The sequence below is a fragment of the Panthera onca genome, chromosome B1, assembly GCF_046562875.1.
Source record: "Panthera onca isolate mPanOnc1 chromosome B1, mPanOnc1 haplotype 2, whole genome shotgun sequence".
NCBI classification, from domain to species: Eukaryota; Metazoa; Chordata; class Mammalia; order Carnivora; family Felidae; genus Panthera; species Panthera onca.
Genome location: NC_138342.1, coordinates 168,377,323 through 168,449,411, shown reverse-complemented (window position 1 = coordinate 168,449,411; position 72,089 = coordinate 168,377,323). Strand labels below are relative to the sequence as shown.

At 42.0% G+C, this 72,089-nt stretch overlaps 2 long non-coding RNA genes across 2 annotated transcripts in view; both read right to left on the bottom strand.

Annotated features, from left to right (window-relative positions):
* Window positions 1–36,309: 36,309 nt before the first annotated feature.
* Window positions 36,310–61,430, bottom strand: LOC132693199 (uncharacterized). Its single transcript, XR_009616647.3, has 4 exons — window positions 61,258–61,430; window positions 57,219–57,320; window positions 56,174–56,326; window positions 36,310–38,211 (listed from the first exon to the last, which is right to left on the bottom strand). It is a non-coding gene; the product is annotated as an uncharacterized LOC132693199 (long non-coding RNA).
* A 4,152-nt stretch (window positions 61,431–65,582) lies between these two features.
* LOC132693200 (uncharacterized) overlaps window positions 65,583–72,089 on the bottom strand; it is a 12,484-nt gene continuing 5,977 nt past the window's right edge. The window contains exon 3 of the long non-coding RNA XR_009616648.3: window positions 65,583–65,797. This is a non-coding gene — a long non-coding RNA (uncharacterized LOC132693200). The remainder of the gene's footprint in view (window positions 65,798–72,089) is intronic.

Genomic DNA, 72,089 nt, shown 5'->3' with positions numbered 1-72,089 from the left:
GTTACAGAGAAAGACAGATACCATATGTTTTCACACTTATGTGGAAACTGAGAAACCTAACAGAAGACCATGGGGGAGGGGGAAAAAAGTTAGAGAGGGAGGGAGACAAATCATAAGAGACTCTTAAAAACTGAGAATAAACTGAGGGTTGATGGGGGGTGGGAGGGAGGGGAAAGTGGGTGATGAGCGTTGAGGAGGGCACCTGTTGGGATGAGCACTGGGTGTTGTATGGGAACCAATTTGACAATAAATTTCATATTAAAAATAAATAAATAAAAACACAGATTGTTATTGCAAGTAAAGCTGCTATGAACACTCGCGAATGGGTATGTGTATGAACACGTGTCTCTTGGGTGAGTACCTAAGAGCAAAGTGCTTCGGTCATGTGGTAGGTATATATTTAACGTTTTGAGAGCCTACCCACCTGTTTTACAAAGTGGCTGTGTAAGTTTATGTTCCCACCATCAGTGGATGAATGTTCCAGTTGCTCCACACCCTCACCAACACTTGGAATGATGGATCTTCTTAATTCCAGCCATTCTACTAAGTGTGTGGTGAGGTGATATTTCTTTGTGGTTTCAATTCAGATTTCTCTAATGACTGATGGTGTTGAGCATCATGTAATTATTTGTCATCTGTCTGTCTTCTTTGATGAAGTGTCTATTCAAAAATTTTCCCAATTTTTAGATTTGGTGGTTTATTTTCTTTTTCTTTGTTTTAAAACTTTTTTTCTTCTTCTTTTTCTTTTTGATCAAAATATAGATGACTCACAATGTTGTATTGTTACATCAGTTTCAGGTGCACCACATAGTGATTTGACAAGTTTATATGTATTTTCTTATTATAGTTTGAGAGTTTGAATGTGAATGCACATAGGAGCTTTATTTGTAAGAGCCTCAAACTGGAAACAACCCAAATATTCACTAAGAGGTGGAAGGGTGAACAAATCATGGCATATCCTCAGGATGGAATCTACTTGGCAATATAAAGGATGTACTGATACACACAACATGAATTAATCAAAAAATAAACATGCTGAGTAACAGAAGTCAGACAAAATATAGTACATACTGTATGATCCATAAATGTAAAATTCCAGAAAATGCAAACTGACCTATAGTGATAGAAAGTAGGTCTGTGGTGGCCTAAAGATGGGAGAAAAAAGGTAGGGAAGGGTGAGAAGAAGGATTACGAGGGGGATAAGGAGACTGGATATTGGGTGCTGGGTATAGCCACTCTCTTGATGGTGCTATGGTTTCATGGGTATTTAAGCATGTCAAAACTTGTCAAAGTGTTCACCACAAACATATGTAGTTTATTGTAATTCATTTACACCTCAACAGAACCACTAAAACAAGAAAAAACAAAAAAAGTCTGTAATGAAATGTAGATTCTGGGACCCCACTCCTGAACTACTGTATCATATGGGACTCAGGAATCTGGGGTAGAAAGATGATACTGGTTGTGCTGTGAAAGCAAAATATACTACTTGATCATCAAAAAAAAATATCTAGATTTGAATTCTCTATCCACCACTTACCAGCTGTGTGTGCCTCAAAACCAAAATCAAAACCATATAACCTCTCTGCATCTTGGTTTTCTGCATCTGTACAAATGGGGTAATAGCCAGAAAAATGTTTTCCTAGTACTCTTGTGAGACTTAACACTAAATAACCAAAAGGAAGTGCCTGGCCCAAGTGGGTCTCCATAAATGTGGATTCATTTCATTTCCATTTTTCCCAAGAATGCCCCAAAAGAGGAGTGGTTGGCTATGGGAGTAGAGCCAAGGTGGAGCTGGAGAGTGTGTGTCTGTGTGTGTGAACACACGTGTGCCTAGTGGGGTTGACTCTGATCAGTCAAGGTTAGCATGAAGGTCCCTGAGGACTCTGGGAAGGGACTTGAGCATCCCCATCCCCATCCCCATCCACTGACTTCATGAATTCTCCCCCCAAACACATTAGGGAACAACCCCAGCTCCCACAAGGATTGTGATGATTAATGTTTTTCTCCTTCTGCATTAGGGCTACGGGCTGGGAGCTTCTCTCCTTTTCTGCAGTCCTTTATCATATTAACTGGTTAACTGGCCCTATTCGTGCAGCCAAAACCGAAGGGAGGCAGCCAAAGGGGCCCCTTTCTTTACTTGCCTGCCTTTTCCTCCCCCTTTGTTAGCTCTGTGCCTTTGCTTCATTGTCAGGCCAGCTACAAAGGCCCTCCAGGTGCATGTGCATGTGGGAGTGTGACACACGTGCACGCACGCACGCTCACATGCACACTCTCTTCCGTCCGGGGCCAGGGTGATGAATTACGGCATTTGAATGTCTCCTTATCGCAGTGGTGCACATGTGCTCCAATGTGTGTGCCTGTGTGGTGTGGGAGGGATGTGGTGGGGAGCCCAGAGTCAGAAAATAGAGCTCCTAGCTGCCTTGTCCCTGCCCTCTTTGTTGAGATGAAATTTCAGATGCTGCTGGGTGTGTTGTCAGCAAGTCTTTTGCAAAATAGATGGAAGTAATTTTTTCTAAAGCTGATTTTTTTTCAGTATTTAGCTATGGAGAGAGTGTGTACAAACCCCATGAAATGCTCACTCTCTTGTGTAGATGTGACTCTTGGTCCAGGAGATAAAAGACAGCTAAGAAGGATGAAAACAAGCCTTTATTGGGTGCCTACTGTGCACTGAGTCCTTTCATGCATGTAAGTTTTCATTAATCTTGGAACTTCCCCCTCGCATATGTGGTAGGTACTCAGTAAATGCTGCTGGACCTGGCCTGAGTTAAAAGTTGGGGAGTTGCCTTTGTCCTTCAGTAAGTCACTGATGGCCTGATGTATGAAATGACCTTTCAGCAAGGAAGTATGGGCCACAGCAGGCAGGACACTGAAAAGCAACATCTTGAACTTATAGAGCATCATTGTGCTTCCCCAGTAAGTCAGACCCCTTTTTTTAAACATTTATTTACTGGTTTCATTAAAGACACACTCTGCTTACTATTAGGCTACAGGCTACACTCACAGAATTAAAAGAAAAAGAAAACTACAGGCAAGTAATAAGTTCTTTTGTCCTGAAAACAGCTCTGTAAAATGGGATGCATCTTCTCCAAAAAAAAGTGGCAAGGACATGACAGAGTCTCTCCTCTTGCCACTGATTATCCCCTGGGTCTTCTCTCTTTGGGGGCAGTGGATGTGGGACATTAGCTCTTCTCATTTCCCTCCTCATTTATAATATTGCCATACTGTTTTCCCAGCTTACTCCAGTGATGATTGTACATGTATTTCTTACTACTGAAGGGATTAATTTTATGGGGAGCTTGGGTGTGTTCTCTGGACAAAGAGGGTGTTAGGTATGAACAATCACTGTCTGAGGTAATTGATATACATATTGTATTTTATTACATATATCTCTACCCGCATTTAATTCTTTTTTTATGTTTATTTTTTTTTTTTATTTTTGAGAGAGAGAGCATAAGTGGGGGAGGAGCAGAGAGAGAGAGGGAGACACAGAATCCGAAGCAGACTCCAGACTCAGAGCTGTCAGCACAGAGCCTGATGCAGAGCTCGAACCCACTAACCATGAGACCATGACCTGAGATGAAGTCGGATGCTCAACCGACTGAGCCACCCAGGCACCCTGACCCCCATTTAATTCTTACAATCCTCCTCTAATACAGGTAGATGGTACTAGCCTCATTTTACAGATGTGGAAAACAAGGCTCAGTTTAAGAACAATTTTAAAATGTGCTAAAGGTCAGGGAGTAGTGAAACCAGAACTCTGATCAGAGATCTTCTGACTCCTAACACCCTCTCCTCAGTGACTGGGACAGCATGTGTTCTGAACCAGAGCTCCAGGCACAGACTGAGTATTACACTATTTGTCTCAGAGTGATCCTGGCAAATTAAAGTGCATCTTCACAATGATACCACATCACTGGGCTGGAGCCCACCAAATGTGAGCCGTGGAAACCTTGCACACAAAAGGTAGGGAAGAGCTCTAGGTTGACATGTAGAGAAGTCAAAGTAGGCACAGATTCTTGGGACTCCTGCTTCCTTAACCCCCACCATCATCCAAACAAATGCTACTCCTTCTCTTTGGTCACCAGATGGTCCCCCAATGTAGATGAAGCCTTAAAATACAATAGCTTTGAAGTTGTATTTTGGCTATTGATTTACATGCATGACTGGCTTCCAGCTACCTACTTGAAAATTGGTGGTGGTTACCCTTTCTGTCTTGGGCAGCCTTGCCCTGAATGCCTGGCCATTCTCTTTGCAACTGATAGCCAAGGCAAAAGAAGGTAAAGAGGATTAAAAATGGGATCTTCGCTTTCTTTTCAATTGACAAAGGCAGAGTGTTCTCAGTCCACTGAAGTGATTCTGTCTTAGGTTCTTCAAGGATGGAAATTTCATTAATATTTAATAATAGTGATAGCATCAATAGTATTAATAGAATTGTTTCCAAATACATGGAGTGTTGGAGTTTACAGAGTGCCCGCTGAACAGGTACAGGCATCTCAAATGCACCTTGTCCAAACTGGGCTATTTTCTTTATTTTCTTTGCTGTTCCCTTCTTGTGTTGTTCAGGCCTTGCCACCATCCTCAATCCTGATGATCCATACTGCTCTCCACATCCAGGCAATCTCACAATGTTTAAGTTAACGGGTTTAGTATCTGTAGCTTGCAACCAAGGACCCTGACTAGGATATGCTTCCTTTTTTTAATTAAAAAAATTTTTTTTTGGTTCTCTCATGTACCTTTATTTTCTTTTTTTATGAAATTTATTGTCAAACTGGTTTCCATACAACACCCAGTGCTCTTCCCAACAGGTGCCCTCCTCAATGCCCTTCACCCACACTCCCCTTCCTCCCACTCCCCATCAACCCTCAGTTTATTCCCAGTTCTTAAGAGTCTGTTATGATTTGGCTCTCTCCCTCTCTTTTTTTCCCTTCCCCTCCCCCATGGTCTTCTGTTAAGTTTCTCAGGATCCACATAAGAGTGAAAACATATGGTATCTGTCTTTCTCTGCATGACTTATTTCACTTAGCATAACATTCTCCAGTTCCATCCACGTTGCTACAAAAGGCCATATTTCATTCTTTCTCATTGCCAAGTAGTATTCCATTGTGCATATAACCCACAATTTCTTTATCCATTCATCAGTTGATGGACGTTTACGCTCTTTCCATCATTTGGCTATTGTTGAAAGTGCTGCTATCAACATTGGGGTCCAAGTGCCCCTATGCGTCAGCACTCCTGTATCCCTTGGGTAAATTCCTAGCAGTGCTATTGCTGGCTCATAGGGTAGATCTATTTTTAATTTTTTGAGGAACCTCCACACTGTTTCCCAGAGTGGCTGCACCAGTTTGCATTCCCACCAACAGTGCAAGAGGGTTCCCATTTCTCCACATCCTCTCCAGCATCTATAGTCTCCTGATTTGTTCATTTTAGCCATTCTGACTGGCATGAGGTGATATCTCAGTGTGGTTTTGATTTGTATTTCCCTGATGAGGAGTGACGTTGAGCATCTTTTCATGTGCCTGTTGGCCATCTGGATGTCTTTACAGAAGTGTCTATTCATGTTTTCTGCCCATTTCTTCACTGGATTATTTGTTTTTTTGGGTGTGGAGTTTGGTGAGTTCTTTATAGATTTTGGATACTAGCCCTTTGTCCGATATGTCATTTGCAAATATCTTTTCCCATTCCGTTGGTTGCCTTTTAGTTTTGTTGATTGTTTCCTTTGCAGTGCAGAAGCTTTTCATCTTCATGAGGTCCCAATAGTTCATTTTTGCTTTTAATCCCCTTGCCTTTGGAGATGTGTCAAGTAAGAAATTGCTGCGGCTGAGGTCAGAGAGGTATTTTCCTGCTGTCTCCTCTAGGGTTTTGATGGCTTCCTGTCTCACATTCAGGTCCTTTATCCATTTTGAGTTTATTTTTGTGAATGGTGTAAGAAAGTGGTCTAGTTTCATTCTTCTGCATGTTGCTGTCCAGTTCTCCCAGCACCATTTGTTAAAGAGACTGTCTTTTTTTCCATTAGATATTCTTTCCTGCTTTGTCAAAGATTAGTTGGCCATACTTTTGTGGGTCCAATTCTGGAGTCTCTATTCTATTCCATTGGTCTATGTGTCTGTTTTTGTGCCAATACCATGCTGCCTTGATGATTACAGCTTTGTAGTAGAGGCTATAGTCTGGGATTGTGATGCTTCCCTCTTTGGTCTTAAATATTCCTTTGGCTATTCGGGGTCTTTTGTGGTTCCGTACAAATTTTAAGATTGCTTGTTCTAGTTTCGAGAAGAATGCTGGTGCAATTTTGATTGGATTGCATTGAATGTCTGTTTATTTTTGAGAGAGAGAGAGAGAAAGAGAAAGAGAAAGAGAAAGAGAAAGAGAAAGAGAAAGAAAGAGAGAGAGAGTGTGAACAGGGGAGGGGTAGAGAGAGAGGGAGACAGAATCTGAAGCTGAGGAATCTGAGCTGTCAGCACAGAGCCCAATGTGGGGCTCGAGCTTATGAACTGTGAGATCATGACCTGAGCTGAAGTTGGATGCTTAATCGACTGAGCTAATTTTTTTTTAATGTTTATTCATTTTTGAGAGAAAGAGAGAGACAGAATATGAGTGGGGGAGGGGCAGAGAGAGAGGGAGACAAAGAATTCAAAGCAGGCTCCAGGCTCTGAGCTGTCAGCACAGGGCCCAATGTGGGGCTTGAACTCATGAATCATAAGATCATGATCTAAGCCAAAGTTTGACACTTAACCAACTGAACCACCCAGGTACCCCATGACTAGGACATGCTTCTGCATAGTAAGTCCCTACCTGGTGCAAGACATTACCTGGGTGTTGTGTAGAGAAAAATGAAGAGCATGCCAGCCTGTGACCCTCTGAACACATGTGTGCTTGTTGACTACTGTCTGGGACCTGTTCAGACATCACTGATGTGGACTTCCCTCCAACTCAGTCTCACCTCCTGTTGGCTAGTCAGAATCGAAGGAAGACAAGGAGACACAGCATTTAAAGCATTTGGCAAAGAAAGGAAGTTTAAAAGAACCCTTGCAGAGAATGTCTGAAAAGGACTGACTTGTCAAATGCAAATTATGACACCTATTTAAAGGGAAAAAAGACAAGATTTTCCAAAGTTATTAAGTTTATAGGTAGTCTGTTCCCCACGGACACACAACAGTTTTCTTCCATGATTATCCTATTGCACAAGATGATGACAAATCTTCAGTTATAGCTTTGAACAGTCAGGGATGAAGTTGTTCATATTCCAGAGTCAGTAACCTACCAGAAGACTCAAGACTTCCTTTATGTTGGAAACTAGAGTTAGACAGGGGACCCTGGATTTACTTTGTTTTGTGATGTGTGCATGTGCAGCTGACATGCTAGGTTTGGTGGTTGTGTCCCACAGAGTGGCTGTGGACACTGAGTTTGTGGCTGCTGACTGCTGCTTCTACAGGACACTCAGGGCTATGTTCCTGCCAACCTTCCATCACAACATTTAAATCATTGGATCACTACATAATGCTATTTTAGGTGTGTTTCCATTTATATTTTTTTAATGTTTATTTATTTTTGATAGAGAAAGAGAGAGAGAACGAGCAGGGGGAGAGAGAGAGGAGACACAGAATATGAAGTAGGTTCCAGGCTCTGAGCTCAAACTCATGAATGTGAGATCATGACCTGAGCCGAAGTCAGATGCTCAACTGACTGAACCACCCAGGCACCCCCCTTTTCGGTGTGTTTCTGTTGAAAAACACTTTAAGAATTATATATTGTTGACTCATTAACATCAAACTCCCTGCCAACAGCACTAAAAATTGTGCCTGAATGGAGCTTCTCTAACACCCAGAACTTCTCCATGAGGCACATCCCAGCCTTCTTGCACTTGGAAATGCTAGACAGCATGCCAGCACTACACTCAGGGACCGTGAGAGACAGAAATCACCACCAGAAAGCACAGCAGAGCAAACACTGTGGTACCACAGAGACTTGGAAGAGGACACTTGCTTACAGTATAGTAGCTGAAACAAGAAGGCTATGTGGTGGCCTGTTGACCCTCTGCTGGAAGCAGGGTGTTAGCTGACCCCTGAATCCTAACCCTGCTGCCTCCCAGATCCCGGTTTGGCTACATCCCGGTGACTGGCTGCCTTTGGTGTTTTTTTCCGTTGGACTCGCCATGGCTGTGGAACAGGAATACCTATCATTCCTGAACTTCCTCTCTGGCACTATGAAACGTGGTGTCAAGGCCTCTTTGTGGGTGTGCTTGTTAGGCAGGGAGGTGTTCAGGAGTTGTAGGGAATGGGGTAAAAATGGAATGGTGGCCCTGCGTATAGTAGGGTAGGGGCTGAGGCTGAGGGCTACCTTGTGGTTCTGCTGCTCAACTGATGGGTAGCCACTGTGATGTGTTCCTTCCTCCTCCTCTTCCTCCTCTTCCCTCCTGCCGCTCTCTCCCTCTTCCTCTTGCTTCCCCCTTCTCTCCTCATTCTCACTTGACTTTATCCAAATAGGCAGCCCAGTGGATTTGTATCAATAAGAAGCAATCAGCAACAGCCATAATACTTGCAATCAATATATAATTGCATCAGGGTTATTCCATTACCTCAGGCCTGGCGTGCTGATTACCGCTGAGGTCTTGTGATTCCAGCAGTCATTTGCCTGACTTCAGGGTTTGGTGGAAGAGCGTGTGGGAGGGTTGCCAGGCTGAGCCCTGTGTTGTGCACCTCAGGCAGGCCATCAGGGTCCAGGGTCTGGTCAGACACCAGGAAGTCAGACACAGGGGTGAGATACTCCTGGGCTGACAGGAGGGTGGCTCCGGGGAGGCCTGGGGTCAGGCATCAGGGCAACAGGACTAGAACTGGGAGTGAGTTCCTGGGACATAGGGCCCCCATACCACATTAACTGCCATTTAACTTGTACCATTTCCGTACGGACAGTACTTTTCCATATGAGGCCTCACACCAGCCCTGGGGGCTGAATATGACCATTCCCATTTTATAAACGAGGAAGCTGCAAACCCAGGGGAGGTACAGGGCTCAGTGCTACTCGACTTGGAAGCTGAGAAGCTATGACTCGAATTCAAGATTGAATTTAAGGTTTGAATTCAAAGTTGAGATCAAGAGTTAGTATGCTTTCTAGCGCTCCCAGAAACAAAACAAGCACCACTCTCTACTTTCAGATGGCGCGTCTACAGGCTTCTCATTGGCTTATTCAGCAATTCTGTGAGGAAGACAACACAGTTTATCATGCCCATTTAACAGATAAGAAGACTGAGCTTTGGATTAGGTGACCAACTGTCCCAGTTTTCCCAAGACTGAGGGATGTTCCTGGGATTTTCAGTGCCAGCCAGACAAGTCCCAGAGCAAGCTGGTCATCTGAGTTTAGGTAGAGGTTTGCTGATTTGTCATAGTGGCCGAGGGACTGGGTTCCTTTTTCCCACCACCCTGAACTGCTCCAGGTAACTGATAGTGCACCCACTTTCCTGTGTGTCTGTGAAGGCTAATATAAAAAGGATGAAAACAGCTATGATTTAATGAATACTTGCCGTGTACTAAGGCTTGGTAGATATTTGGTAATAATAGCAATCTCTTACATGGTACTTACCCCATGCCATGCACTATTGTAAGAACTTTATGAAAATTAACTAGGTTAGTTGATCCTCAGTCAATCCCTTTACAGAGGAGAGAACAGAGCACAGAGAGGTTAAGTACTTTGTCCAAGGTCATACAGCGAGTAAGGGCTGAAACCAGAATTCGTATGTAAGCTGCTTGGCTACTGAGTCCACCCCTGTGTTTACTGTCTCTCTAATCTTGGTTAAACACTCAGACAACAGCAGGTGTTATCAGCGTGATCTTAGAAAACATAACACGAGGCAGAGGGTAACTTCTGGTTAAGTGAATGAGTGAACGAATGAATGAATAAATGGGAGAGTCCTGTAACATTCTCAGGATCACAAAATGAATGATGCCTGATCTCCCCATATGCAATGGATTATCAGTCAGCGATCAAGAAGAAATAAATAACAAAGATAACTAAAAAGAAACCAATATGTTGAGGGAAAGAATCCTGACAAAAGGAGTACATTTATTTGGAGTCCAGGAGTATGGTCAAACAAATTTACAGTGATAAAATTCAGAACTGTGGTTGCCTATGGGGATTGACTGGAAGAGGACACGAGGGAAATTTCTGGGGTGGAGATGTTCTATATCTTGACTGGGGTGCTGGCCATGTGGCTGTATACATATGGCAACACTCGTTGAATTGTATACTTAAAGACCTATGTATTTCATATGTAAATTTTACCTCCAAAAAAGAGAAAGCACAAAAGAGCAGATGAAATAGAAGAGAAGGGATTTACCATTAGGGGTGTCTGACCCCCATGCCCTGCTGTGTCTGATGTTTGGGATTAACTGCCTCCATATTCAGTCAGTCACAGCTGGTGTTCCAGGTGAACCCCTACCATTAGGGCATGCTCATAGGTGGAGGAGCCACCAAGGCAGAAGCCACCTGAGCTGCCTTACCTGAGCACCTGCTCTGGGCTGTGCTGAAGTGACACCTTCAAGGGAAGATGAATGGATTAGACCTAGTGCCTGCCTGGAGCAGCTTCCAGCTTGGGGCCGGGGGCATCAGTACAAGAATGACTGACCACAGGTAATAGCCCCCGTTGGCCAGGACTCCAGTCCTATTTTGTAGGAATAGAAATCCTGAGCATGTTACAAAGATAAGAGTTCTAGCTGTAGGAAATAAGGATGGAATTGAAGTACTGCCTGTAGAATGTAATGCAGAAACATGGTTGGCAGAAAGAATTCAGAGGCCTAGGAACTACAGCGCAGGTACAAGGTGAGGGCTGGGTTTGCAGAAAATCTGGCTTTGACTGAGTTTTGTGGCAGTGAGTCAGCAAGGTCAAGACTGGCTCTACTACTTGCTAGCATATGACCCTGGGCTGTAATTTATGTCCTCTGTTTCTCAGTTTCCTCATCTAAACCAATGACAGTGGGAATAATGATAGTACTTACCTCTGAGGATTAAATTATTCAATATATGTAAGGCAGATATCACAGTCCTTGTTATCACAAATCTTGTTAATTTACAGCTTAAAGTGGCACTCAAGGAAGACACCGTTGGCTGCTGGTCCCAGCAGGGCTCCACCTGTGGACTGTGGTTAAATAGCTCCAAGAGATGGGTGAGGGGAATACAGGACAGGAACTAGGTGGGTCTTAATGAGAGAAATAAGCAAGTGTTATTATTCAGTTTCATAGGAAAACATATCAAGGCCTAGGGAGGTAACCCTTGTCTGAGATTGCACAGCTAGTTAGTGGAAGACCTGGGGCTACGTGTCAGTTCTGCTGCTCCCTTGTCGATGCTGCTCATACCGGCTCCAAAACCTGCTGCCATCCCCAGCCCTCTGGACTCATTACCTGGCCCTACACAGGGCGACCTTGATCAGGAACCAGGGCTGCCTGTCTGATCTTCAGTTTGCATCATGTAGGGTATCCTGCCTGGGACTTTGCTGGTGGGTAGGCAACATCCTCATTACATTCTGGCTTGTATTTATGTCAGAGATGCCTGTCATCATGTCACCATGTCACCTTGATCACATATTTAGCTGTCACATGTGGAAGCTTGGGGGCTGTAGTCTGCCATTTTTACAGAACACACTATTCTTCACTGTGAGTCTCTGAACCTGACCCCAATCTTTCTTCTGGTCTTCATGTCTCTACACCTAGGAGTGTCTATATCTGCAGCAGGTCTCACCCCTCCCATTTCCCCAGAGTTAGAGAGAGAGAGACAGGACCCAGGAGGAAGATCTTTAGCTGTAACAAGGTTGGGGACAACAAGGAGCCTCTCCCAGGAAGCTGAATAGGGAAGAGCTATGAGGAGCAGGGGTGGCCATAGATCCTGGATGGCAGTGGAGCCTGACAGGTGACAGCAGACATGGCTGGGAAAGGGGCTGGAACAGCAGGCAGGTGGTGGCTTGTTGGGCTTCCTGCATGCTCCAGTTAGGTAGGGCTCACATGTCTCCCATGAGTAGCTGTCCTAACATTTACAACAAGAGAAATTTAAAAGTACCTAATTCCTCCCAAGAAAGAAAAAAAATAGGGATAATCAATTCTGATCATTATACTCAGGCAGACCTGGTTTAGATGTTGGTTTATTTCCTGAATTCATTCATTCATTCATTCATTCATTCATTCAACAGTGCCTAACTACTAATTAATAAAGCACTAGTTTTGCACCTGGGAATCAGAAAAAAAATATTTGGGGGGCATCTGGGTGGCTCAGTTGGTTAAGCATCCAACTTATGCTCAGGTCATGATCTCGCGGTTCATGAGTTCAAGCCCTGTCTTGGGCTCTGTGCTGACAGCTCAGAGTCTGGATCCTGCTTCAGATTCTGTCTCCCTCTCTCTGCTCCTCCCCCATTCATGCCCTGTTTCTCTCTCTCTCAAAAATAAATAAACATTTAAAAAAAGAGAAAAGAAAACAATAATTTTGGCTTCATTTGGAGAGTCAAAATGAAGGCTAGAAAACCTTAACTGGGGGGTGGCTAACACAGATTTTGATAACATTAATTTCTCCCTGTGAGATCAAGAAATATGTCAATACACAATCAATACGAAGCATGTGTAGTACTACAGGAGCAGCACATTTAAGACCCAGCTAAGGTTGGCTTTGGTTTGCAGCTGTGTGTTGTTCTCCAGAGGAGCCATTCCTTTATTCTCTGCTGACTTTGCAGGAGGTGGTTGTCAGGGGAAATATCCTTGGTTTTCTGGTGAGACTCAGGGAAGCCCCAACCTCACTGGTCTTGGGGCCCTGCATGGGGTTAGGTGCTTTGTGCATGTTTTGAACACAAGCACTATATCTGCAAATGTCCAAGTGTGGATTGGCTGACATGTAGCCTTTACTTAGCGTAGAGTTTGTGTTTCTGTTCAGGATACCAGTTCATGATAATGTATGACTTTTGTCAGAAAGTTCTTGATCTCTGTCTAGGCTTGACCTGTGTGCTTCTGTGGTTAGTATTGCTAGGACACGAAGGATGAGCCTTACCATCTGGTGTTTGTGTTGAAACTCTGCAACCCTACTCAGCTAAACAGTGTGCAAGGCCAAGGGCAAACCACATGTCCTGCCCAGTGGCAACCACTGTTCTGGGTGGATTATGTCCTGTTTGGAAATGAATAAACAGAAATGCTACAAAAAGATCCAAGAAAAAAGACAACAGAAAAAGAAATAATAAGGGGAACCTGGGTGGCTAAGTCAGTTAGGCGTCGGAGTCTTGATTTTGTCTTAGGTCTTGATCTCATGGTCATGGGATCAAGCCCCATACTGGCTCTGGGCTGAGTGTGGAGCCTGCTTAAGATTCTCTCTCTCCCTCCCTCTGCCCCTCTCCCTTGCTCATGTGCTCTATCTCTTTCTCTAAAATAAAAAATTTTAAAAATAAAATAAAAAAAAACAAGAAGAAGAAAAGCAAATTGAGGTGAAAGCAGCCTGCAGAGAAGATGGCTAAAATAAAATGCAGTTGAAGGATACTTAGCTCCAATAGAATAAATAAAATGCAGGTGGAGGTAGTGAAGGCAGGAGTTAACACTGGTAAAATGCAAATCACTGGTGAGAAGAACAAAATATGCTTCTATTCAGAGGAAAAAGAATAAGGAGATGTGGGTGATGAGGAGATCATAGGTGTAGAGAAGAGAGGAGATCCAATCTAGGAATTACAGGTATTGCTGAAGAATAAACCAGAATAATTTCTTCAGAAACAAAATCAAAGTCATAACTGAGGAAAATGTGTCTTGCAAAATGTCCTAAATGTGCAGGCAAAATAAATTTAAAGGGAACTGCATCTACATACATACTGGCTACATTTTCAAATTGAAAAGATAAAGTATTATGAACACGCTGGAAGGAGAAAAAACCCAACCATGTTGAATATATAGTTGCAAAAATTAAGACTAAAATATCCCTCAAGGTCTCTGCAAATGCCCCAGAGCAATAGGGCAGCCATGAGGCACAGACAGGGCTCTGTGTTTATCAAATCATTTCTCTTTTCTCCTGGAAACAGAGGAAGACAGAATTTCCCAGTTTTCTCCAATATAGGTGAGCCAGGGACCAGTTTTTGCTGATGAGTTGTGGATAGAAGTGACATATGCTACTTCTGCTCTGGATCCTAAAATCTGCCATGAGAGCTGTTAGTCTCCTCTTTCTTCCTTTCTCTGCTCCTTAGTCAGCCAGATTCACAGAGTCTGGCAGAGAACCCCAGGAGACAGTGGAAAGGGCCTGAGTTCCTGATTCACCTCATGGAAGGCTCCCTCTGGACCCTACAATGGGCTCTGTAAATGTCAACCTCAGAAGTGCAGTGTCTTATTATAGTATTTAACTTGCTCTAATATAAAGGGCTAGAGAGTTTTGAGGGAACACAGTCATGACTCAAGTATTTTTTTATTTAGTCAAACTGTCATTTAGGTGTGAACATAGAGAAACGTAACCAGAAATAAAAGAGCTCATAAGGTGTAAAAGGTCCATTTCCTTCCTGAAAAAAGTATTTAAGAATATATTTCAGTCAATATAGAGATGTATCAAAATAAAGACTTAAGCATGAGGAGGTTATCAAATAAAAAGCCTGGTTGAAACACTGAATCAGTTAACCATGGGGTAAAGTCTAAATAATTCTTGTTAACATGGCTATAAAGAGGAATGGAAAATAATAAGTTATTCTCAAAAGTGGGGAAAAAAAAACCCTCAACAGAATTGGGCTCTAATACCCCATTTTATTCCAGAATAAACAAAGAAATTGGGTGAAAGAGGAGTAGAAAGTAGTAAAAAGCATCCTAGTTTCCTCATCTTCAAGGGAAAAGTGGATAGAAACTATTTTATTTTTGATATTGACTATTGGAAAAATAAAGCTCAAAATTATTTTCTAAAACTCCCAAGAGCTAAAAATATATTTTTGACCATCCCCCAAACTATTTGAGAAAAAAAAGTCAAAGAGAATAATTCATAGTCTCTTTAGTAAATAGAAATTTTTAAAATGCTTTTTTAAAAAATATTTATTTTATTTTTGAGAGAGAGACAGAGTGTGAGTAGGATGGGAGGCAGAGAGAGAGGGAAACACAGAATCAGAAGCAGGCTTTAGTCTCTGAGCTGTCAGCAGCCAGACACGGGGATTGAACTCACAAACCGTGAGATCATGACCTGAGCTGAAGTCAGATGTTTGACTGAGCCACCCAGGTGCCCCAGTAAATAGAAATTTTAAAAATGGAGAATTACAAGGCAAAAAACAAGCATAATAAGAAAAAGCCAGGAAGTTCCATAGACAGAAATAATAAAATGTAATGACAGTAATAAATCCAGATATACAATTATGGCAATAAATAAAAGGGTCAACCCTCCCATTAAAATACATAGACTCTCAGATTAGGCCACATAATTAATGTCAACTATATGCTGTTTACAAGACACAAATCTAATACAAAATGATTGACAGGGAAAGATTAGAAATAAAAGGCTTGGTAAAAGATACCGGGAAAATATATAAAAATGCAAGAATGACAATATCAATATAATAACAACTGAATTGGAAAATAAAATCCAGCATAAAAATGTAGCAGTCATAAAGCAAATATTAGATGATGCCAAATCATTTAATATCAGACTATTTATAGCAAAATCATTAGAAAATATGAGAAAATAACAAAAAATATTTGTGGAAGACCATGTATTTTGCTCAGAACAATGCAGATAAGGCAAGTGAAAAATAAATGTGGGTGCAGAGTACATGGAAAATGAGATATATAAATTTTATTTAATAAAAATATATAACAAACTTTAATCCACGAACAGATAATAAACTTTTCTTTTAGCCATTCTTAGAACAGTGACAAAAATTAAAAGAAAAGCTCATTAAATACTGAAAATCCATGTTTATGTAGAACATCATACATGAAGAATAGATAAAAAAAAATAAAGGTTTTAAAAAGGCACATATGAGATCTTGGAAACTAAAAACTGCTGTGCTTAACAATTTTGGGTCAAAGAAGAAATACTGACAATCTATAAAGCAACAAAAAATAGACACTTAATGTAAAAGTTTATGGGGTAAAGTCAAAGCTGTACAAAGGGGTAAATTCATAGGCTAAATGGTTTTATTAACACATTTAAATAAAAATGGAATATTTAATTAAATATTTAAATAAACAACACACAGAGATTTAACATAGAACAGAGAAATCTTTCTTGAATTAGAATAGTAGTGTGTAAATCCAGAAAGCCTAACAGGAAAAAAGGAAATGTGCAAAGTTAGATATTAGAAAGTGGATGGACCTACAGATACTGATGTTATAAAGCTTTTCATGAGATTAATATATTGTATTCTATACTATTTTTTAAATGTTGATTACAAGACATAATTTTATAGCAAGATATTAATCACCAAAATTGACTCAAAAAAAGAGAACTTAAAGAAATTGTAAAAAAAGAAAGTTACTGTAGAATTAATTACCCCCAAATGCTCTTCACTTAATGTTGTTGATCAGCTTAGTTGATCAAATCTCCAGAAATATGTAATTTTTAGGAGGAAATTAACCATTTGTAATTATATAAAAAGACAGAAAACTTTCAAAATTATTTTATGAAACCAACATAACCTTAATAATGAAACACAAGTAAAACATAATACTAAACACAAATTTATTTTATGGAATGGAAATGACTTTCCTTAAATAAACTGTCATCAAATCACAACTACTGCAATATTAAGAAATGAATACTATAACTTGTCTAGTTAATCATTATCTGAGGAATGGAAGGATAATTTAATGTTATGAAATCTAGTAATACAATCCAGGGATCAGTGAGATAGAAAAAACTTCAGTTGATTCCCTAAACACATTTGATAAAATAACCATTTAAAAAATCTCTTGGGAAAAATTTAATAAATATTAATGTAAGATCACTTACAAAATGTTGAGCAAAAAATGCTCAACATCACTCATCATCAGGGAAATGCAAATTAAAACCACAATGAGATACCACCTCACACCTGTCAGAATGGCTAACATCAACAACTCAGACAACAACAGATGTTGGCGAGGATGCAGAGAAAGATCTCTTTTGCACTGCTGGTGGGAATGCAAACTGGTGCAGCCACTCTGAAAACAGTATGGAGGTTCCTCAAAAAATTAGAAATAGAGCTACCATATGACCCAGCAATTGAACTTCTAGGTATTTATCTAAGGGATACAGGTATGCTGTTTCGAAGGGGCACATGCACCCCTATGTTTATAGCAGCAATAGCTGCTGTCAACTGTCAACAATAGCTGAAGTATGGAAAGAGCCCGAATGTCCATCAATGGATGAATGGATAAAGAAGATGTGGTATATATATATATATATATATATATATATATATATACACACACACACACACACACACACACACACACACACACACACAACGGAGTATTACTCGGCAATCAAAAAGAATGAAATCTTGCCATTTGCAACTATGTGGATGGAACTGGAGGGTATTATGCTAAGTGAAATTAGTCAGAGAAAGACAAATATCATATGACTTCACTCATATGAGGACTTTAAGATACAAAACAGATGAACATAAGGGAAGAGAAACAAATATAATATAAAAACATGGGGGGGGGACAAAAACATAAGAGACTCTTAAATATGGAGAACAATCAGAGGGTTGCTGGAGGGGTTGTGGGAGGAGGGAATGGGCTAAATGGGTAAGGGGCATTAAGGAATCTACTCCTGAAATCATTGTTATACTGTATGCTAACTTGGATGTAAATTAAAAATATAAATTAAAAATTAAAATTAAAATTAAATTAAATTAAAATTTAAAAGTATAAATTAAAAATATAAATTAAGTAAAACAAATCAAACTAATAGTTCAGTATTAAATGTGATGGTGAAATACAAAAGAAATTCCCATTAAAGTTTCAACAGTGGAAAGATACGGGAGACTAGCATCATATAATAGTGTTCTGTACATTCTAGCTACATAACAATAATGAAATACTGTGAGTCAGTGATTCTTGATGGGGGTGATCTTATCCCCCTGGGGACATTTGGAAATGTCTGGAAGCAGTTTTTGTTGTAAAGACAAGTGGGGTGAGGGTGCTACTGGCATTTAGTGTGTAGAGGCCAGGAATGCTACTCTACATCCTGTGTCCCTGTACAGGATGGACTCCCACAGCCAAGAATGCCCACTGTTTCATTCTCCTGAATAGCCATAAGCATCTCAAACCCACCTGGTCCCAAACTGAGTTCTTTCTGTATGTCAGGTGTCACATGAAATACTTTATTTAATTGTCACAAAATACCTATAATTCAGGTGCTATCATTACACTCTTTTCACATATGAGGCCATTAAGACATGGCAGGAATTGTAAAGTCACACAGATATTAATAACAGAGACAGGGTTTGAACCAGGCAATCTGGCCACTTTGTCCCTCACACTGAGGTAACTTTCTGTTACTAAGTGAGAGAAATAGGATTTAAAGTTACACACACAGCATAATGATCATCCCAATTTTATGAAATATTATATATATTGAAATAATATTAAAACAAAAGTAAATACATTTTGGTTGTTAATGAATGGTAGTGGGATTTCTCTAGTGTCTTTAATGGACATGTATTATTTTGTAATGAGAAAACCCAAAAAATCTAATTAGTCATATAAAAGGATCAATAGAGCTAAATGTAGTTTTGGTATCCTCTTTTAAAAACTAAGAGCTCCTTCCATAATTTGGTTATTGTTGAAAGTGCTGCTATAAACATTGGGGAAGTGCCCCTATGCATCAGCACTGTCCATCAACTGATGAATTGATAAAGAAATTGTGGTTTATATACACAATGGAATATTATGTGGCAATAAGAAAGAATGAAATATGGCCTTTTGTAGCAACATGGATGGAACTGGAGAGTGTTATGCTAAGTGAAATAAGCCATACAGAGAAAGATAGATACCATATGTTTTCACTCTTATGTGGATCCTGAGAAACTTAACAGAAGACCATGGGGGAGGGGAAGGAGAAAAAAAAAGTTAGAGAGGGAGGGAGCCAAACCATAAAAGACTCTTAAAAATTGAGAACAAACTGAGGGTTGATGGGGGGTGGGAGGGCGGGGAGGGTGGGTGATGGATATTGAGGAGGGCACCTGTTGGGATGAGCATTGGGTGTTGTATGGAAACCAACTTGACAATAAATTTCATATTAAAAAATAAATAAAAACTAAGAGCTCTGAATGGAGAGTTATGCTGCTTCTAGGTTGATATACACTGTTGTAGAACAAACATCACTATTTAGGTACATGCACTAGCATCCCTTTGGAGCTATAGGTTCTGACTGAAACTGGTTTAAGCAAAGAGAAATGAATTGGCACATCCAACTGAAAAGTATGAGAAAGAGCTTGTCAGCTTCAGGTAAGCCTTGATCTTGCAGCTCAACATGGCTTGACCTTGACTTACTTTCTCTCTCCATTTCTTGACTTCTTCTTTGGTATTGGCTCTGACTCTCTCCTCTCTTTTGTATCCCACAGGAAAGAGGAAGTCTCTCTCAGAGCATCTGGTAACAGTCTACATGTTCCGTTTGATTGGACCACCTTACATCACATGGTGACTGATTGGCCTGGCCTTAGCCTTGGGTTCTACTTTTGGAACCAGGGGTGAACTCAACTTCCCTGGTGTCCTATCTCCCCAAATAAGAGGATGGAAGCTTGTGGGAAATTGGAACATTTACATCGATCAGCAAATGGATGGTGGCGATTCAGTCAACCCACACACACTATACTATGGGACTTCTGAGAATGAAACAACTTTATTAAATGTCTACTTATGTACATTTGTTATCTAATATTATAGACAATGTGTCCACTATGTTCATATTAAGGAGAGTCACCAAAAGATGGATTCATAAGGGAAGGCTTCCTGGTGGAGGCAGACTCAAGGAGGTCCTTTGAGGATAGGTGTGAGCTGGGTGGGTGGACAGGGGAGGACCATATTCAGGTGTGTAAGAATAGGGCCAAGACCAGGCTGTGTAAAGGGGAAGTGAACATACAGAAATGAAAAAGGGCAGCGAGGAGGACTCCCTGTGGAGGAAAGGGCCTGGCAGGAGAAGTCTCGTTGTTTAAATCTTGGCTTTGAAACTCTGTATCTCCAAAAGAAGAAGAAATAGCCATGGGGATCCTTCTTGTGAAGGGTGTTCATATGCTCCTTGTTAACATTTTATATTACCAAGCTGTTTTACTTTTCTACTCTCATTTTCTGTAGGTTTACATCTGTAAAATGGACATAATAGCACAGAGGATTGATATGAAAATTAGATAAGATTATATCTCTTAAAAGATCCTGCAAACTATAAATTACTAAATGGCAGGTAGGGAAGAAGGGGCCCGGGAATGCATTCAGAGTGTAACAGGGAACTAAGGGGGCAGACACAGGCTGTTAAAGTTAGAGGTATAATTGGGTCCCATCTTTTCCCCTGAATTTACCCACCACTCTGACTTCCTGAGGCCTCCACATCTCCCTGTTTCCCCCTGGCATGGCCAAGTCGTGTGACCATGGGAATGTAGAGGCAAGGAGAAGACTGGGTGTGGATGTAAGGCAGCCCAGCTGGGCTTCAGGGAAGGCAGGGCAAGGAGAAGCAGTTTCTGAGAAGCGGCAGGAGTGCCCTAGGAGGAGACAAAATGACTTCTAGGGTTGAGTCTGCCAGAGACCATAAAAACCTCAATGTATGAAATTAGCTTGATTCTCTAAAATAGTTACATCAAGGCGGCTGTCAGGAAATCAATAGCATGCTGTAATTATGTCCATAAACATGCTGAAGAAGCAGGAGAGGTCAGAGGCAAAGGAAGGGGGGTGGCTGCAGCAAGGCCTTCCAAGACATGACTCATGAAGCTTGTGGGCACTGGAGCCACCCCAGAGGGGGCCAGTTCCTTGCTGCTGCCATGATTAATCCAGGGAGAAGGAAATTCAATTTGGCAAACATTTATTGAGCATTTACTTCAGGCCAGGCTGGAGGCAGCAGTGGTGGGCTAGGCTTTGGGTTGGTGGGCTGAACCTCCCCATCCAGTTCTTACTTTGGAAACCTGCAGAGGGAGAAGTTACTGGACTTGATGTTTGGCTAGTGAATTTGGGCCTTTTGGGGAAGGAGAGGAGAAGCCTCCGCAGACACCCCCATTGTGTTTGGATTTGCAAATACAGCTAATTCTGTTCCTGGGGGCTCCAGTAGCTGATACAAAACTCTTTTGTACTCAAAAGCTCTTCCTTTAAAATTTAATACTGTCCTCTTTGGAGAGGGAGGCACTTAGCTCTTTGCTTTACCTGTATTACTTCATCTTCTCAAAAATATTGTGAGCTAGGAATTTTTATCTCCATTTTATAGATGAAAAAATTGAGGCTGAGTATGATGAAGTGATCTTTTCAGCATCATAATGAAAGTAAGTGGACATTTATGTATCGTTTATACCTTATAGTCTGAATTGCTTTAATTAAATTGTCACAGTGGCGATCAGACCAAACTCATGGCTGATACTGATTTTGCTCAGAAAATTGGAATGTGAGAAGAGGAGGTTTTATGTGTGTGGGCTGGGATTATAGAGAGAAGCCAGAGGGTAAATTTGAGCAGAAGAGGTAGGGGAGCAGTAGGCAGGTCTGGGTGAGTTTGGGTGTGAATGGACTGGACAGATGGGGCAGGAATCATGAAACCATGGATGGCAGCCAGGGGAGAGATACTGAGTGAAAAGTGGGTGCACTGGGTCCTCATGCCCTCCTGCCATGAGCTCTGGGAAAAGGTCTCAAGACATTCTTGTCCAGGGTCTGACTTGGACTGACCAGCCTGTGCCTGGTGGGTTTATTCTAGGTTGGAATTCTTTTTTTAAAATTTTTTTTTTAAATGTTTATTTATTTTTGAGAGAGAGAGAAAGAGAGAGAGGCAGAAAGGGAGACAGAGACAGAGAGAGAGAGAATGAATGAGTGGGGAAAGAGCAGAGACAGAGGGAGATACAGAATCCAAAGCAGGCTCCAGGCTCGGAGCTGTCAGCACAGAGCCCAGCGTGGGGCTCAAACCCACAAACTGTGAGATCATGACCTGAGCCGAAGTCAGACGCTTAACCAACTGAGCCACCCAGGCACCCCTCTGGGTGGAAATTCTTTCCCAGCATTTCACAGGAATTGTGTATGTTTTTCCAAATGCAGAGAAAAATCAGTTGAGAAAATGGGAACACTGTAAAAAGTATTACAAGTCTCCTGTGAGAATTTAAGGGTAACAATCAACATAGAAACATTACTTCTTTGAAATAATTCACTGACATCAAATAGAAAATCAGAGCAGGAAATGCTGAACCACGGAGTTGGAAGGTGAAGGTCAAAGTGCCCAGGAACCTGGACAAGAGCAGGTAGGCCGGCAGCGTCAGAGCCTCATCAATTGGTCTTGCTTGCAGTCTTGCCACGGAGAAAAGTATCCATTGCCCTGTCTGCTGCTAATGGTGAGCCACTGTTGCAAATAAAGTAAATATTAGTAATATTTATAGCTATGGAATACTTTATGGGTGGTGTTCCCAGAAATAATAAGTTTTGGAAGTGAACTATGTCCTTAAATTGCGATTTTGACATGTGATCCTGTGTGGTGCTGTGAGGAGCATTTGTAGGAGATCCAGATGTTATCTTGTTCCATCACTACTCAAAATGTTTATGGCTCAAATATTCACTGTTGGGGACAGTTCTTTGCAAGTACTAGAACAGAGAAAGGCAGAGAGAAGACACAAACGTCATTGTAGGAATACTATAACATTAAATCAGAAATGGATTTTAAAATCTGAATTAGCAAAAACAATAACAAATTTGAAGACAAAAACCAAAGTCAGACTGAGTAAAGTGTTTTCATCATTACAAAAGGGAATGAGTTTATAGAAAGCAACAGTTGTGCTAACACCCAGCTTGAAGTTGCTTTTGGCCATGCTCTTGCCAATTCGATAAAGGTCAATGCAAGATGGAATAAATTCTCTGTCTGGACTATTTGTCACAGAAAAAGACATCAAAACTTTTGGATATGGCAGTTAATGCTTTGTGGTTTTAAAATTTCTTTAAGAAGGATAGCTTTTAAGTATTAACAATTAAATATTGTGGTATTATCTTTTAATTTTTAAGTGATTTTTATTTGGCATTTATTTCTGTCATTATCTCCTTCTTTTAATGTTTTTGATTATCCAATGTCTATATCAGGGAGACACCATTTTTACAATTTACTGAAGTATATAATCTTGATAGAATGTATTGGCTCATAATAAAGATCAACCATGCGTTGATTATGTATTTCTAACAGAAAGCCTCTGTGATAATCCTGATTCCCCAAACAATTGTTTATTATTATAGCCACTCATTATTATTTTAAAACACACAAATAAAGTGCTTTTAAAAATGCACAATAACTTCTGATTTGGGGGTTCCCAGTAATTACCAGAAATTCTTATTTCTTGTTCCTAGATCCTGAAGATCAATATCTAATGGGATTAAGAACCACCCAACCTGTGAGGATGGGGCCCTTACACCTGTGTGTCCCTCCTTTCTGTGCTGGCCCTGACTGAAACCACCCTTTGCAAGTACAACATCAGAGGAGCACACAGGTGAAGGAGTGGACACAAGCCAAGTCTTGCAGGTGCTGCTAGTGGAAACATTCACCATGAACAAGACCTGCCTGACAGGGGAATTTAAGACTTGGATAAGGCCATGGGGTCTGACTTCCTCTGGTCTGATGGCTACTTGTTTTCTATTGATTGTGTACCCATTTTGCTTTCTTTCTCAACCTCACAACCCTGCCAGGGACACCTGGGATCAGTGCTGTGGGATGCGTGAAGGGCCACTGGCTGGGCCCCTTCTTCCCTTCCAGTACTGTACTACTCACCGCTGGGACCTCTTCTGGCCCTATTTTGGTCTCTGTTCCTGTTCTGTGCAGGCCCGTCCTAGCTTTATGCTTTGTTTCATAATTGTTTAGAAATACAATTTAGAACTTGGAATTAATTACAACAAGGCTGTTCATAACCAGACATCTGATAGGGTTAATGGCAGCAGATGCAGGAGCATAGGTGTTCAGAGCTGAGGGTATTGTAAAGCTTAACTGTTGCATTTGTATAAGCTGATACTAGTTTAATGTGGTGCTGCTGGGAGAGGTGTTGGCTCTACAAGGTTCTAAATCTTTGTTTTCCCTTTTGAAAGGATATGTGGCAGGCACCGTTAGTTGCTCATACAGGAGTCGTTGCCCCCTCCTCCTGCCAACAGAACCCAGGTTTTTCTCAAGCACTGTGATAAGGTGTTTTCTGGACCCTCCCCGCCTCCAGGGGAAAAATCCTCAGCAGACAAAGTCCATCAGAAAAATTGCATTTCTTCAGTCAGGACTGGCTACGCATGGGCTTGTGGCCCTACTGGGGTGTAAGGGGACATTTACCGGGAGGTGTCTGAGACGTTTACCTCTGTCTTATAAAATGGAGAGACACTTTTTCTCTTCTAACACCTGGAGCTGCCAGCTGGAGCTATTTTGTGACAGAGAGGGGAGCTTCTGGCTTGCTGAGAATGCAGAGCAGAAAGCTGGAAAGAACTTGGGGCTTGGTGAGCTCTTTGTGTGACATTATTGACAGTCCTGGAGCCGCTGCATCTCTATCCTGAGACCCCTTCACATGAGGGTGGTGAACACTTCCACATGTGTCAGCTGCACTTGGCAGTGAAAAACATCTCAGATACGTATGGCTTCTGCCGTCTCACAAGATGAGTTTTGTGGCAAAACACTCAGGAGGACTTTCTGAAAGTTAAACACTCTATAAATTGAAGCCATTTATCTTTACCATACACACATTCCCAGGTATCAAATGGTGCAATTTCATGCCTTGTGACTGGTTAGCCGGGGAAAAATTGGGACATAGGAGGTCTTGCTAAGGTCTCTGGATTCACACCATATAGCTGACCAGCTGCTTTGCTCATGTGTGAGGCTGACTCTGCCTTCACTCGAGGCAGTATGCTGTAGGGATAGCTACCTTGCATTGGTTTTCCAGAAGACCTAGTTTTATCTCTGCAAATAGTTGGCTGTTTGACCCTGGGAAATTTAAATAACCTCTCTGAGCAACAGATGCCCCTTCTGGAACATGGGGATAATAGCCTGCATTCCTCTTATGGTGCTTGCCTGCATCAAATGACAGAGTGTATGTTTTCAACTATATGGCAGGAAGATGATGGTGATTGCTATGGATTGCGATTTTGTATCCCCACCAAATTCATATTTTGGAGCGCAACCCCTAATGTGGTGATATTAGGATGCGGGGCCTTTGGGAGGTGATTAGGTTGTGAGGGCTCCACCCTCAAGAATGGGCTTAGTGACCTTCTAAAAGAGACCCTAGTGAGCTCCTTGACCCCTGTACCACGTGAGGACACAGAGAAAGAACTGTGAGAAATAAACTTCTGTTGTTTATAAGTCCTCTAGTCTGCAGGATTTCTGTTATAGCAGCCCAAATGGAGTAAGACCATGATGAAGGTGATGATGATTGTGGTCGTGATGGTGACAAAGATGAGTTTGCTCCATCTGGCCATCAATAGAATTCTAAAAATAACAAACAGTGGTGAGGGTGGCAGGTGGGTGGAAGAAAGTCACTGAACATGTGGCGAATCTGTGAACCCTGAGGTGTGAACTTATGAGGGGGGAAGATGCCAATGCAGCTGAGAGGAGCATTCAGAGAGCCGTGGATGGCGCTGTCCTTAATGCAACACTGTTGTTCTCTTGGGTGGACCCAGTACCTCCTTCGTATGCTTTGCTCTGATGTATTCAGAAAGAGGCTCAGTTCAAGTGGATTTTTGCTTCCTAACCCAAATCTTGTCTGAGTGGCTGGAGGCATTCAATGCCAAGCCTCCCTTTCCCAAATCTGCCCATGGCAGCAGAGTACTGGACTCCAACAGGGCATTGTCTCTTTCTTATTCTGTGTGAACACCCAGACATGACAATTCTCCCCGTACACATGCACCTTTCTCCACAAAATGAATGATTCCCTTAAATTTTTATGAATTGAGTCATATTATCAATGTGATAAGAGAGCTTGCTAGCTACATGAATCTCATGGTGACCTCTTAGGTACAATAGCTAAGTGGGTGAGGAATAAATGTTGGAGTCTGGCCTAATCAGATCCTTCAGGGTAGAGCATGATATCTGTCCAAAATATTTCCCTCCATTTCTCCTTCATGATCCTTCCCTCACCAGTCCTGTATATATGTAGGAACATTAGTTCCTCATAATGCTGGGCATGATGCCCAGCCATAGTCCAAGCTGGTGAACTCCTACTCAAACTTCAAAGCCCAATTGAATTGTTCCCTCCTTTCTGTAGCTTTCCTTGACTATACCATTATTAATGAATTGTTAGGTTTATCTAGATCCCCAGAAAGTTTTAAGCACATCTTTATTGCAGCACTTAGAGGTATTTGTTTACTCATCTGTCTCCCTCTGTTTGAATATGAGTTTCCTAAGGGCAGGGATCATGTCTTAAATATCTTATCACCTGCACTGGCATGATGCCCTGCATACATAAAAAGTAATCAATAAACATTTGTTGAATTAAATTGAATTTGTAAGTTAGATTTGCTTAAGGGAGAACACACCTGTATTCATTTCACAAAGGATTCTTGGCTATAGAAATGATTATGCCAAAGGATCTCTTTAAAGGGTAAGCCCCCTGGTGTATTTACAGCAGGATGCAATTTCAAATTCCACATCACTTTTTCTAGGAGCACATTTCCTGCTTAAAGTGGTATGGGCCAACATTCACATCTCAAGCCTGCAATCAGCACCTCGCTCACATGCAGGGACAGCCTTCATAAGATTAATCATTTACAGATAGTTTTTTCTTCTACCCTCCAGCCTCTGAAGGGAACCCCTGGCCCCGCAAATGTGGTGGGTGGGGGCATCCAGGGCACACCCTGAGCTTTGGCGCCAGCCCACAGTGGGGGTGGCAGAAGGCCCATTCTCCCAAGGAGAAGCACATGTGCGGCCTCTGGTCTCTCAGCCCCCTTAGCAGCCCATTTCAATTCACCCCGAAATCGTCCATCTGTCATTACCCATTAAAGGCATTTGTAAGAAGCTGCAAAATATTGAGGCTGATGCTTTTTGGCACTAATATTGCTATTAATATTGATATCCCTTGTAATGCCAACATCATATTATAGTGCTTCTCATAGGCTCCTCAGACTTGTTCTCTTCTCCACTCTTCTGATCCTTAGCCTTGCCCTGCAGCTTGTTTTTAAGGATTTTTAGGAGTTATCGATCACACAATAAAAGAGAGCAAGAAATCAAACCTGGCCTTTACTCGTCTGTAAAATGGCATGTGTTGGAATCGTCCTTCTCTAAACTAAGCTGGAACATGACTTTCCTTTTTGACCAAGGCAAAGCCTGGTGGATCTTTAATCATTAATTTATGCCCTGGAATGTTACTGGGCTCTGCTTTTTTTGCTCAGGTACTATGAAAGGTGCTGGGACCCCCGAGATGAAGAGTCAGGGTCCTGCCTTTCTGAGGGGTGAGGTTGGGTGGGCCTCGGTGGTGAGAGAGGGGAGCTAAGGTGAGCTGTAAGGTGGCACAGAGGAGCTCCTCACCCGGTTTGATGCAGAAGGCTGAGCTCAGGAAAGACTTCTCGAAGTTACTGGCAGCAGAGACCCACCCTGTTGTGGGCTGAACTGTGTGCTCCCCCAAACCTGGGTTCAAATTCCAGTGTCAGAATGTGACTGTATTTGGAGATAAAGTCTTTAAGGATGCGATTAAGGTAAAATGAGTTCACTAGGGTGGGCCCTGATTCATGTGGCTGGTGTCCTTGCAGGAAGAGGACATTAAGACAGAGACACAGAGGGGAGGCCATGTCAGGACCCAGGGAGGAGACAGCCATCGGCAAGCCAAGGAGAGAGGCCTCAGGAAAACCAATGCTGCAGAACCTTGACTTTGGACTTTAGCCTCCAGAACTGTGATCACAGACTCCCTGCTGTTGAAGTCCCCCATCTGTGGCACTTTGTTATGGCAGCCTGAGCTGACTAATACAGGCCTTAAGGTAGCTGTGTTCACTAGACAGTCCTTATCCCAGGGTGATTTGGGAGCCAGAACGTGCAGAAGGTGTCAGGAACCAGAGGGGTGGATGAAATCTCACAGGGAGAACATGTTAATGGAGAAGAGAATGAAGGAACTAGACTTCTCAGACTCCTTTTTCTCCACAAAATCTAGCACAGAGTCCGAAAACACAGTCCAGGCTATTCACGGAAGGCATGATTGATCTCTACATGCAGGCCTGTGCTAAGTGGATGATGCCATCACAGAGTGCTCTCCTCTGCTGGGCATAGAAAGACAACGGCAATTAAGTGTGGTCGCTCCAGTTGTTAGTGCCTCTATGTTTATAAAGTTCTTCCCTGTACCTTATTGCACGTACCCCACACTTTGTGTGCATGGAGTGTGTTATTTATCATCCACATGATATGGATTTATCATGATATGGATGATCCATATCATCCAGTTTATGAAGGAGGAAACCTAAGTTCAGAGACGTTCCTTTGAGGACCCCTGCCTGCTCAGCTGGGAGGATTGCTTGTAGGAACACCTTCTGCCTGGAGATCAACAATGGGTCAGGCCCGCGTCCATCACATGACCATGGAGCAGGCTACTCCTGTCCAAATTCTGCCCCATCTGGCCTCCCCAAGCAGGGCATGCCCTGGCCTCCAGTGGAAACCTAGGCAGTTATTTTACTATGGTGGCATTTAGGATATAACTTGCTCCCTCATTTCGTAAAAGGTGGGATTTTCTTACAAAACCGTCCTTGTTCTAGAAAGCTCTCCTTTTCCCCAGTCACCCCAATTTTAGGGTCATCTATTCCTCAAACATTCTCTCTTTGAGCCTTCCCATCTGGGTCCCGGCCTTCTCTCCCACCATCCCCACCCTTACCTACCACCACCAAACCAGAACCCAGCGCCAAGCCCTGTGTCTTGTATGTGCTGCTCCTGCAGGCTCTGGTGAACACCAGCGGGTCTTACCTGGCTCAGCCTTTTTTATGTTAGAAGGGGTGAGGGGGCAGAAGCTGGAGGGAAGCCTCTGCGTCTTCAGCTTCAGCCCTGAGTCTCCACTGCAGAGCCACTGCCTGTGTCCTTCCTGGGATTCCTAAAGGCAGATGGAACTTGAAGATAAATCCTCTTGATAGACCCCGTGGTCTAGGCTATGTGAGGAATTCTCCCTCTAGACTAGGGGAAAACCAGCTAATGTGTCCCTACTCCTTGAAAAATAATAACCGCAACCTTGTTTTGCTAGAGGCACATTCTCCTTTCATACTGATCCGGTTTCCATTACAAAATGTTCTCTTACGAACCCTGGGCCATCTGGGGTGAATGGCATCATGTGCAGAGTTTTTCTCTGATTTCCAGATTTCTCTCCTGATAGCAGGGGCAGAGATTTCAGTGCACACCCCCAGATATACTTTATCTAGAAATCTGTTACTATACTGGGGCATATACTATTCTGTATATACTATATGGAAACCAGGCTTTCCGTTTCTAATACCACATCCTTTCTTGCCCATGTATTTTGAAGGGATGTCTAGCATGCAGTATGAATATGGGTGAGTTTTGACTTGGTGGTAGCTTTTTACTTTATTTTTTTAAGTTTAATTTTAGATTAAAATTAAAAAATTAAATTTAATTTTAAATTTTTAAAAATTTTAAATATTTTTTAATGTTTTATTTTTGAGACAGAGAGCACACAAGTGGGGGGAGGGCAGAGAGAGAGAGAGAGGGAGACAGAGAGTCAGAAGCAGGTTCCAGGCTCTGAGCTGTCAGCACAGAACCCGACATGAGGCTCAAACCCACGAAATGCGAGATCATGACCTGAGCTGAAACCGAGAGTCGGATGCTTAACTGACTGAGGCATGCAGGAGTCCCATGGTGGTAGATTTTAAAATCCTGGCATGCAGGGGGTACTTGTTTGTCAATCCACACTGCAGCACTTTTGTACGATGGTTGCCAGATGATATTCTAAGTGGTGGCAGTATTAAGATAGACAAAATCCTTTCCTGGAAATTATATTGGGGATGAGAAACATGTAAGTTAGTAATTTCGATAAAAAACTCATAGTTTTGTCCTTTGAGAATACCACCTTCCTCAGTGAACCTCAGGATGAGCATTCTGGAGAGGCCCAGACATAGAAAAGTATAATCCCTTCATTTTAAAACTTCTATGTCCTAGGTCCAGAGAAGGGAGGAAAGAAGCAAACTCACACCTGGCAAGCTGGTGTGGCTGGCACTGTGCTGGGCTCTTACTTGCACAGTAACCAGTGGGGAGTGGCTCTGTGTGGGACAAAGCAGGGACCAGATTGCAGCCCCGGTGGGGCTTGGAGCAGACTGTGTTTTTCCCTGGGGCTTCTCCCTGTAGGGCCTCCAGTGGTCTCCTATAGCTGCAAGGTCCGGTGCAGTGTCTCAGGGGCCACTTACCTGGGAGCTCTACCCTTCTAATTCCTTCTCTGGGGAGCAGTGCTGCCAGGCAGCTCAGCTGGAATCCTTCAGGATGAATAGTTCACCTTTGTGTCTGCCTTCTCATATCCTGCATGTCCCGGAAGCAGGGCTGGAACTGCTCCTTCCATCAGGCAGATGGGGAAACAGGGATCTGACACAGGCTCTTGGTCAGTTAGGGTCAGAGCTTACAGCCGCCTTCTATTTTGGTTCTATTCCCGACCTTGCTCTTTTGCAAAGGGTTTGTTTCCTAAGAACCCCTTGGTGTGGCCAGACTGAGCCCTGCTTCCCAGCACCCATTAGCCATGTGTGTCCCCAGCTCCATGGACAGGGTGGCTGCCTCTGTGTGGCAGGGGCAGTTGTGAGGAGCATGTGACAGTCAGCAGCTCCCAGGTCCACTCCCTCTGCCCTCTGGAGATGTGCCTGCATTTCCCCTCCAGCTAGCCCTCAGCTCTCTGCTTCCCCAGATCAAGGGCCTGAGGGCCAACACAGAAGACATTTTCCCTGCCGTCCAGTTGGTGCTGATGCTGAACAGGCAAGTGTGGGCTGGATGCTAGGGCCTCTCCCCTCTGCTGCTCCTCTCCTTGGGGAAGGCTTGTGCCCATGTGTCACAGTGGCTCCAGGCCTGTGTGTGTGGCTGGACTCTCTGCTTTGATCCCACATCAGACTCCGGCTTTATTATTTTTCCAGGCACCGTGATTATTCCCCTAATCATGCCAGGAAATGAAAAGCCACAGACGCTTTCTGTTCAGTGGCCCTGTAGATCTCTGTTGTATTATGAATGTGAAAGTTGATTGAACCTGGGAAACAATTTGAAGGCAGAGTTTCCAAAGCGATTTTGTAAGAGGAAGCCTCACCCAAGGTCGAGGGCAAATCAGGCCAGCTTTGAGTGTGAGGCCATGATGCAGGGGCTGCAGTGTGCTGTCCCTGTGGCCCCACCTCTGCCCCTGCGGGTCTAAGTGGCACAGAGTGCCCCAGCTGGGAGCCTCAGCTGCTCATCCAGCCCAGCCCTGGGAGGGGGGGCACAGGAGAGGAAGTACACTGATCTCTAAGACCAGCTCACATGTTGTGGCCTCTGCAGAGTTCGGGGCCCCCTGGCTCCGGCTCCGACCTGCCACCTCACCTGTCTGACAGTGCCTGATTGATTCTTCTCCACAGCGGTCTTCCTCTGTCATGGAGGGGTGGGGGGGGGGTTGCTTTCTCTGTTCACCTGCATGTCCCCAGGGTGACATGGTCAGCTTTATAAGTGCAATGATAATGATGATGATAAGAATGTGTACATAACACTGACCATGTGCCCTGGGTGTTTTAAATATCACAATTCATTTAGTCTTCATAATAATCCCACAGGAACTTGGGTTTATTGCTCCCCAGTTTGTCACCTGCCCACCATTTCCTCACAGTCAGGTGATACCGTGACTCTATCTTATCAAGACCTAATTGCAGGGAAAACAAAGGAGGGGGAAGGTTCTTCCCCTCTGACCCTTAATCTGAAACAAAAATTTCTGCTTGAGAATTATTGCTTACCTCCCCTCTTTTCCTGTCTCTACCTGCTTGCCTTTTTCCCTCACTTTATGTCCCCAGCATATCCGCCTGACCCCCTGGATTGCCTCCGCACCATGTATTTGCTGGAGAGCCGGGAAGACTGGTCCCGCGAGCCCCACCACAGCCTGTGTGCACTGTTCCACACTTTTGCTGCTCCTTAGCTCTCACCATGAATGCCTTTAATTTCATCATTTACCTCCTGCCTTCCCTACTGAATGTCATGAATATTGTTTCCACTGATAGCCTGCTTATTTTTAAAGGTTTATTTGCTATTCAGTGGGCTTGGGCTGGAACAGCCCAGGTGTACAGGGAGAAAACAATTTATAAGATGAATATCATGAGGGCCATCCTTCCTCTCAGGCACAGTGGGGCTGGGGATACCAGGCAGAAAGGAAGGTGCACAGGTCCTTGAGGGCAAGGGGAGACAGGCTGGTTCCCTCGGGCCCAGGTCTGCAAGGGCCCCCACACTACAGCAACTCCCACGTTCATGGCTTCTTGGTATACAGCAGGTACTCATCCAACAAACATGTACTGAGCATGAATTGTGGGGCACATGCCAGTTGGGTTTATATGCCAGCCGCTGTGCTGAGTGCCTGACAGGCAGTCACTCACTGAATCCTCATTGCAACCTGAATAGCTGGGTCATGACAGCATCATCCTCAGCATTTTACAGACGAGGAAATGGAGGCACAGGGAGGTAATTGCCCAAGCGTACAAAGCTATCAAATGGCAGAACCAAGACTCAAACTCAGCCACTGGAACTACATGTTGCCTGTCTGGGCTTCCCTGCTTCTTCCCTGTCCTACTATGGTCCTGGAAGAACTAACATGGCAAGGCATGTGTGGGTGGTACACATGGGGTGCAGCTGGTGTTCTGAAGGAAAAGGCTCTCCAAGGCTTGGGAGGGCAGAGAAACTTCTTGGGGAGAGTAGCACTGGATTTGGGTCTCCATGGAGGGATAGGATTCAAAGGGGTGAAGGAGACAGGACATTTTAGGCAGAAAGAATGGAAATGTCACGGATGTTGTTTGAGGTGGGAGACAGGGGGAGAGAGTTTATATGTGCTGACCCACGAGGAAGGGACAAGGGTGAAATCCATCCAATCTGTCTTCTGGAATTTTGTTGGCAGAAGGTCTGAGATGTGCAGACTCTTATTTAGGGGATCTGAGCTGAGGTGGTGAGGAGGAGTCCTGGCCTGGCAGGGGCTAACAGGGTGAGTGACAGTGACCCCTCTCTAACCTCACCATAGACTTGCTACAATGTATTTTCTGCTCTTGTCTCTGCCTTTCCAAATGCAAGCCACCTGCCTGGTGCAGACTGCCATTTCCAGCTTTCTTCAGCTGTCATGGTATTAAGTGTAAAACAGTAACATATATATTTTATTTTATGTCATTTACAAACTGTAATGTTCAGCGGGAAAATAAATGGAGATTTCTGGGCAAAGAGGAGGCATCTGATATTCTGATTCACTTCACAACCTGCAGTTGCAGATATCTTTGGAGGAGGGAAGGCTGTGAGGGACAGGGGTGAAGGATGGGGGTACCCAGAAGGCAGAGGGTGGGCAGTGAAGCTTTAGTGTGGTGTTCATAGGATCCAGCCTTCCCAGATCAGAAGCACACCATCTGGTTGCAATAATGAACAGTGATGAGCAGTGGCAATGCTCCTGTTGGTGAGCCTGGGCCAAAATGCAACATGCACTCTGCAGTGTGTGTGTGTGTGTGTGTGTGTGCGCACACGCACACGCATGCATGTGTGTGTGTGTGTGTGTGTGTGCGTGCATGCACATGTATGCTTTTTGGGGATGCCATGTATGCCTACTTCTGTGTTGCTTCCTGAGAGATTTGGACCTGCCTTCTCCAGCAGATACCAAGTAAAGCTCTCATTTTCTGAGCCTCATGTGGTAGCGATGACACCTTCCCCTGATAGGGAAGACAAAGAAGAGAGAGAAAGTAGAGGCAGGACATTTCACTTTATGTTGATATAATCCCAGAATGAGGGTATCCATCTCTCCCTTAAGCAGTTGCTTGTTTACCCTGGGTTCTGAGCTCTCCTGAGGCACCAGGAAGCACAACATCTACCTCTACCCAAACTTTGCCCCACCCCCAGAATCCCCCTCACAGGGCTGGACTCCTGACCTCAGCCCATCTGCTCTGCACAAATCTAGGGCCTTTGTGGGAGCTTCTGGAAGAGAAACCCTGTATATCCTTCTGGAACTGAGCCAGTACAGAGGGTCTGTAATGACCAAATAGTCTCCCTGACAGAAAAGCCTGTGTGCAGATGGGCCCCAAACAAGGGAAGGTTAGGTTGGCAGATGATGAACAGGGTCCTGGTAACATCACTGGAACCCCTGGATGAGTCTGGGCATGAAGCTAGTCAGTTCTCAGGCTTCTCAGGTGGGGAAGGTAATAGATTCTATTTTTCTCTTTTTTTTTCATAGTTCATGTTACTTGCATATGCCCTAAATGACACATATGCATATGCATATGTGCTGACCACAGTTTGGTGAATTGAACAGCTGAGTTGGGGGAGAAGGTGGCATAAGACGAGGCCTGGAAGAGAGAACCAAGCCTGCTGACCGGAGGCTGCTCCTGGATGATTGTTCAGAAAGCTGCATATCTGCTGAGAAGGGGCAGAGAGGGCAGGGGATGGAGCATGGGATTGGCCCCTCCCTGTGCACACATCAATACTATTGATGAGTAGAGGAGGGGAGAGTGTAAAAACTGGCAAGAACCTTGGAGACTGTCCATCCCATTTTATGTCTGGGGAACTAGAGACCCAGGAAAAAAAGCATGGATTGTCCAAGACCACACAGTGTGTTAGTGATGAATTCTTTAATTTTTCCAGGGCTTGGAGTTGTTAGGGTGTTGAGGTTGGGAAACTCACTATGTCGGTGCATTTCTTATAGAGCAGCAGACAGACCTGGAACTGGGGTTGGGCTCAGGGGTGCAGCATTTAAAGGAAAGACTCAGGGTCTTCAGGGTCCTACCCAGTCAGAACTGTGTGCCCTCCTGGGATTCACTTTTCTTTTTTTAATGTTTATTTATTTTTTGAGAGAGAGAGAGAACAGAAGAGGGGCAGAGAGAGAGGGGCTCAGAGGATCTGAAGCAGACTCTATGCTAACAGCAGAGAGCCAGATGTGGGGCTTGAACTTATGAACTGTAAGATCATGACCTGAGCTGAAGTCGAGCTGAGTGCTTAACCAACTGAGCCACCCAGGCACCTCTGGGATTCACTTTTAAAGCAAGCCACTGCCAGCTCTCCTTTTATCCCCTCACATTGCTGCCTGACTTTATGTGGAGCTCACTGCCTCCTCATGGCTTCTTGTTCTTCCCTCTGAATGAAGCAGAGCATTGGTGGCTGGATGTGAGGATGGCCCCGGTAGTGGGTCTGGAAGGAAACTGGCTGTAAGATGGTAGCCAGGCAACAACAGAGAGGCTCCGCTCAGGGTAGACTCCAACCCCCAGATGGCAAAAATGGGCATTCATGAAGATCAATCCATGGTCCTTCACTCAGAATCACTCTTGGGGGAAGGCAGTTTCTGCCCCCTGAGGTCTAAGTTAGTTGTCTCTGACCTTCTGAAAGAAATGACGAAAGATACGAATACACACACACGCACATGCATCCACCCCCCATGTGTACATATGAACACACATGCATACACATGCAAGCATATACATATGTACATAGTGCATATACACAGACATGTAATGCATATACATACATACACACAGAATTACATGGACACACATGTACACACATGCACACACAGATACATACATACTTACACACAGACATAGACACATACATATATAAACACACATACATACATACATACATACATACATGTAGACATGCATATACGCATACATATAGAGTGTGGCTGCCTTTCTTTCTCCTCTCCCTCTGGAGTGAAAGTCTAGGTCCACTTCCTCCCATAGAAGGGAGTTGTGGACAGACCACATAGCCTACCATTGGGGTTCCCCAACCTTCAGTGGTGCCCCCACTTATTCGTGGTTTTGCTTTCTGCAGTTTCAGTTACCCACTGCCAACCGAGGTCCAGAAGCAAGTGATGTATGGTCAGAAAGTCAGTAGCAGCCTGGGCCAGGTCATAGCACCTGTATCCTACTGCTCTGTCTCCTCATGTGGGCGTTTTATCATTTCACGTGATCACAAGAAGCATGTGTACAGTGTAATAGGATATTTTGGAAGAAGAAGCAACCACATTCACCTTTTATCACAGTGTATTGTTAAAAGTGTTCTATTTTAGTATTAGTTGTTAGTCTCTTATTGTACTAATTTAGAAATTAAACTTCATCACGTGTTATGTACATCTAGGAATAAACAGTATATATAGGGTGTGGGCCCATCATGATGTCAGGCATCTGCTGGGGTCTCAAGATATACCTCCCACAGATGAGGGGGACTATTGTGCTCAAGAGGTCAGTGATGCTGTTCCCCTCGGTGCTTCTGAGCCTCTGGCTCCTTGCTGGTCCGTTGGTGCTTCTGAGGTATTTGGGCCTCTGTCTTGCAAAGCGTGCATGAGTCCATCTGTCTGCAAGGTCCCAGGAAGTCCAGCTGCAGCCCTGCTCTGTTGTCACCACTGTACCTTGGGAACGTCATGTCCTTTTTCTGGTGCCAGAAGAGACAAATGCTGGCTCTTCTTTGTGCTCCTGCCCATCTTTAAAGTTCTCAGCTCTGAACCTGGCCTCTTCTCTTGCTACCGATTTGACTTTCATAGCTGGCTCCTCACAGCTCTTCTGGCCACCTCAGGGCTGGGGACGGAATGGCCTCCTGTGAGGCCTGAGGTGCGAGTAGCACAGCTGATAGTGCCCCACCATAAGAAGGGCCTTTAAGGGCCTGTGCAATGACCCGGGAACCTGAGGGCCCCACGGGTGAGTGGGGTAGGGCCGAGTGGAGGAGGGCAGAGAGTGTTCAAGTTAGTTGCATCTAATTCCGAATCCTGCAAAGATACAATTCAGATGATTTCAAATCGTCACATACAAATGTTGTTGGCTTCTGAACTTTTGCGACAAGAGGAGAGAGAGAGAGAGAGAGAGAGAGAGAGAGAGAGAGAGTTGTGTGTACATGTTTTTAATCTCCTCACTCAAAAAGTTATTCACTCCTTCTAAAAGTAGAGGCCAAGCCGGTGATAAATTGCTGACTCCTTCAACATGAATATTGTTCAATTATTCACAGATGTGTTTGGCCTGGCAAAAGCTTTTGCTTCAGCACATTTCTCCTGTTAACCGAAGGCATTCATGCTAATGTAGAATCAGCTATCATTAACACAGACTTTCAGCAGCTCTCAGCTACTCCAGTGTCTTCTTTCTTCACTCTATCATTTTCTCTTATGATTTAATTAGTGTGAGGCTGGAATCCTGGGCTCTGAATTTATCCAGGAAGCTGCATGGACAGAATTTTGACACCTGCTGAATTCTCCAAGCTGGGCTGTCTGCTCTATTCTTCACTCACTAAACTCAATGGTGGGATGTTGGCTTCGCAGATCTCCCCACAGCAGCCTGTGGGGAGACTAGTTGGCTATGCCAGAATTCTGGATTCGGGGCAGAGGTTTCTTACCGCAGGTGTGCCTCACCTCTTGCCCTCTGGATTAGATGGATCCAGAGGGCTCTTCTTCAGGCAGGGCAGCTTTACCACCCTCATCCTTTTGCCTTAGAGGTTGTCTGCATGATTTCCTCACATCCTAGGAGGACTAGGGGCCTCAGAGATCACCAAGGGCTATGGCTTTCAAGCCTTTAATTTTTAACAGTGTAATTGTTTCAAAGGAAATTTTGTGCAGATGCTAAACGTCCAAGAGAGAAGAGCAAAGCTACGCTGAAGGGAACAGAGGTGGTGCCACGTGCTCCCTCTTCTCCCCAGACCCAGAAGCCCCTCTCAGGAGCTCCAGGGCTCTGTAAGCCCCAGCCTGAAATCCATGACCGAGCAAAGCCCAGCTGAGAAAGGATGTGACTTGCTCAAGATGAGATGCTAGTCATTGGTGGAGCCGGACCAGGATGCAATTACTCTGAGGGCTCTGTCAGTATTCTTTTCACTCAGCTCCTTCCAAGACTCTTCCCAAATACCGCCTCCTTCATTAAGGCTCTCTCTGGCCACTTACAATTTGCTTTGTTCATTTTTCACTCAACAAGTATTTGCTGAGCTCCTCTGGTGTGTGAGGCATTGCTTCATGTTCTAGGGAAGAACAGGAGACAAAATATGAGAAAATCTTTGCTTTCATGAAGCTTATATTCTAGTGGGGAGAGAGAAGAAAATAAACACATGAATAATTAGATAAATGGGGGGGGGAGAATGCTATGGATGAGGTGGGGATTACGATTTGAAACAGGTGTTCTTTCACTGGAAGATGACATTTAAATGCTGACTTGAAGGGGGTGTGAGGAAAGAACATGTGAGCATACGATCGAAGATGGCCCAGGGAGAGGAAACAGTTCATACAATGGTACAGAGGTAAGACTATATCTAGAGAGTCATGTGAAGGGGCCAGTGTTTCTAAAATAAGAGATTCAAAGGGAGACCAGTAATAGGAAGCCAAAGAGGTAATAGGACCAAATCATATGACCTCACAGGTCATCGTAAGGACCATTGTAATGGTTTGAACATGAGCTGATTTGGATTTTGAAGGGATTACACCTGCTGCAGTTTTGCAGAAAGACATAGGAGTGCACAAGTGGAAGCAGAAGCAGGGAGAGTGTGCTATGGCAGTAATCTAGGTGAGACATGATGAGAGCTTACACCTGTGTGCTGCTGAGTGTTCACATTCTGAATGTTTTTGAGGGTAAAGCCAACAAAATTTGCTGAAGGATTAGTTGTGAGGTATGACAATAAAAGAGTTGTCAAGGTTGCTTATGCAGTTTTTAGCCTGAGCAAACAAAGATGTCATTGACCAAGGTGGAGAATACTGAAAGAAACTGGATGGAGGGATATTAGAAACTCCGTTTTGGAGAAGTTACTTTTAGGTATCCGTCAGATGTCCAAGCAATGAAGTAATGTGATAATTCTGTCCACTTGTGATATTTACAACCTCTTGTCCCCCAAAACACTATCGTAATTTTCTTTTTCTTTTCTTTTTTTTTTAACGTTTACTTATTTTTGAGAGAGAGAAAGAGAGACAGAGTGCGAGTGAGGGAGGGCAGAGAGAAAGGGAGACAAAGAATCCTAAGCAGGCTCCAGGCTCTGAGCTGTCAGCACAAAGCCCAACGCAAGGGTCAAAGTCATGAACTGTAAGATCATGATCTGAGCTGAAGTTGGATGCTTAACTGACTGAGACACCCCTATCGTAATTTTCAAAAGCAACTTGATCATATTCTGTGTGGGATTACAATTAATTTTGCATGTATCTGAATGTTGTTGGGACAATACAAGCATCCTGGTGCTGAGGACATTATTCATCCTGGAGTCCTCCACTGCTTTAGTATAGTGCTGGGCAGATGGCCTGTGTAATACATGCTTGTTGTCATAAATTCAACCAACATTGTAGAAGAGTTACAGAATTAGAAGAGCAGTATGACATAGCCTAGCATCTTCCAAATTGTTTTCTGCAGCACATTAATCCCTTGGGATGTTCAATTAGAAAACCAACTCCATAGTCAAGTTTAGGAAACTCTGTATTCTACACCCTTGTCTTTGAGCATCACAGAGCAGAATTGTATAATAAAAGGGATTAAAAAATCCTCCAAAAAATCCTCTGAAATGTATCTAACACTGTTAACCTCAGTGTCTCTAGTTACATCTGGCTACTGTCTGTTTTCCTTAGGTAGCCCTTACAGTATCTTCTGGAACTAGTGTTGTACAGAACACCCCATAGGATATGTTGGGAGACAAACAAAATAAATGCTGAAATTAGGAATCTGAAGACCCAGGTCTGAGCTCTCACAGTGTGAGCTTAGACAAACATCATTACCTGTCTGGGCTCTGTTTCTTCATCTGATGGAATCAGACTAGTTAATTCTATGGCTTAAATGTATAACATGCAAATTTTATTCATTTCTTTCGCTTTTATTTCTTCTAGGGGTAGCGATGGGTTTTAGCAACTTAGTAAAGACCTCTGTGGTTTATATTTAGCATCTAACTGATCTCTTCTTGCTACTTTCCCCAGTCTTCTCTTAGTTTCCCTAGGAGAAACTCATGATACCCCTTAGCTATCTGGCCTCCCACTCCCAACACTAACATATGCCTCTGTCCTTAATCTCCAACCTTTGTTTGCTCTCTAGGCACTCACCACATTAGCCTCCAGAGCTCTCCTGCCTTCTCCTTACCTGCCCTAACCTAAATATTGTGTGGAGGTCTGGCTAGTGAGAGCTAGCTAATGTCTGCCAGGTGAACAGGTATCAACAGCTCAGACATTGCTCCTCCCAGGAAACCCCAATTTATGTAGGCCTTCTGGAGAGTAGTGCCTGGATCTAAAGAGGAATGTCTCTGATGGTAAGACCTTCAAGAATGCGGGACAACGTGAGTGCATGTGGGTCCTATGATTCTCCATAGCACACTAAAAAGGATATTACCTTTTTTTTCTATGTGTAGGAACCTTGTTGGTATGTTAAGAGACCTGGCAAATGAAGTCTGTGGAGGGCAAGAATGGAGAAAATATGTTCGGAAGAACTCCCATTAGTGTAGCTTACCTAAATATGCTGGATTTAAAAAGTGTCTTTCAAATGCATGAATGAGCTGGTAGGAAAGTAAGGGAATTCCTCAGAGAGCACGTGTAAGAAAGTCTGAATTAATCTAAACTCTGGAGCAGGCATGTGTCCTTTTAGATTAAACATGTAGGAAATAAGAGAAAGGGGGCTGGGGTCTAAACAAAGTGGGAATACCCATACATAAAGCTGGGGTCCCTCAATGGGTGATCTAAAAAATTACCCACCCCACAAAGGGAGATGATGAGAAAATATGCCTTCAGCTCTGGGTGTTACAGAATAAAAGAACATATTTACCCTGAGAACTCTTATCCACAAACCCTCCCTCATGTGGGCTTGGTGTCTGAATTTATATTACATGTGACCTAAAAAAGTGTATTCTGAAAATTTAGTTCTAAGTAGTCCTAGGTTAGTAATGCCCCCAGGCATTTGGAAGAAACAAATATAAACAGTCTCTGGAGAAAAACTCTAAATGCAGGACTGGAGAATTCTTTCAGATAAAGATCTTAGGAACATGAACTCACAATGAGAAATCAATAAACACATGGGTTCACAAACCACCATTAGCAAGAGTCAGCAGAAACAACCAACTACAAAATTAGAACCACAAAGACTGCAGATATTGGAATTGGCAGATAGAGAATTTAAAGCCAGAATGTTTAATACTTCCTTGGAAATAAATAAAAGTATGTTAAAAAAACAAATCATGAGATTGTAAAAATAGGTCAGACAGACCTATTTAGTTTAAATAGGCAGTTTTAAAAATTTAAAAAGACAGTTTAAAAAGAAGTCAGGCAGATATTCTAAAAATGAAAAACCTTTATAAATAAAGTTAAAATGTAGTGGGTAGTCAAAGAGAAGGTTAGTGAACAGAAAGGTAGATCTTTGAGAGAGTTTGAGAGTCATGGATGACACAGTGAGAAGATCCAGTGTTTCTATTATTGGAATTTTAAAAAAGAGACAAAAGACAGAAGAAGGGAGAGGCTGCATTATATATGTGCTAAATAATGACTGAGAAGTTTGCAAATTTGATAAGAGACACCCAGGCTTAAGTTCCTTAAGTCCACATCCAGGTACACCACTTGAAACTGCAGGACACCAAGAAAAAGAGATCTTAACAACAGCCAGGAACAAAGGAAAAATTACTGCAAAGGAATGAAAATTAGGCTGACAGATAATTTCTCTGTGCTAGCAATCAAATGCAGAAACTAGGGGAAGGAACTCTTAAATTTTGGAAAGAACATGAGTGTCAACACAGAAGGCTACATCTAACAAAACTTCTTTTATGAATGAGGAGAAGGAGAATGAAAAGAAATTTTCAGACAACGAAAACCTGGGCGTGTTTATTGACAAAGGGTTTTACTAAGGGAATTTCTGAGAGTTCTTAGGAAGAAGAAAAAAGATTTCAAAGGGAGGGCTTAAAATATTACAAGAATTGGTGAACACAGGAAATAATATGTGGGTAAATCTAAATGAACATTGACTGTATAAAACAATATTAACTATGCCTAATCTGTGGAATAAAAAAAATCAGTAAAAATCCTGAACAATTACATATGTCAGGATTGAAGTAATTGAAAGCCTTCTAAGATCCTTGTTTTCTTGAGAGAATTAGTAAAGATAATACTTTATGTAGTAGACACTGCAGTTATAGTTCATAGTCATCAGTGACTTCAAACTCATGCTAACAGTATCCCACCTCTGATGCACCATGTTCCTTTTCTCTCTGTGCTGTGAGGACTTCTCCAAAGCCATGGGTGACCAGCAGGCCCATGTGCAAGAGAAGTACAGGGGTTTGGGTGAATTATTACCCCTGGGGCAACTCCAAACCAGAGAATAATGGAAGGTTATAGATAGCTACCCACATTTCCCATCATGCAGGTGGATAATTATAGAATTCATTTCTCATGCTCCTCAGAAAACCTGGTAGAATCAATCCCCCATTTGCCATGGCAATGACCTTGATAAAGACACTGATAGGGGCTTTCTTTCTTCCCAATCTCCCCATTCTCTTATTCCTGCTTCCTTAGGTTGCCTGCAAAATATGCTATCTGCCTCCAAGGACTTGTCTTAGATTCTGTGAATCTAGGAGCTTAAACTAAAACAATTAACTTTTCACTTTAATTTAATATCTAATTTAATTTAATTTAATTTGTTAAACTTAATTTAACAAATTTAACAACTATTAAAAGAATAAAAATAGAGTGAATAACTCCTAAAACCAATATAAGGAAAAATGGAATGGAAGTGAAACTCAGCTAATCTAAAAGAAGGAAGAAATATATTTTTTAAGTTTAAAATAAGATGGTAATAATGAACCCAAATGTATGAGAAATCACAATCAATGTAAATGGGCTAAATGCTCCAGTTAAAAGATAAAGATCACCAACTGCATTTAAAAGCACAGCACAGAGAGAAGAAAAAGAGAGAGACAAGCCAAGAAACAGACTCTTAACTATAGAAAGCAAACTGTTACCAGAAGAGAGATGGGTGGGGTGGGGGGATGGATGAAACAGGTGACAGGGATTAAGGTTGTGATGAGCACTGGGTGTTGTAATGAAGTGTTGAATCACTAAATCATACACTTCAAACTAATATTACTGTATGTTAACTGATTGGAATTTAAAAACTTAAAAAACCCCACAAAACCCAAAACAAAACAAAAACAAAAGCATAGCAAAACAAAGCAAAGTCCAGATATATGCTACTTATAAGATGCGTACAAAAATCCAAAGATCTAGAAAGGCTGAAATCAAAGGATGGGGAAAAAGTCATACACCAGGCAAATGCTAAAGGAAAGTTAGGATTTTATATATATATATATATCTATATACTTTGGAATCAGAAAATGCAATTAAAAATGCTATTCATGGTTGGAAAACAAAGTATAATATACACAGGGATAATAAAAGCATATACACACATATCTATATCTGTATCTATGTCTATGTCTACATCTATGTCTACATCTACATCTGTATCTATATCTGTATCTATATCAGATATAATAGCCTTTAAGGACAAAAAATTTTTAGACATTAAAAAAACCTTCACTATCCATTGATAAAAGCTTCAATTTACTATTCTAAATCTGAATATATCTAATAGTGTAACTTCAGAATATATACAACAAAAATTGATCCAGCTATAAGGACAAATTGACAAATTCACCATCTAAGTGGGAGATTTTAACATCCTGTTTTCAGAGACTGATAGGTCAAACAGATGAAAATCAATAATAACAGAGACAATCTGAACAACACATTTAATAAGCATGATTTAAAGGATATATGTAGAACACTGCACCAATAAATGGAGAATACACATTCCTTCCAAACACACAGAGAACTATTTATAAAAATGATCAAGTACTAGGTTGAACACATTTCAAAGAATCTACATCTAATAGATAGACAACAATGAAATTACATTAAAATAAAAAAAGAAAATATATCAGAAATTAAAGAAATTCTATAATGAATGTATCGTGGAAAAACAACAGTGAAAATATTATAAATCAAAGCTTGTGGGATGCAGGTTAATTTGTCCCTACAGATGAAATAATGGCTCCAAATACTTCAAATATTATAAAGAAAGAGAACTGGGGGTACCTGGGTGGCTCACTCGGTTAAGCGTCTGACTCTGATTTCAGCTCAGGTCATGATCTCACAGTTTGTGAAATCTAGCCCCAAGTCAGACTCTGTGCTGACAGGGTGGATCCTGCTTGGGATTCCCTTCTGTCTGTCTGTCTGTCTGTCTGTCTCTTTCCCTCCTCAGCTTGTGCATGTGTGCATGCATGATCTCTCTCTCTCTCAAAATAAATAAACATTAAAAAAAAAGAAAGAGAAGCTGAAAATTAGCAGCTATACATCTAACCTTAAAAGGTAGAAAATAATAGTAGAAAAAACCCAAAGAAGGAAGTAAGGAAATAGTAAAGGAAAAGTCAGAAATTAAGGAAATGGAAAAGATTCAATAGAAAGGAGCAAAAGGGGTAGACATTTTTTTCTTTGACTATCCTAATAAAATTGACACACCTCTGCAAGACTGATCATGTATGACAGTAAAAAGAAACAAATAAACAGCATTAGGAATGAAAAAGAGCATAACTCTGGATTGAGGCAACAGAGATTAAAATATTTATGCTAATAATTTCAAAACTCATAGAAATTGCATAAATTCTGCAGAAAATTTTAAAAAATACTAAAATTGACTCAAGAAGAAATGATTCTATAGCCATGAAGGGCATTAATTCAACATTTAGAAACATTTCTTCAAAGAAGGCACCAGTCACAGACAGTTGTATAAGTAAGGTAAGCTGTACAAAGCTTTCAAGGAACAAGTAATTCTAACCCTACATAATGTTTTAGAGAGTCAAAAAGAGTCCAGGATAGCCTCAATATGAAATCCCGACAGACCAGTATAAGAAAGGAAAGTTATAGGACAATTTAAATCATGGCTTTTTCTGCAAACATCCTAAACAAAATACTAGAAAAGTGAATCTAAGACCAAAAATAACACCTTATGACCGAGTTTATACTGGTCCAGGAATACAAGGCTAGTTTGACATTAAAAAAATATGTAGATTTAATTTACCATGGTAGCAAACTGAAGCATCTGATAAAAATAACCACTCATGGTAAAAGTCTTAGCAAACTCAGAATAGAAGGAACATTCCTTAGCCAGATACACTATATCAACCTGAAGTTTATAGCCAACATTATATTCAGTGGCTAAATATTTTTGTTGTTGTTCTTGAGGACATACTTTCCCTCTGCTGTGTGCAGGGCCCAGAGTTATTTGGGGTGTGTCCACCAGGATTGTTGGTTGAAAAGAGCAGAAGATTGGCCCCGGTGGCCAATAGGTGGTCAGATGACCAGGCTGAGAAATCAAGAACCAGGGGAGAACAGAAGGGCTAGACAGGCTTGATCTTTCTCATTCCCTCCCTCCTTCCTTCCACCCTCCCTCTCTCCCTCCCTCCCTCCCTCCCCTCCTTCCTTCCTTCCTTCCTTCCTTCCTCCCTCCCTCCCTCCCTCCTTCCCTCCCTTCTTTCTTTCCTCCCTTCCTTCCTTCCTTCCTTCCTCCCTCCTTCCCTCCCTTCCTCTTTAGTAGCTAAATATTAAAAGCGTTCCCTTTAAAGTTAGAAACAATAAAGGATTCTTGCCACTACTACTGCCACAATATACTTCCACAATATACTGGAAGCCCTAGCCAATTTAATGAATCAAGAAAAAAATGCATAAGGACTAGAAAAAAAGAGGCAGTATTATTAGCAGATAAAATGACAAAAATCTCAAAATAATCTACAAAAATGATTAGAATTAATAAGGGAATTTAGCAGATTGTCAGGTTTTGATTAATATCAACATCAATTGTATCTGTATACTATGGAAAGAATCATACAATGCAATTAAAAATGCTATTCATGGTAGGAAAACAAAATATAATGTACTCAGGGATAATAAAAGCAGAGGCATATAGTATTTATCATGGACCATGCACTATTCTACACATTCCTTTTATATTAACCTATGTAATCCTTATAACAACACTATGATGTAGGTGTTATAAATTACTCTCATTTTACAGCTGTGGAAACTGATAACCAAAGAGAGTATGTAAGTTGTCCATATTGTGTGGTTAGTAAACTTCAGAGTAGGAATTCATTTTTTTTTAATGAAACATCTGTTTTCAGAATATGTGCTCTTAACTACTATCCTACAATTTCCTTTTTGGAGAGAATTGCAAAACTTAATTGAAAGACATCAAAAAAGACTTAAATAAAAAGAAAGGCATACCATGCTTATGGATAAGATAACAATATTATATAGATACCAATTATTCCAAAATTGATCTATATATTCAATGAAATTCCAATCAAAATCCTAATAGGATTTTCATGGAACTTGATCAGTTCATTATAAAATTTATATGGATGCACAAAGGGTCAAGAAGAGTCAGTGCATTCCCAAAAAGTAAGAACAAGGGAGGAGAAGGATATTTGCCTTATCAGATAACAACATAAAAGGTTAATACTATAAAAATACTACAAAAATAAAAAATGTGCTTTTGGCATAGGGAAAGGCATAATAAAAAAATCTTGTAAATTCATCCATGCATGTGTGGAGAGTGATAGGTGACAGAGGGAATCAGACAGGGGAAAAGATGGGCTCTTCAATATGTGGTACTGTTTATCTAGATGGAAAACAATGAAAATGGATTCTTACTTCACACTATACACAAAAATTAATTCCAGATGGATTAAGGTCTTAAATGTCAAAGGCAAAACTTGAAGACTTTTAGAAGGAAATATGAAAAAATATCTTTATGATCTTAAGGTGGTATTTGTTAAAAACTGCACAAAAAACCCCTAATGATGAATAAAAAGATGGCAAAGGCAGGGTACATTGAAATTAATAACTTCTAATTATGGAAAGCAACAGAGACAAGAAAGGAAAGCAACAAAGTGAGACAGGAGATTGGCAGTATGCATAACTGACATTGGTTCAGGGTCCAGAATATAATAAAGAACTGTAAATAAATAAGAAAAAGACTAACAGCTCAAAGGAAAGTGGAACAAAAGATCTGAGCAGAAATTTCACCATAGAGTGTGACTATCCAATAAGCATATAAAAAGATGCTCAACCTCTATAGGAATCAAGGAATACACATTAAAATCATATTGTGATATAATTTCTTACCATCGAAATAAACAACAATCAGAATGTCTGAAAATCCCGACTTTCCTACACTGCTGGTGGGAGTATAAATGGCTACAATCACTTTGGGAAACAACTTGTCATTACCTAGTAAGGTGAAAATACGAATAGCCAGCAATTCCACTCATACATATATTATCTAGAGAAATTCTTACAAATGTGCATTAGGACAAAGGTACAAGAATGTTAACAGCAGCATTGTTCTTAATTTTACAAAACTGGAAACTACCCAAATGTGCATCGACAGCAAGATGAATAAATAAATTTTGATATGCTCATAAAAGGAATACTATACAGTGATGGGAATGAGTGAATTACAGCTCAGTGTTCCCTATGCAAGAATCTCAAAATGATAATATTGAGCCCAAGAAACATTTACAGAAGAATAAATAGGGTATAATTCTACTTATATAGAGTGAAATAAGGAAAAACTAAACATTATTTTGTTCAGGAATTACAGATGTATCCAGTAAAACTATAAAGTAAGGCAAGGTAATGGTGAACATAATTCAAAGCAGTAGTTTCTACTGGGAAGGAGGTAGGAGACTGTGAATTGAGGAAAGGCATACAAGAGGGTCTCCATGTTACCAGTTACACTCTGTCTCTTAATCTGGGTAATGACTAAAGGTGGTTGTATTTTGTTATTTTATTATTTTTATACTTTACACTTTACCTATACTTTGTAAATGATACATTTCCCAATTTAAAGAGAGGAAAAGTGTCCATAGAGAGACTTCCTATTTCAATTTTTTTCATGTTTATTTATTTATTTTGAGAGATACAGTGCATGTGAAGAGGAGAAAGGCAGAGACAGAGGGAGAGACAGAGAATCCCAAGCAGGCACCACACTACCAGCACAGAGCCTGATGTGGAACTTGAACTCACCAACCGTGAGATCATGACCTGAGCCCAAACCAAGAGCTGGACACTTAACCAATTGAGCCACCCAGGTGCCCCGATTTCTATTTCAGATCGTGAATTATTGTCATTTACCTTCTGCAAGCTCCTGGGAACATCACAAAAAGGAAAATATGAAAAAAAACTCGACCATGTTTAACAAAGTAGGAAACTTCCCAATGCCTCACAAACAAAGTATGAACTGTCAGGGTCAAAAAATAGACACTGGACTGAGCAGAGGAAGTATGTTGAAAGCTGATGCTAGCCACCTTGGACCATGAGTGGGGTGCAGACTTCCCCAAAGACCAGTGTCTTCAGTCTGAAAGACAATGAGCCTTTGGTTAGAACAATGATACCCCAGGTTGTGACCTGGCCCTAGGACATGGGGGAGCATCCCTGAAGAGTGGGTGGCATTACTCTGCAGAAAGGCAAGGCAAGTGCAGCAGAAGGAGAAGGAGATGCCAGGTTATTTCCATGACCAACTTATTGATGACCTGACTGTCCCAGCTGACTGCTTAAAACACAGCAAGCTGAAAGGGAAAGGAGGCAGCACAGAAAGCCCAGATTCCTATTAATGGGACAGTGTTTCCATTCTGCAGCTGCTAGGACTGTTGAGTGCTATGGTCCACAGTTGCCCTTCTCCAGAAAATTTCTCATCCAGAGATGTCTGGGAGGTTACACCCTAACCCTGGTGTGGTGTGGGGCTCCCAGCTCCTAACCAACTGATTGATGTGAGGAAACCCTTATGCTGGACCATTCTGGGTACTATTTCTGCTTCAGGATCAGGCTGAGTTAAGACTCCAGCTGAGACTACATCCTGTGCTCTATCCAACCTCCTCTGCTCCTTTACAGGTCCCTTGCATAAGAATTTCCTTTTGGGGCACCTGGGTGGTTTGGTCGGTTAAGCTTCCAACTTCGGCTCAGGTCACGATCTCACAGTTTATGGGTTCAAGTACGTGTTGGGCTCTGTGCTGACAGCTCAGAGGCTGGAGCCTGCTTCAGATTCTGTGTCTCCCTCTTTCTGCCCCTCTCCTGTTCATGCTCATGCTCTGTCTCTCTCTTAAAAATAAACATTAGAAAAATTAAAAAAAAAGAGTTTCGTTTCTATTCTCTGCTTTGAGGGCATCTGGTGTGTATAAATTACACTGATTTTTTAAAGCTCTTTTCTCCACCTCCACTTATAGTACTCTTTAGCAAGTAATTAACCTCATTTGCATAATACTTTATTATTTTATTAAAAAAACAAATACAAGCTCTTTGCATAGGAATAATAAATAAAGATCAAGTAAGGTAGAGAGGGATAAAAAAGCTAAAAGTGGATGAAAAACATACCTGTCAAGAGGAATGAACAAAAACTACAAAAAAACTTGATAAATACTAGCTCCAACCACATGAAATTGTTGATGTTTGACCATTACTGACTCACAGAAATACAATTTCATGTGGGCCAATCTGAATAGGTGTCCAAATTCTTACAGAAGTTACAGGCAATATAATCTTTCTAAAATAGAGCTCCAAAGGAAGTAGATGGTTCGCAGAAAAGAAAATCAGACAACAGAAAGAAATGGCATGTAAGTTAGTAGAGCTTCTGAAGAAAAATGGAAGATAAAACAGTAACATTATAGAGATGAAAACCACATTAAAAGCAATAAAAATTGGATGAAACTAACTGAAAACAATGACATAGTGGCTTGAAGAAATCATAGTAAACACAACGGAAAAGTAAAGTGATATCATCATGATTATAGAGAAGGTAATAGATACTGTTGTATTTGAAAGGGTTCCTTGTAAATAGGCTCTGAGGTGGAGCACTGAGGCAGGTTTATTGGAGTATTCTCAGGCAATGCCTCTAAGACAGGGAGACTGGAAGGATTGGGCAGAGGAAAGCTGACCTGTGATGTGGGTGCAGCTGAGGTCTAAGCAGATTCCACACGGTACTCTGGAGCTGGATGGCCTTTCAAAATTGTCCCAAATTGAAAGAAAAGGGCTAAGCCTTGGTTTCTCTCATTATTCCAGCCCATCATTGGCCATGAGTTGGTCTCTGGATGAGTCGGCTTCCTATGGCTGAGGGCTCGTCCCAGTGAGGGAGGGATGTAGCTCTGAGCTCTCAGCAGCCAGGGGGTAGGTGTTTTGGCCTAAACAAGGAAGCTGGTGGAGAGCCACAGAATTTACTAGATCCAACTCTTGCACAGCTCAGATCCCACTTGCTTCTCATGGTAAATTTGCTTCCTCTGGGAACAGTTTCTTCAGGATTCTTGTTGGTCTTGCTTCCATCAGGTCATGTGACACAAAGAGCAAAGTTTGCAGGCACTGCAGCTTTGACCATGTTGGAGAATCCCTTCCTGTCCTGGGCACCACTCAGCTGGCAGACTTCTGTGTCACCCAGGAAATGTGTTGAACAGGCAGTCTCCCGAACTCAAAGTAGTTTTTCTTAGTTAGGGACATTATGGAATACAATAATCTGCCCTTTACTTCTGAGGGAGTCAAGCTGTTCCAAATCCCTGGGCCCTAAAAACTGTACTGAATCTCAGAAGGGTGTATCTCTCTGTGGAATGCATGCATCCTATGAAGGCCTCCAGGGTACTTGCTGCTTCCTGCTACTCCATCATTGTTGATAGAATGGATGTCTTTGGTGTTCTGCCACTCCTGTGATCTGATCTCTGTTACTGGTCTGCTTAGTAGGAGGGAGGGTGGTGGTAGACTCTGAGAGGGGTCAGTGTTATCTTGTATGGCCCTGGTATCATTTGCAGCTTCTGCATGATGGGCAAGCAAGGGGGATTCACTGGGATGTAACTGAGTGGGCTACTTGTGCAGGCCCAGCATGTTCTGGGGAATCTGGGAGTTCAAAACTATCAAATGTAAATATTCAGACACCCCACATCCCAGGTCTTGGGGTCCTATGCTTTCCCTGTTAGGGCCTTCTTTTGCTGAGTCCCTGAGCCTGGCTCTCCACTCTGTTTGCCCAGTGGCTACAATCAGTTAGGCTTTTCTTAAACACCACGAAGGAAACCCTTTGGCTTTCACACTTGTTCCTGAGTGGGTGGTGAAGCACACAGAACTATCATTGCTCTTTAGCACATCAGTGTCGCTCAGCTACCCATTCCCTTGTCCTTATAGTCACCACTTACATCATACCCTCAAGCCTCTCTGTCTACCAGTGTTGTTTCCTCAGATAACTCATTAAACCATATCCCTGACATGTTGCTCTGTGTATCTTATCTTTGAAACCTGAGGAAAGGCTATTAATTTTATTATGTTGGTTTTGGCCCATTATACCAAGCTGACAAGATCTTGAATCTTGATTTCTCATTCACTGTGTTATTCTCCCAGTTTTATATTATCTTTATTCAATTTATCGATATAAATATTAAACAGGACTGGGTCAATGTTGATAAAATTGTTGAACAGGACAAGGGTAGAGATGGGTTCTTGAGGCGTGCCATTAGGAACCAAGCCTCATTAGTCTCACTAACTCAACAAATATTTATTGAATACCTAATATCTGCTGGGCAACCTGTGTTACACTGGGGATATAATGATGAGCAAGAAATGCCTCCTGACCATAAGCTCCTTATGCCTCTCCATATAGGTTTATATCAATCAGTTTATTTACTGCTGTGTGCTAGGGCATTCAGCTAGGTTGTAAATCTACTGACATTGTACTATAATCTAGCCTTGTCGTTCTTGGAAATTTTAATTTAATGGATCAGCAAAAATCTTAATACAGAATATAAGGGCTGATACAGGGTTCTTTCCACTGGTAATTTTGTAAAATAAAGATATTATTAAAAAATTCTGATAACTGTCATTTCATAATATAAAGGACAGTTCCTGCCCTTGTGGAGTTTACAATCTAGTGAGAGCCAGACTTTAAACAAAGAAACAAAAAAATGAAATACAAAGTACAAGTCCTGAGATTCGTAAGCAGAAGCAAATCAGGAACAAGAGTGGAGAACAACAGAAGTAGCCAGAAAAGGCCTTTCCAAGAAGTGACATGTTAACTTATACATGGAGGGGTGGGAAGGAAGGGATCCTCTGGGTGGGAATCTGGGAGGGTGCATCACGTGGGAAACTCCTGCTGGGGAGCTTGGTGTGTGTGAAGAACTGGAAGGAGGCTAGTTGAGCTGAGGCTGTAGGAGGAGGAGGAGCCTCCAAGGCTGCAGGGGGGAGAGTGTGGGGAAACAGGCAAGATTAACTCTGAGTGACTATCAGGACACTCTGCATGCTGCTGGCAACCATCTAGTGGGTGGCTCTGCTCCTCTCAGTGGGAAGGCTGTGCCGACCCCAGCTTCCCACAGGACCTCTGGGTGCCATGGGCACTGGGCTGCTGGCTTTCTCTGTGGTAGCATGTAGCTTCCCTGAGGACCCAACCTTCTTCAAGGCTACTTTCACAAGAGCCTTTAAAAACGGGGGATGGGGGAGCTCACAGGGGGTGGGGTCCCTTTCCTTGGCACTGTTCAGGATGTAGATCAACTGGAGTACTCCATGGCACAGAGGCAGAGTCTTTACCTGTGAGTTCTGGCTTGCACTGTGTGGTTAGTTTGAGCCCTTCTGTCAACCAAGAGGTTGGCTGAAGTCAGAGCATGTGGGGCTTGCTAAGCCACAATAAGGAGTTTGGATTTTATTCAAGATACAAAGGAAATCATTGAAAGGTTTTGAACAAGGAAGTAAAACAATCTGATTTACATTTTAAAAACCTCACTCTGCTTGCAGTGTGGGGAATGGATTATATAAGGACTTGAGTTGGAGCAGGGGAACCAGCTGGCTGCTGTTGAATTAACTTGGATGAAAGAAAGAGGCTTGAGCAAGAGAGTTCACATGGGGAATTGAGAGAAGTAAACAGACTCCAAATACATTTAGGAAGTAAAATGATAAGACTTACTAATTGATTAGATGTCAGTATAATGTTCCAGAAGAACTCAAACATAATGCCCAGGTATCTTGCTTAAGCCACTGGGTAAATGGGGTTCCATTTACAATGATGAGGAGAAGGAAGAATACATAATTCTAGGGGAGAAAATAATGGAACCCCTTCATAAATATGAAGGTTGAGATATTTGTGAGACATTTAAATGATGTGTCAACTGGGCTATTGGATGTATTGATCTGGAGTCCAAAAGAGAGGTTCAGGCTAGAGATATAAATTTTGGCATATTTACTGTATACATGGGATTGAAGAGAATTTGGAGAGATAAAAGTAGAGAGCAGTATAGAATCCTAGAGAATGGCAATATAGGATGCCAGAGGAGAGGGAGCTAGGGAGAGGGAGTGAGGGAGGGGGAAAAGAAGGAAGAGAAAGGAAAGATGGGGGGGAGGAGAAGCGAGAGAAAGACAGGAAGAAGAGAGAAAGAGAGGGAGACAGGAGAGGAGAGGACAGAAGAGGAAAGAGAAGACAAAATGAAGGTTTTTACAGAACAGGAAATAGCAGGGCATTTTTTGTAAGTCATCAGAAATGATGCAGATAGAGTGTTTGCTGGTGAAAGAGAGAGAATTAATTGCAAGAGTGAAGTTGGTGGTCCATGTTAATGGGCCATGTCTTTTCCTCAAGTTTTTATTTTTTGAGGAATATTAACTTTTTTTAAAATATGAAATTTATTGTCAAATTGGTTTCCATACAACACCCAGTGCTCATCCCAAAAAGTACCCTCCTCAATACCCATCACCCACCCTTCCCTCCCTCCCACCCCCCATCAACCCTCAGTTTGTTCTCAGTTTTTATTTTATTTTATTTTTTTATTTTATTTTTTTTTTATTTTTTCAATATATGAAATTTATTTTCAAGTTGGATTCCATACAACACCCAGTGCTCATCCCAAAAGGTGCCCTCCTCAATACCCATCACCCACCCTCCCCTCCCTCCCACCCCCCATCAACCCTCAGTTTGTTCTCAGTTTTTATTTTATTTTATTTTTTTATTTTATTTTTTTTTTATTTTTTCAATATATGAAATTTATTTTCAAGTTGGATTCCATACAACACCCAGTGCTCATCCCAAAAGGTGCCCTCCTCAATACCCATCACCCACCCTCCCCTCCCTCCCACCCCCCATCAGCCCTCAGTTTGTTCTCAGTTTTTAAGAGTCTCTTATATTTTGGCTCCCTCCCTCTATAACCTCTTTTTTTTTCTTCCCCTCCCCCATGGACTTCTGTTAAGTTTCTCAGGATCCACATAAGAGTGAAAACATATGGTATCTGTCTTTCTCTGTATGACTTATTTCACTTAGCATAACATTCTCCAGTTCCATCCACGTTGCTACAAAAGGCCATATTTCATTCTTTCTCATTGCCACGTAGTATTCCATTGTGTATATAAACCACAATTTCTTTATCCATTCATCAGTTGATAGACATTTAGGCTCTTTCCATAATTTGGCTATTGTTGAAAGTGCTGCTATCAACATTGGGGTCCAAGTGCCCCTATGCATCAGCACTCCTGTATCCCTTGGGTAAATTCCTAGCAGTTCTATTGCTGGCTCATAGGGTAGGTCTATTTTAAATTTTTTGAGGAACCTCCACACTGTTTTTCAAAGCGGCTGCACCAGTTTGCATTCCCACCAACAGTGCAAGAGGGTTCCCGTAGAAGTTTTTAAGGAAGACAGACAATGTGTTTCTCTATTCTTTGAGCCTTTAAATATAAAATTAGAGGCCATATCCTCCCAATTACATGTTCTTTCAGTGCTCTGTGATGAAACTTGTCTGAATCTAAAACCCAGAGATCATTGAGAGTGTCTGGGGATGCTTTTCTCATCTCACACTATCTTCTGGCAAGTGTCTTCTGGCTGATAATTTCTCCATCTTTCTGATGAAGACAGAGGCAACACAGGGACTGAGTGGCAATGCCTGTCTTGTGTCTTTGTCTGACATTGCCCTGTTTGCCTCGAGCAGGTTGCTTCTTTGTCCTATTCATACAAATATATCTGGGAGAACATTGGTGTTGTCCTTTCCAATGTCACCTCAGCTCATTATTATCTGTGACCTCTAGATGCTGTTCTTATCAGTATATACCACTCTGGCATTTCTCCCTGGCTATGTGCCCATCTGTAGTGATTATTCTGACTGATTCCTCAACATCCATTATATCCTTTATACCCAGTATATCCTAGGTGATTATTTGACTATAATTTTATGAAACCATTCTCATCAGTGATCGGTTTAGGGATGACTGTATTATCCAATTTCATCCAGCCTGAGGGTAAAGCCAGCACACAGGGAGGGTAGGACGGAGGAAGTCCTAGAAAGTGTCCCTCTCAGACTATGCCTGGAGCCCACCCTCCTAATGAACTTTTATGTTTCTTTCCTTTAAGTTAATTTGAGTTGCTGTTTCCTCTGTTTTTCAAAGTCATCCTTTTTCAAACACCTTTCCTTGACACTCCCCACTACTGACATCCTTTTGAAATCTATATTCATTAAAGAACTCCCTGTGCAGATGCATTGATTTCTGTAGATGTCTCCATGTCTTTTTAAATGGTATTAACTATAATTGCATCCCAAGAATTTCTGGTAGTATGGCCTCTCAACATCTTTCAGTGTTCTAGTGTGATAAAATTTCAGACATACAGTATTTTAGATAATCTGTCCTGTTATTCCCATAGGCTATTGAAATGTGTGCTAGAATCATTGTTTTTCTATCTAGACTTCTTTTTCTCAAACTGCCCATTGCACCAGATGCAACATGAAATCTCTTGGCCTGTGACACATCTTGATTTTTGGTTTGGAAATATGGTCACTGTTCTTTTAGAGTCTGTCTATGGCACCAATCTGAATGTTTTGAAACCTACATTTCAAAAACGACATGTCTGACTATATCTAATGCTTCTTTCATTCAAAATAATAACCTCCAACATGACACGGTCCCTTTCTCCCAAGTTTCCTGTCACTTCTACTTTACCAATTTGTTCTTCCTTGTTGGTCAGAATTAAGTCCAGAGTAGCAGCTCCATTCTTACATCCTTTTCTTTCTAAGAGACGAAACTGTCAGTGCCGAGCGTCAGGTAGCTCAATTGGGATGAACCCAGGGGACGTATTTGTGGTAATTCACATGCCTGGAAGAAAAGAGTTTGATGTGAGCTTCAGATCAGCAGAGAAATTGGATTTATTTTGGACACCATATCAGAAGGAAAAGGACCAAGCCACTGGGAGAAATTGAGGTGATTGAATAGACTGCACCAAGGCTAAAGGCTGTGTTCATTTTCTTCGAGAAATGAAACATTGGCTCTAGGAGACACTGTGTCTGCATTAGGAAGACACTGTATGGTGCTGGCAGATCCGAGGAAAGATGCAGGTCACTTGGGGTTTGGACTGGCAGATGTCAGCATAAGATGGAGCCATGGAAGGAGTGCATGTTGCTAGCCACTTGCTTGAGGTTTTCATGGTGAGCCAGGCATATCTTGCTAGCAGAGGGGAGATCTTGCTAGCAGAGGATGTGTTGGCAGCCAAGGGCGGAGGGCAGGAGTGTTGGTGGCACAGCACCACTTCCTGTACAAGTGGTGAGAAGCAGGGGAATGGGGTGAATTCTAGGGTCAGTCAGCCCTGGGTTGGAGTATGCCCTGGATGGGTACATTACTGGATCCCTTGGCATTTCAGTACCCTGTTCTGTAAGATGTGGATAATAGTGCCTGCTCTCTAGGTTGGTGAGAATTGAATTTTAAGGTATGGAAAGCATTTAATACAGAACGGGCACAGAATAAGTACTCAATAAATGAATGGGGTACAGGCCAAAGAGGAGCAGACTCCACTTGGGGTCAGAGGATTCCTGATGAGGTCTACAGGAAGTGGGAAAATGAAACCTGGGGTACACAAGGGAGAGAAAAAATAGGCAGGAATGAGAAGGGCTTCAAAGTGAGTGGAGGATGGTAATGTCATCCAGAAATAGGCCTAAGAGACAGCTGCACATCGAGACAGGCTGTGATGAGCACCATAGTGTGGAGCTAATACCTTCTGTGGTAGACCAGGGCTGCAAATAGAAAGACAATGGTGCCAGCCCTCAATGAGCTTACTTTCCAAGGAACAGCTTTCTGGTCAGCTATAGGCATCTTACTGCAAAGAGAAAACATAGAGAAAGGGAAAGGGAAGAAATGAATATTTGAATTTATTTTGTATATAATATGTATATATGTATACATAATATTATGCATATAATATGACTGGCTTAAGCCAGCAGTACCTATCATTAGAGGGAAAAGGTCACTGAGAGGTCCTGAGTCTGTGCCCAGCCAGCAGTGCATGCAGACCTTGGGCCCCTGAGCACATGGGTGGCCTCTAAGCGGCTGTGCAGACTCAGGTGTAACTGTGAAGGGTCTTGTATGCATAGTGAAATTATAGAAATTTTGCCATGAGCTTTCAGGGGAAAACCATTTAAATAATGTTAGTAATTCCAGGAGCTATCCCATACAGGGAGCATATGTCCCAGAGTGAACCAGAGACGGGAGACATGAACTGCTGTTTTCTTGGTTGTTTGCAGGTTTCCATCCTTGTGCATCCCAGAGTGTGAGCCACACCTTGGTTGCAGGTTATTCTAGTGAATATAGTCTCGTAAAGTTGTAGCTTCTATGGAAGCATCACTATGTATTGATATATAAGTTATAGTGTAAAATATGTCAGAGTTTAGAGGTTAACACACACACACACACACACACACACACACACACACACACACACACTTTAAAGAAGAAGAAAACTAACTCATGAAGCCTCCACCCAGGTTAAAGATCAGATCAGTGCCTGCATCTGAATGCCTCCCATGTGCCTCCCTTTCCATTCCCTTCCTTTCCCCCAAGGCAAACACTATCCTGACTTGTGTGATAGCATTCCCCTGTTTTTCTTTATAAGTCTTTCTAACTATTCACATACCGCTAAACATTATATTATTAGGTTTTGTGTTTTTGAAGTTTATATAATGGAATCATACTGTGCGTATTTTTTTATACTTTTTTCTTTTCTTCTAAATGGGTTTGTGAGTTTTAGTTCATTATATTGCCACCTACTATTTCATCACATGAGTACTTCACCATTTCCTTACTGACTTTACTGTTGACAGACTTTTGTGTGTTCTACAGTTTTTTACCAGCATGAGCAATGTTGGTAAATGCTGGTGTGAGCATTCTTTCATGGCTCCTGATGTCTGAGTACAAGAGTTTATCTAGGGTTTGTACTTATGAGTGGTGTTTCTGGGATGTAGGATATGTGCTGATCAACTTTACTAGGTAACAGCACACTGTCAAAGTGGTGGTACCAATTTATACTGTCATCAGCTAGGTGTGAGGATTTCTGTTGGTCCACATCCTCTGCATCATCACCTTGTGTTGCATATATAAGTAATTTATATACAAATATAACTGTATATATATACATATACATAAACAATGTGTAGATATATTATCCATTTGCAATTATATAACAATGTACAGAGCTGCATTCTTCAAACATTGTGTAGTGTAGAAAATTTAAGGAATTTGCAATAACAATATTGCCCATATTCAATTTCTGCTTTATTTATTTATTTATTTATTTATTTATTTATGTATTTATTTATTTATTTTATTATTTTAGAGACAGAGTGTGTGTGATCTGTAGAGAGGGACAGAAGGAGGTGGGGGGAGAGAGAGAGAGAGAGAGAGAGGGACAGAGAGAGAATCTCAAGCAGGCTTCACACAGCATGGAGCCTGACGTGGGGCTCAATCTCACGACTGTGAGCTAAAATCAAGAGTCGGTGCCTTATCTGACTGAGCCACCCAGGTGTCCCATCCTTTGATTTTAGAATATACCTCTGACATAAAAACAACAGCAACAACAGCTCCCCTGTCTGCAAAATTAAAGTTTTGATAGGTCATGGAAGATTTCTGAGAGAAGAAACCCAAAAGTGCAGTTGAGGAATGCTTTTACCCCTTTTTGATCAATGCATTCCAAAAGCACTGAATTAGTGCTGAAACTGTTTTTCTCAGCCAGGAAGTCTCAGCCTATCCTGGTAAGAAGTTCTGAACCCTGGGACCCAGTAGTTGCCCTCGTGGAGGCATAAAGAGACTCCTGAGGTTGTAAATGACTGGTATTGAGTAACTTAATAATGGATCCAAGAATACAAGAACCATACAAACTGATTGGGATTCCATGGGCCTCCTGGAGCATTTGCCACTTCGTATTCTATAATTGAATTACATGGTGAGGTAGAGTGTGCATAAGTGTAGAAATGTTTTTATTTGGTTGATGGTTGACCAGAGAATTGCAAGCATGAAGAGAAGGAATACCTTTTTACAGTTAATCAGAGTGGACTGAATAACACAGTGGCCTCTGCATACCTACAATTTTTGGATTTCTAAAAAATTGTTTTGTTTGAATAGAAGCTTTAATATAAATATAGTAGGCAGTTGTGATATATAAAAGTTTAAGTATTGCTTTATTAAAGAATGTTTACCATTTACTTATTATAAAGTCAGTAAATGAGAATAGTTTTAAAAATCTAGATTTACATGAATACGTGGTTGCAAATGGTAAGTTTCCTTTATTTAATTTATTTATTAATATAGATATTATTTTTTAGCAATAGGATCAGGTTCACAACAAAACTGAGTTAAGGTACAGGGAGTTCCCATATATCCCCTGGTCCCATCCCTGAAACCTACCCCATTATCAATAACCCCACGAGAGGGGTGCATTTGTTACAATCCATGAACCTAAGCTGACACATTTTACTGCCCATAGCCCATAGTTTACAGTAGGATTCACTCCTGGAGTTGTACATTCTATGGGTTTTGACATGTTTAATTACATGTATCCACCATTATCCACATCATACAGAGTAGTTTCACTGCCCTAAAACTCCTCTGTGCTCTGCCTATTCATCCCCCTCTCCCTACGCAACCCCTGATTTATTTATTTATTTTTAAAAGCTCTGAGAGACTTAGAAAGTGGAGAGTAGGAAGTTGTTATATCAAAGTGAAATATTAACATTGTATAAAACTATTTGCATATTCAAAACATAAAGAAAAACTAAACATTCCATTAAGAAATTTAAAAGGCAAGACACAGGCTGGGAGAAATTTTTTATTAAACCCATATGTGGCAAAGAACTTACATCCAGAATATAAAAAAGAACTCTAGTAGATCAGGAGTAAAAAGACAAGCAAGACTCCAAGAAATGAATAAAAGACTCTAACCAAGACTTTACAAAAGAAGATATGCAAATGACAAATAAGCAGAGAAAAAAGATACTCCACAAGCAAAACCCAAACTACCAAATGTACCTTCTAGCCTCTTTATACCTAGGTTAAGGGATAAAAGAGACATTTGACAATATCAAATGCTGGAACTCTCATACTTTGCCAGTGGCAGTGTTCCGGCTGGTTTGGAAAATGTTTGGAAGTTTCTTATAAGATTAAACATTCATCTTACCTATGACCCAGAAAATCCATTCCTAGGCATTTAACCCAAAAGAAATGAAAACATATATCTATACAATGACTTGTAAATGAGTAATAGCTTTTTTTCATAGTAGCCCCAAACTGGAGGCTTAAGGCCATCTACAAGTGAATAGATACACAAAATATGACATATTCACGTAATGGAATACTACTCAGCAATGAAAAAGGATGTATATGGATCTATGTAAGAACATAGGTGGGTCTCAAAAACATGTTGAGTGAAAGAAGGCAGACACAAACAAGTATATATTGTATGATTCCATCTAAATGTAGTTCAAGAAAAGAAAAAAAAAACCCACCTAATTTACCATAATAGAAATCAGGACTGTGGAGGTATGGCGTGATTGGAGGAGGGCATGAGCGAAATTTCTAGGGTGACAGAAATGTTCTCTGCTTAATTTGGGGATTGTTTCCACAGGCCTGTGTATATTTGTCAAAATAATCAATTATACTGTTAAGATCTGTGCATTTCATTATATGCAAATTTCACCTCCATAAAAACGACCCAAAATACCAATTAAGAATCACACATAAATTATCTTAAGCACTTAAACTATCACCATATGATGCTGCGAGTCCCTCTTCACTGGTGATTGCATGAAGATTATGCTATGAAAGCAGAGGATGCCTCCAGCAGCAGACGCCGAGCCTTGCCCCATGTTGAACTGGTCATCATGAATGTACCCAGCTGCGACATGTTTTCTCCAACAACCTCACACAATGACACATGTGGACATCTAAGTTAAAAAACAAAAAATAACATGAGAAAAGACCCCAGAGCAAACCACATTCCTAATCAATGACACATTCACCAGAAGTTTAAATATTTGCCACAGATGGCAGAAATTATTCTGCGGTCTAAACAAAGATGATTTAAGCTGGCATCGCCAATTTACTTTGGTGGAGGTTTACTGTGTGCTATAATTTATTGTTTTGCACATTTTTCATGCTCTTGCTATTTTGAATTATGCTTTCTAACATATTAATATATATGTATATATGTTTATAACAAGAATCAAATGTTTGCAAAGGCTCTGAAGTACCTTTGAGGTTGGAAACCGCTGGTCTAGCTTTACTAACTCCAGGTTGGAGGCCAGGATGCTGCCTTCTGTTTATGCTAAATAGCTTTGTTAATGGCTGGACTGAAGTGTTAACAGTTTAGTAGTAATGGGTAAGCAGGCAGTTTGGGAGACTAAATGACTCCTGTTAAAAAATTGATAATGGCTCTTCCTGGGCAGGCACAAAGGACAGATAAATAAAGAGAGGCTGTAAGCTGTCCTGTGAATCTAAATCAGGCAATGTGGGTTAAGCCGCTATTTCAGCCCATTCTCGACTGGGTTGTGAGCATTTTCTGGACCTCAGTTTCCTCATGTGCTCTGCCTAATGTAAAAGTCGCTTGGAGTTCTTGTTAAAATACAGATTATGGTACAGTAGGTATTGGGTGTGGTCTGAGCTCTGTGTTTCTCACAAGCTCCAGGTGATGCCCATGCTGCTATGTTCCGGGGACCATAGGTGGTGTAGCCAGAGCCTAGGAGACTCTGTTGGCCCTGGGAGTAAATAATGGGGGATAGCACTCAAACTACTACTTTCCAAGTGGGGTTCTCAGTGATAGTTCACCTTAGATTAGGTGGGGAGAAGGTGGAATTGGAAAGGAAATACAGATCCTGCAGGGATGCACTGTCCAATATGGTGGCTATTAGCTTCATATGGCTATTTAAATTTAAATGAAATGAGATAAGAAATCAAATTACTAAGTCAAAACGGCCATATTTTAAGTGCTCAATAGCCGTATGTGGTGAAGGATGGCTAATGTGTCATATTCCACAGCATAGAATCAGAACATTTCCTTCACCACAGAAAGTTATATTGTACGGCACTGCTCTAGGGTACTCAGAACCAGACACGGGAGCAGGCAAGGACCGGATTGCTGGAAAGTCTTCCAGAATGAGGAATCTTTCAGTCACAGACTTATGAACTAAGCTGGGTGAAGCTGGACACTGCATCTATTGGTAATTGATTAGTGTCATTCTAAACCTTTGGACCTGGAGCAGAATACTGTTCTGCTCAGCTCATTTGCAGGTTAGGTTTCTGACCTCATGCAGTGCCCTCAGTTTATTCCATGCACTCAGCTCATGCATTTTGCATTAGCAAGCTTGGTGGACCTCCAGACCATTCAGAGCTGAGAGGTACCCTATTTCAGTGTTTTCTAAACTGTATTCTGGGGAGCTCTGGATTCCTTCTGCTACTTCAAGCAGATCAGCTTCACTTTTTTTCTGGTTTTGATATTGGTTTCCTAGAAAACATGCCTCTGGAAAAAAAATTGGTTCCCACTTTTAAACAAAGTCTCAAAACCACTGATTCTAGTTCAGCCATTACACTTTATAAATAATGAAACTGAGGTCCAGGGAGGTGGAGGTTCTGACCTTTCCAAGATCATATGGCCAATTAGCAAGAGAGCTGAGATGAGAAGTCATGTCTCCTGACCTGGACAGTGTTCCTTCCACTGGCTCACTGTTAATTATCTTTGCACACTACATGTCTGGCTGCCCCAGCTGGACTGCTGGCTCCTGGAGGGGAGAGGAGGCCTGAAGCCTTTCTGGTACCCCTGCTGGTCTGTTACCTGGCTGGTGGCTGGGGAAGTAGTACCATTTAGTTGATTGCAGGTTGTGGCAGCTTCCTGGGAGCTGAGGTACTGAGGGAATTCAGAGGCTGGACACCTGCATGCATCAATTCTTCCAAGTTTATAATTTAGAAGTAATACTCCCCACACGGCCAGAGTTTCCAGGTGACTGCGATTTGCCAACTCTAAGGACCAGGAAAGGGTTATCAGAAGGTATTTGTGGTTCTTTTTTTCCCTGGACCTGAGTCTCTGCCCCAGAATTGGCCTCCAAGTTAGGCCTGAGCTCCCTGGGCTGGAACATGGATGATTTCTTGCCTTCCTCTAGAGCTCAGTGCTTTTTCATTGTTGGCCTCATTAACTATACAATGATGATGGCTGGCTCCCCAGCCGTCTGTCTTCCTCCTTTTTTGTTTTTATAGTAGATCTTTCTTGAGCTTCTATCTGTCCCTCTGGTAACACTTCATCTCTATATTCACACATGTTAACCATATGCCAAGGAACAGAAGTTTCTGAGCTTCTCCTAAATGGCACTGATGGGGGATTGGATCCAGTTAGGCCACTGGATGCTGAATGAAGATTGTTAGAGAATGATGTGAGAAACAAAGCTCTGACGATGGGGTATTCCTTTTAAATTGTATTCTGCCCCAGAGACCTGGGCTGAATGTTCCAGATAGATACAGCTTCTTGCTTCACAAAAGGGTCCCATTTGCCAGGCATGTATAATTTAGGTTAATTTTAAATTTATTCTAAATTTAGTGTTCTCTTTGCTTACTCCCAACATAAAGATGATTTATTGGCATATACATAATGCATGGCATTCCATGAATCCACAAGAGCATTAATATTGTGCATCCTAGAGGCCTTTCTCAGAAGATCTCTGTGCCTCTGGATGTTTCTATGTGCATCCTCCCTTCCCTTTTGAAGGCTGACCATGCTACTCATCCAAAGAGCCTAGCCATCCACAGGTGGGTTTAATAATGAGGAATGAAGATGTAGAGGACTAGGATGGTAGTGCCATAACAGCTTTTCTCCCCGGTTTGTTTGGGCTCCCTCTTTTGGAAGATATATGACAAATACTACTGGTTGATTCATTTAAGACCTATTTCACTTCTTTCTTCCTTGTCTGATAGACTCTAGAAAGCAAAACCCTACATTTCTAGCCTCTCTTGTCATCTGATTGCCATGTGACATCATTCTGAAAAACTGGGTATTTGCAGAAGTCCCAGGGAGAGCTTCCATTCCTGGATACACCAGGTCTTTAAGAAGAAAGATTGTGTCTTATATTTTAGCCTATCTCTCTAATTCCTGCTTTATGATGGGAAAACAGTGCCTGAAGGTGTGCCATTTTTTCAGAGAATGGGAACGAAAGCTCCACATTAAGGATGACAGAGTGAAAAGATAGGAGAATCTTAGCTCCCTGGTGAAAGTTTTGAGAAGCTGAACTTCCCCTGCACTGCTTTCTCTGAATATCTTATTACCTGAGGAAACGAACCCTACTTCTTTAAACTAATGTTTGTTGGATTTATATGAGCCTCAGTCAAATATATTTTGAAATGGTGAAGGATATATGGAAAAATTTTCAACACTCCACTTTTCCCATGAAAGAATTTCTTGTCTAAGACCCTGTAGTTACCAAGAAGGGTCTTAGATTAGAAGTCAGGATTTTAGTCCTGTATTTGCTATAAACTTGGACCCATAAACTCTTAGATCCAAACATCCTGCAGAAAATGAACAAATCATTTTCTGTATCTGTGTCCTTAACTGTAAAATGAGAGCGTTGGGTCATTTCTGACTTCGCTAAGATTACATGGAGTCTTCTCAGTCCTGCAGGAAGAAATAAATTGTGAAATCTTTTTTTCTCAGTAACCCTGAGTCCCTTTCCACCAATGGCATTCTATTTTTTTTTTCTTTTTTTTTTTTTTCAACATTTTTTATTTATTTTTGGGACAGAGAGAGACAGAGCATGAACGGGGGAGGGGCAGAGAGAGAGGGAGACACAGAATCGGAAACAGGCTCCAGGCTCCGAGCCATCAGCCCAGAGCCTGACGCGGGGCTCGAACTCACGGACCGCGAGATCGTGACCTGGCTGAAGTCGGACGCTTAACCGACTGCGCCACCCAGGCGCCCCTCCACCAATGGCATTCTATATCTACCATTTTCCATCTAATCCAGCAGAGTTACACTACAAAATGGGCGGGAAGATTATGTAGGTATCAGAATCCTGTGTGATAAACCACCTCCCAAAACTTGGTGGCTTACATGAAACAATAACTATTTATTATTCCTTATGATCCTGTGGATTGGCCGGCAGGTCTGATGGTCTTGCCTAGACTCACTCAGGTAGCTGCATTCAACCTTTAAGACAGTGGAGGGTTCCTTTTAACCTGTTGGTGCTGGTTTTTGGCTGGGGCATCTTGATTCTCTCTTCTTGGCTTCTCTATTAGGGTAGCCTGGACTTCTTTACATGATGACTTGGGGTTCTAAGAGGATAAAATAAGAAGCTTTAAGATGTTTTAAGGCCTACTCAGAAGTTCCCAAATGTCACTTCTACCACATTCCATTCAGAAAACTTCTAAAGCCTTAGTCCACCATAGTATAAGAGTTATGTCCTTGATCTTGTGTTTTGCATCAGGTCCAGATATAGATGAGTTCCCTTGTGTATTGCTGAATCCATCGGGTGACTAATGATTAAGAACTGAAAATTAAAAAGGCAAGTTATCTACTACTTACACACCCCATTTACAATGTACCAATAAACAATAGAGAGGCAAAGAAAGGACAGTCCCAGTAGGCAGACATACCCAGACAAAAGGTGGAGGGCAGGATGTGTATGCTTGTTTCCAGAAACTCTGAAATCCAGTCACACATATGTTGCCTGTCCCCCCAGTTCGAGGAGCCCATAATTTTCTTTAACTTGAGCCCAATTTTGCTTCCTTGGGGTGGTCTCTTCATCCCTTAAAGTTCTTAGCTCTTGTCTCCGTCCTTTGCATTTTGGTTCTGTCCTTTGGATTATTGGCTCTGTGTTCTGAGATGTCCTTCCTTTTCTGGAAAGCATGGCCCATACTTTTAGTTGAGAAGCTTTATAAATCTGCTTCCTGCATATAGAAAGTTAGAATGGGGGCAGAGGTCTCTTTTCATTCTGAAGTGTCCTTTATTTTTGGAAGAACTGATACAGTTCCTCTAAAGGCTTCATGAGTTTTCTATGTATGAGATTATTGTCCAGTCCATTTGATAATGCCAGAGTTGACATTTCTTCTGAGGCAGGCCTGTCTCCATCTTGAGCTGTGAGTCATGGAACTGTGAATTCTTAGCCTTTAGTCATGCTGAAAGGGCCTATGATGCATGGTCTTAAATCTTCCTGAGTTCTTAACAAAGGGTTTAAAGGCCATGCTCTTGATTTGAACTTTTATCCGCAGCCTTTTCTTACTTCAAAAGTCTTTGGCTGGCTGGAGATACTACCTTAAGCTGTCTACATTTTATCTAAATTCTCCTTGAAAACTGAAAGTGGTTCCTTATTTAGCTCATTTCTCTCTTCAGGTACTTCATGCAGTTAAAGTTAAATGGCACTTTCTACACTCTGCCTGGAAATCTCTTCAGCTAGATCTACAAGTTCATTAACGTGATGGTCAGTATTTTGTATCAACTTGACTAGGCCAAGTGGTGCCCGGATTAAACGTTATTTCTGGATACATTTGTAAGGATGTTTCTGGATGAGATTAAAAATTAATTGGTGAATCCAGTAAAGCATATAGTCCTCCCCAGTATGGGCAGACCTCATCCAATCCATCGAGGGTGTGAATAGAACAAAAAGGTGGAGGGAGGAAGAATTCACCCCTTTTTGTTTTCTGTATGCCTGCATGAGCTGCTACATCAACCTTCTGCCCTTGGACTGGGATTGATACCATTGGCTTCCCTGGTTCACAAGCCTGCAGCCTTGGACTAGAATTATACCATGGGCTTTCCTGGGTCTCCATCTTGCAGACAGTGAGTTGTCAGAGTTCTCAGCCTCCATAGTTGCATCAGCCAATTCCTTCTAATAAATCTATTCAAATATAGGGGCATCTTTCCTTTGTTTATGTTTCTCTGGGAACACTTACTAATACAGTTAGGAATCATTTCTACATTCCACGGCACCATAGTACACAGTTTTGCCAAGCATTCTACTTCTACATAACATGAATCACCCATTTTTCAGCCTCTAGAAATTGGTACCTGGAATGGATAGTTACCATAACTAATGTTAAAACATGTGACTGGCAAAGGCTGGAAGGATAGCAAGGAGATTGTTAGTAGAGGCTGGAAGAGAGGAAGGAAGTTAGCACTGGAGGCTGCCATCCCTGGGCATGTTGTATGTTGGCAGTGGAGAAGCAGGTAAGTGGTCTTTTAGTTCACATCTAAGAAATTGCATGCAAGGATTCTCATCCATATCTGGATCTGATTCTGATGATGATAGGGTTCTGAACTTCAAGCAGGTACTGTAATGGGATTAGGCCCTTTTGGGGGTCAGAGTTTTATGAGTACGTTCAAGGGATATGAATCATTGTGGTCAAAGGGTAGATTGTTTCTAAAGATGGCCACAAAAATCCTTCCACTGTGCATGGTTTCTTATTGTCTTGCAATGTGACTTTTCCATTTCTTTCATAAAGAGGTGGAATCTCTTTCCCCTCTCCTTGAATCTAAGCTAGCCCTTTATCTTGCTTGGACCGATAGACTAAGGTGGAAGAGAACTTGCAGACTACATCCTGCCTAAACCCCCTCTTGGGGGCATAAACTACCTTGAAAAGAAGTCTGACTATCCTTCTGAGAAAATAGTGTAGAGACAGAGGCCCTGCCTGCCAGCAGAGCTAACCACCAAGCAGGTGCATGAGGCCACCTCAAGTCGTCCAGCCCTCGTCGAGCTGCCCTAAGACTGTAGCCATGTGAATAACTCCAGCCAGCAGCTCATGAAGCAGGATGCCCAGCTGAGTCCAGACAGCTTACAGCATCATGAGAAATATCAGATTGTTGTTTCAATCCTTTGGGTTTTGGAGTAGTTTGTTATGCGGTGTTGGATCACTGACACAGGGGTGGAGGCCTTGTGTTCTGGATTTCAGAGTCTCTGTTCTCTCAGTGCTTGTGAAAGTAGCAGTTTTCTTTGCAAGACCCAAATTACCTGGAAGCCCAGAAATTACCTTCCTAAACCTTTCTGCTGGGACCCAGCAGGTGTTTAATAGCTCTTCCTGGAGTCCCCCAGCCCTCCCTTCCCAGCAGCCTGTTCCCCATGGACTTGAGGGGTGTAGTGAGAGCAGTCACAACAGCTGGTGGGAACAGCTGCAAGACAGAAAGGCACTGGGGGTGTAATTACTTAGAAGTGAGCAGGGGTGTTGGGGGCCAGGGCTGCACCCACAAGCTGTACCTGGGAGAGATAGGGTGGCCATGGGGAGGCCTCTCCCCACTTAGGGAATTCACCAGCATTTAGGTACTTCTCATTCCTTAAGTAAACCCCATGCTTTCCTGTCTCCATGCTTGCCTGATGCGGTTCCTCTACCTGGAATGCTCCATCCCTCTTGTCTACCAGAGAGAATCCTACTTCATTTTAAAGACTCACTCACACATCTTCTCTGTGATGCTTTTTTTAACCTGGCTGGGCAGAGTCAATAGATCCTTGCTCTGCTCCCACTGTGCAATGCTATTAGCTCTTACTGTAGTCTGACTTATCTGTTGGGTGCTTGACTAGTTAGGCTTACATTTAACTGAGCATGACAGAAAGCTCCAAAGTAAGTATATTAAGCAGGTAGAGCTCCCCTACTCATATAGGAAGCCTGGAGGTAGTGGGACCCAGGGCTGGTAGCTATCCATCCCTCCCCATGCCCCCATCAAGGCCTAGACTTGTTGGTTTTTGTGCTCTCCTGTGCAATATGTTTCACCCAAAGTTTACCTCAAGGTCAAAGGTAGCTACTGAAGGTCCAGCATTCACTTCCATATTCCAGCCAGCTGGAAGGAGGAAGGGCACATTCTTTCCCTTTCAGCATATTCTTTAAAATTTGCACACATCTCTTCTGCTTATGCCTTTGGCTCAAGCTTGAGATGAAGCTGAGAAATATGGTCTTTAATCCCAGCTAAAACCTAAATTGCACTTCTAAGAAAAAGGGAGATGATTAATATCAGGGGTCAATTAGTGGTGTTTAAGTGCTATCTGTCTTTTTCATTAGGATGACCTTTTGAGACTAGAAAATATACCCCATTCATGCATGTTTTCTCCATATTGATCAACTCTGTGCCTGGTGTATGATGGATGTTCAATGAACAATGACATAGAAAATTGACTTGCTGATTAGAAGCCAATACCCCTGGGAGGGGTAGTATAATTCATTATTAATAACTGCGTAGAAATTTGTCTCTGATATCCAAGTCCTGGCTTCCTACTTTCTTTTCTGTACTTCTGTATTTCTCTATGACTTTTACCTGTCTATTTTCTCTTGCCTCTGGGTTTCTAGATCCTGAAACTATTACCAAATCTTCTTACATATTCTCCCGTGGGCTGCCCAGAAGAGCTATAGACTGGAAGGTGCGTGTTGCTTTCATCAGGTGAGGAGGTGTTGAGGGTATGTGTGTATCTGAAGTGGAGGTCAGGAAACCTGGGTTATAGTTTCAGTTTGTACACCAGGTAAATCTGTTACTCTGGTAAACCATGCTTACCATCTTTGTCTCTTTCTTCTGTAAAATGATAAAGATATATATTATCTTCATTCTAGAGCTTCAGAATATACACAGCCAAATAAAGACCATGTATATTTTACCTGTATGTGTATGCATATATGTGTGTGTAAATTTATTATATATGTATATATTTTTTATTTTATATATGTATTTAAACACATACACATATATATAAAAATAGAGTTGCAAGATGTTATTATATGTAAATGTGGAATAAGCAAATAACAACTAAAAAGATTCTTTGTATCCTCCTCCCCTGCAATTGGTTTTCAAAATACATACTCCAAAATAGAGGTAGGAGGGGGCCTGATCTCTACCTTCTTCCTCTGCCCTCAGTGTTTCCTCCTGAGTGCTGTGGCTCAGAACCCAGAAGCCCTTCTCAGTCTTGAAGCATGACTCACAGTCATTTCCATAGATGGGCCTGGAATGACAGGGTGATGGATGTTGCTGTCACTGCACTGAGATGGGTAAATGTTTTCTCTGGTTGGCCGTGGAAGCCTCCCTGCCATAGATTTTCTAGGGGTTCAGAAGTTTGACAAATGTGGACCAAAGGTGGCCTGCAGGGCCCTAGGGCTGGGACTGGCTTAGTTATCCACCTTTGGGGTATTTTCAAGGACTATTTGGCCCTTAAAGAATTTACTATGTCATAAAAGTTTGGAGAAGGGAAGAGGAAAATAAATGAGGAAGGAGGTCTGAAGCCCATGCAGGCAAGTTGATGGGCTGAGCAGGCTTTCTGTGACCTCTTTGCCCACTGCCCTCCTTTGCCTGGGGGATGTGGTAGAGTGGACGAGAAAGGGATCCTTCTAGAAAGCCAGTGAATATCAAGAATGGTCTTGTGAGACCCCAGCCCAGGATTTCCTGCAGGCACGGCAGCTATGACTCTGCCACATTCTCCATCTATGTTTGTAGAGAAGCCAGTGGGAATGAGGGGAAGCAAGGATCCTGTGGTGAGATGAGGGCGGGGTAAAGTTAGTGCCTGGCTGAGGGGGCCACAGCATCCTGGACATTGCTAGAGGTGAACTGCAGGCTTGTCTGAGAGAGTCTCAGCAGTCAAAACAAAGAGGAAAACAACACAAATAAGAAGACCCACTATGTTCACATTCAAGGTCAGAATCCTACTCTCATCCTACATGATTAGGAGAGCACAGTTTTTCTGCCACAAAATGGGTCCTTTTGAGGGGTTAAGTTTGACATCTTTAAACTCACTGCTATTATGCATAGGGCACAGTATGCCCTCCTGTTTCATCCCTCTAAGGGCAGGATAACAAAGCATTATTCCAATAAAAAAATAATGCAGAGAACAAAGCCACGTAAGTTTTAAAAAAATTTTAACGTTCATCTAGTTTTAAGAGAGAGAGAGTGTCAGTGGGGAAGGGGCAGACAGAGAGGGTGACACAGAATCTGAAGCAGGGTCCAGGCTTCGAGCAGTCAGCACAGAGCCCGATGCAGGGCTTGAACCCAGGAACCATGAGATCATGACCTGAATTGAAGTCAGACACAACCAACTGAGCCACCCAGGCACCCCACAAAGCCACATAATTTAAACCAGGAGCAATCATAGCCCTTCATGGCTCTCCCCTTTCCCCAAACTTCTTTGCTTGGGTATTTCCCCATTGTTAGTTCCTACAAATTCATATTGGGTCTTTAAGGCTAAAAAGAACCAAGAAATATTCCTGATCTAGAAAGTGATACCAAAAGGAGGGAATCGGTCTTCTTGAGAGCTCTGCAAGATGGAAAATATAAGCCTCCAAAGAAATCCATTTCTGTGATGTGAAGGGGTTGCACTGCTGAGGGAGGGAGCTCTGTGAATTGAAGTCCTTTGTTTTCCTGCCCTCCACTGCACTATGCTGCATTTGGCTGCTTCCTCTGTCTTCATGTGGGATAAGAACTGGGTAGAGGCCCTGGATATAGACTGGGGAGAAGTTGCTCCCTAAAATACTCATGGGGAAGTATTTCTAGCCCCTGGGTCAGGAAACTCTGGGCTGCAAAGAACAGATACTGATTCCAAACCCTAGTCCCTCTGAGGGGTGGCAGGAATGTAGCCTGAACATGCTGCTGGAGCAGATGTGGGCC